The 72,089-nt window shown below is 40.9% G+C and overlaps 2 protein-coding genes and 2 long non-coding RNA genes across 4 annotated transcripts; 2 read left to right on the top strand and 2 right to left on the bottom strand.

Moving 5' to 3' along the window:
- Positions 1-29,025: 29,025 nt before the first annotated feature.
- On the top strand, positions 29,026-31,864 carry LOC124152646. Its single transcript, XM_046525651.2, has 3 exons — positions 29,026-29,150; positions 30,798-30,886; positions 31,500-31,864. Exons 1-3 carry the CDS (start codon positions 29,075-29,077, stop codon positions 31,797-31,799), a joined length of 465 nt encoding a protein of 154 aa, XP_046381607.1. The 5' UTR covers positions 29,026-29,074; the 3' UTR covers positions 31,800-31,864.
- A 5,927-nt stretch (positions 31,865-37,791) lies between these two features.
- Positions 37,792-69,776, top strand: LOC124129574. Its single transcript, XM_048391047.1, has 3 exons — positions 37,792-37,916; positions 67,360-67,691; positions 69,419-69,776. The coding sequence occupies exons 1-3, from the start codon at positions 37,792-37,794 to the stop codon at positions 69,580-69,582; spliced, it is 621 nt and encodes a 206-aa protein (XP_048247004.1). The 3' UTR covers positions 69,583-69,776.
- LOC125377470 lies at positions 51,458-54,075 on the bottom strand. The gene is made up of 3 exons (XR_007219660.1): positions 53,825-54,075; positions 52,655-52,840; positions 51,458-52,051 (listed from the first exon to the last, which is right to left on the bottom strand). It is a non-coding gene; the product is annotated as an uncharacterized LOC125377470 (long non-coding RNA).
- Positions 55,473-58,090, bottom strand: LOC125377471. The gene is made up of 3 exons (XR_007219661.1): positions 57,840-58,090; positions 56,670-56,855; positions 55,473-56,066 (listed from the first exon to the last, which is right to left on the bottom strand). It is a non-coding gene; the product is annotated as an uncharacterized LOC125377471 (long non-coding RNA).
- Positions 69,777-72,089: the final 2,313 nt, after the last annotated feature.

Here is a 72,089-nt window from a genome sequence, read left to right as displayed (position 1 = left end):
TATACTTGAGAATTGATCTCGTGGTGACAGGTTCTATGTCTAGTACAAAGGCCAGATCTATAGGAAGTCTGGGATGACGACCGAACATGAGATAGAAAGGAGAGTGTCCAGTAGATTCATGTCGTGTGCAGTTGTACGCATGCACTAGTGGTGCAACATGGGTCTTCCAATCCTTCTTGGCTTCAGGTTCAAGTGTTCCAAGCATATTGCACAATGTCCTATTAAACCTCTCGCACATTCCATTACCCATGGGATGATAAGGTGTTGTGGAGGACTTGTCGATCTTTAGAATCTGACAGAGCTCAGTCATCACCTTGCCCACAAAGTTAGCTCCCTTGTCCGAATGAATCCTTTTGGGCAAACCATAATTGACTACAAAGTTGTTGAAGAACAGCTCTGCCGTGGTTCTTGCTGAAGTGTTCTTTGATGGATATGCCTGTGCATAACGAGTAAAATGATGCTGACCACCTGTAGAGGGTTCCAATGTCAAAAAATCCATGCACACTAGTTCAAGTGGCTGAGATGTTGTGATACTAACCAGAGGTGCACGAATTGAGGTGGAGGACTTGCGCTTCATGCATCTGCCACAAGATTGTATGTGAATCTCAACGTCCTTGGTCATACCAGGCCAGTAGAACCTTTCCTTGAGGAGAGAAACTGTCCTGTCTCTGCCTGGGTGTCCTATATTTTCGTGAAGACTTCGTAAAGCTGCTGCTCGACACCGTGAAGGGAGAACAAGTCGCTTCTGTTCAGTTCCATGCTGTTGAACAACACGGTAGAGAACATCCTTCTGGATTCTTAAGTGGTCATAGTTTTTCAACAATATTGTCATCTCTGAGTTCCCTATATATGACCTTCTGTCAGGCTTGATCCTGTTCTCCAGTCCCTCAATGGTGGTTGCAAGACAAGGGTCTCTAGCTTGCGCACGTCTCCAATCACTGGCATTCATGTTACACTGATCTTCGTCAACATTGATTTCCTTCTCTCCTGTTACTTCTGTGGACATACAGAGACTTTCTACCAAGCTGTTTACATTGATCATTCCACAGATAGCACGAACTGAATCTGCTGTGATTTGATCAACCTCGGTATTGTCGTCTTTAGTGGGCAGTCTTGACAGAGTGTCTGCATCCACATTCTCTTTTCCTGGTCTATATCTGATGCTAAAGTTGTAGCTTGCCAAGGCTGCCAACTAGCGATGACCCGTAGCATCAAGTCGAGCTGTCGTTAGTACGTATGTGAGCGGATTATTATCTGTCACTACAGTAAAGTCATTACCATACAGGTAGTCGTGGAACTTATCAGAGATAGCCCACTTCAGACACAAGAACTCTAATTTATGTGCTGAGTAGTTTCTCTCTGAACGGTTCAAACTCCTGCTGGCATAAGCAATGACCTTTAAGTGACCTTCCTGTTCCTGGTACAGTACTGCACCGAGACCTTGGGTACTGGCATCAGTATGAAGTTCAAAAGGCTTCGAGAAATCAACGTACCCAAGCACTGGCAGTGTTGATAACCTTATCCTCAACTCATTGAAAGCTCGATCCTGCAAAACACCCCATGTCCATTCCTGTTTGGTCAGCTTCTGGGCTCTTGACTTCTTGGAAGCAGTCTTTGGCAGTAGTTCAGATAAAGGCTTTGAAATCTTTGAAAAGTCCTTGACAAATTTTCGATAATAGCCTGCAAACCCCAGGAATTGTCGAACTTGTTCTGGTGTAGTTGGCGTAGGCCATTGACGAATCTTGTCAATCTTCTCAGGATCTGCTTCAATGCCATCAGCTGAAACAATGTACCCAACGTATTTGACTTTTCTCTTGAAAAACTTGCATTTCTTGGGAGCTAGCTTAAGTCCACATTCCTGCAGCCGCTGGAACACAAGCTTAAGCCTCTCGACATGCTCCTCATATGTCCTGGAGAAAATGATCAAGTCATCAATATAGATCAGACATATATTCCAGTGAAGGCCTTCTAAGCACTTCTCCATCAATCGTTGATAAGTAGCTGGAGCATTGGATAAGCCAAAGGGCATCCGGTTATACTCGAAAAACCCTAAAGGACCTACTGTAAATGCGGTTCTTTGCTTATGATCTTCCTCCACCTCTACCTGATGGTAGCCGCTCTTCATGTCAAGGACAGAAAAGTAGGTCATACCACCTAAACAGTCAAGCATTTCTTCCATTCTGGGGAGCGCGTAGGAATCCTTGATGGTTTGGCGGTTCAGTTGCCTGAAGTCTATACACATCCTGAGTTTTCCATTTTTCTTCTTAGCAAGGACTACATTGGATGCCCATGGGCTGTGTGAGTGTCTTATTACACCTGCAGATAGCAACTCCTGTAAATGACTTCTAACTTCATCAAACATAGCTGGTGGAATACGACGATGTCTCTGCTTAAAGGGCGTGTGGTCATAGAGCTCAATCCTATGCCGAACTTGTGTTGAGTGACCCAAGTCATCATCTGCCTTGGAAAAGATGTCCTTGAATTTGAGTATGGTGTCTAATCCTTCCTCAATCTGATCACGTGTTAGGCCCTCCTTATCCATCTCTATCTGATCAATCAATGTGTCAGAGTCTACGGGGCGACCAGGTGGTAGATCTTGAATTGTGACCGGTTGCAGCTCACATAAAATAGCCCGAGTCGGAATGACAACAGCCTTGGTAGTGACATTTGAGATGTGCACTTCAATGGTATCTTGTCCTTGATGGTTATATTGGATGATAGTTGGGGCAATGTCAAGATCAGGTGGTACTGCAGAACTGATGGTTGGTTGTAGCAATGCACATACCTGAGGATATGCTAACCCTCCATTTTGTTTTTTGCATGTTTCAAGAAAATGTGATAACACATTTGTGCCTAGTAAAGCTGGCACCTTTGCATTGTATCTGGTGTCAGATACCACAAGGAACAGACAAGATACAGAGTCCTCATTAACACCACCTCCAGGAGTCCTAACAGAAACCTCGATAATTCCCTGATATTGGAGTTGCTCACCACCAGCACATTCAATATCTAGCAACTTATCCAAAGACACTAATGGGATATGAGAAAGATGATTCTCATAAAAAGATTGAGAAAGTATTGATACAGTGGCTCCAGTATCAAGAAGGGCGCACACTGGAATGTCCTCAATGTAAACTTCAACTTCATTAGAAGTTCCTACTAATCCTTGAGGCAGTTGCCTGTGTGTGGGGCGTTGAGAATTGCCTAATGGTAGCCCCTCCCCATAGCCCCGGCAAGTTTAAAGGGCGCCTCTGATGATCCAATAAGACACGACAACCATAGGCTAAATGGCCTGGATATCCACATCTGTAGCAAATAGGTGTGTTTCCTTGAGGTTGTGTGTTATTCCACTGTGACGTGATATGTCCATTTGTCGGTTGAGACTGCTGTAGGCTGGGGGGCTGATACGGTGGCGCAGCTGCACCCTGTGGGGCATCCCCTGACTGTGCACCCCTCCAAGTAACCTTTTGTCCACACTCTCTACCCTGTCGACGTCTGGGATCTCTGTCTCTTCCTCTCCATGAACCACTCTGGTGTTGTCTGTCCTCATAGCTTGGTGGATTGGGATGTATAAATGACTGACACTGATATACCTGAGCAGACATCTGTGTCTGTTGTTCTTTCATCTCTGAAATTTCTGCTTTCAATTCTTTCATCATGTCCTTTAGTTCCGAAAGGTCTCTTTCTTTGGCAGTCTCAGTTGTCGAGGCCATCTTCACAGTTGCAGACTTGGGCCTGGTCTTGGGTGTGTCTCGTTTCCCATGGTTCAGATCAAACTCAAGTTCACGGAGGCATAGTCTTAATTCATCAAAATTGGATATAGCATCATATTTGTATCCAGCTAGACTCTTAAGCGATGAGTGTAGACCATCCCAAAGTCTTGACCTTAGCATATCATCCTGTTCTTCTTGTGTGATGTGCTTCAGTTCAGTAAGCTGGAACAATAACCTCTCCAACCTACAACTCCAGGTTGCCACGTCCTCGTCATCATGCTGACTGGTACTGTAGAATTCTGATAACAAGGAGGAACAACTCCATAATGTTCCAAAAGCACTCTTAAATTTGGACAACAACTCTGCAATAGATGCCTTATGACCTAATTTCATGGAAACCAAAGCTGCTTCTCCTTTAAGTGATTTGCGAAGGGCTTGCAATATTACCTCGGGGCTGTATGTCTTACTCTCCATGAGGCAATCCACCTCATATCTCCAAAGATCATACTCTGTATCTTTCCCATGTTCTCCACTGAAGAATGGTAATCTTGGGAAATGCTGGTAAGACACTGATGTCGGATGGCTATGACTTGTTTGCGGCTGTGAGGTATCAGACGAGTCTTCCATCTTTATAGCAATACCTTCCTCCTGAGACATTCCATGTATCCAATCCTTTAAATCCTCTGGAGTATCATCTTTAGGTGTCATCCCCATCTTTCTAAACAGTTTCACCATGTTACCCAACTCCTCCTTACTGAGTTCCATATTGGACAAAGTGGATTTGATCGCGGACAAATGTTCTAAGAAGAGTTTATATTAACAAGTGTCACTAAGACGAAAAAGACGAAAAGTGCAATATGGCGCCAGCGCTGTTGTCACCTTTGTGACTAAGTATGTATGTGACGATAAAAAAGAAGCAAATTGACAAGAATATGATTATAGCTAAAAAGAAGGCATTATGAGCTGAAAACGAAATGAAGTGCAGTAAAGCAGACTTGATATAACCAAGTGAAGCAGCCAAGTCATCTGAGTTGATCACCTGGAAAAGAATATGAACATGTCTAACTACCAATTAATACTAAAGTATGGGATAGGTGGGTTCAATCACATAAAATGAGTGAGTGAGATCAAAGCAAACTAACCTGGCTTGACGACACTAATGACAATATAAGTGGGACACGACCAGAACCACCTGTTACACCATCTTGGTGCATAGATGTGTTCAAGGTGCCGTGAGTGCAGGGTGTTGATAAATATATGAAGTGAGTCAGTCACAGAGTCATTCTTGGTTTATGGATAACCTGTTTTGGTTTGGTTAATGCATAATGCCTAAGATGAATGCCTACACACTTAATTTATTAAGCAAGTATTTAAATCTTATCTAAGCATTATGTAAACACAAAGCACACCACTCATACACATCACAATGAAATACCATGCAGCACTAATGCATGTGTATCCGGGTACATATGCATGTAGTCAACACTAATAAATAAAGAAATACAGTTTACAGTGACCTTCAGGGTAAGACTCAACAAACTGACACACCTAACTGAGTTAGTAATGGTACCATGGTTGAATATACAATAGAAAAAAATGTGTTGCAACACAGGAATAACACTGCAGTGTACAATCAGTAACAAAGTATGACAGGGAACACCATTTGAATTTTCAAAGAAATATAAGATGCATCTTCTGTAGAGTATAACACAATTATGACTGTTTGCTGACAATAGAACAAATGCACATTTGATGAGACAGAACTAAAGCAATTGCTTCATAGCTAGCTTTGGAAACGAGTCCATGATTGCGTGAATCTTGGTACAAGTTGATAACATTCTGCACGCAAATAGTTCATAATTACCACGTATTCACATGGGTATGCAGTCCATTACTGGATCACTGGGATGGTCACTGGATCACGGGAATTGTCACTCCACCCAACATCAGTCGTCAACAGATCCTCACTGGGGGCTCCATTGTTGTAGCCATTATATGTGCATATGTATTATCCCAAATAGCATAATGACACAGGCTAGGGTGTGAGGTCTGATTAATTTATTTTCTGTTCTGGTAAACCGACACCCTGGAACAATGAATACAATAATAAACATACAATTATATCTAGTACATCAAAACTGAAGCAGATTAATTAATAATCTACTACACTTATAAGCTATACATGATATATCATTTATAACATTTCACAATTATGAGCTTAGATATGTAAGTTTAATGGATTTACACTTTTAATATAAATATGGTACAATAAATATAATATTATGTTACAATGCAAGCAATATATAAGTATACATATATATATACCCGGTGAATCCCACTGGGGTGTATTTGGGTGGTCACAATCCCTTGTAAATAGATTAAAACCCTCGTGAAAACCTGTTCATGATATAAAATACATCATGAAGGTATGTTTATCTACACACATGAACATAACATGTAAACTATTATCAACTTATTAATACACAATTCAAGTTACAGAATACACAAATGTCCTAGATTAACACAGACACACATATAGTGAAATGAAATATATTTAGTATACATACACTCACCATGCACACACTAATACTAGTAAATGTGACATGTTTAAATATAATTAAGGATCTATATAGACATTTATTAAACTTAAGTGATTTGCTTAATTATACTGGCATAAAATACAATTATAACTTTTAACTACTAACCTTTATATAAGTATATCCTTTCTTCCAGTCCAGTGCACAGTGAAGTAGTAATGCCAAGTGCAGGGTGAAAACAAAGGGGTTTGAAAGTGGGACACAGAGATTTAAAACTAGCCAATCCAGAGGACGCCTGGGCTTACACTCTGATTGACCACCAAGCAGTTGACTGACCCACTAAGTAAAACATGACATTAGAATAGGGCTTTAATGATAATACTTGACTAACAACTACTTAAGTATGCAGTCTGAAATGAGAAATACAATAAATAATTCTTGATTACTGCAATATCTGAAATATACAAAATACCATTATTGACAACATACATAGTAAATTAAAAGCTAATTAATAAAACATGATTGATATATACAGAACTACTATCTACACCACATGTGGTGTACATGTGGTGTACATGTGGTGTACACAACTGTTGGCAGTGGTTAAAACATTAAAAAATGCATACGTTTATACATTTTATGACTTCGAGTTCTCAAAGCAATGATAATCCTTTGGGCAAGCCAGAAACCTATGACTGAGGGTTCGAATCTCGGTTCGCCCGAATATGTTTCGGGCTGTCCTTTCACAAGCCGATACGCCTTAATATAACTGGAATACTGTTAAATGCAACGTAAAAACCCAACTCACTCACAAAGTATAATGATAAGTATTGGGTTGAACAAGTGATGGTTTGAAAAAAAATATATTGGATTGTGAAATAACGCAGATCAGGCAGCGTAGAAAAGAACCATGGATTTCTGGTGACATCTGCGAACAATGTCCCCGGTGAAGTCGGCGTGTTGGATGTTCACGCGCAGTAGGCCAATAGATCATGCAGTCTAGATGAGAAAGTGCCCACAGCTGGAAGGCTGTGTGTCCTGTACGGAGGCAGGCATGCATTCAACAGGCCGAGGCGCTTTCTGAGCGCTCTCCGCGGACGTTCGGGTGCAATCGAACGATGAGTCAACTGCCGCCGGCAGAGGGCGCGGTTTTCAAAATGGCGTAATTTAGCAATATTGTTGAACATTGTGTATGTAAAGTAGTAGTATAGGTAACGGGGGTTCTGGACCACTTCACTGGAGCAGGATTCATATACCTATAGTGCTACTACAGGAGGAATTTTTTATGCCAAAATGATCATGCGATTTAACGATAGTCATAAGATTCAGCTAAATTGACTCCAGCTCACCACCACCTGGAGTCTATGATATCAATTTTTATAGGTAATGGGGGTTCTGGACCACTTCCACTGGAGCCAGATTTATTACCTATACTGCTACTACAGGGGGGATTTTTTATGCCAAAATGATTATAGGATTTAACGATAGTCATGAGTTGTATTAAACGAAACATCAATATTAATTAATAATGGATAAAATTTACTATAGCCCACGAGGATATTGGAAAGGTGTAGGAGCAATAAAAAAATTAGCCACCGCGGCTAAGGTATCTAAAGAGGTGGCCAAGGATTGGTAAAAGAAACAAGCGTTGTGGCAAATATACTTACCGGCACCGCGTTATATACCGAGGAAGAAGTTTGATAATTTTACGACGAATGAAGTTCATCAGGCTGACCTCTTGTTTCTTCCCCACGATAAGGTAAAACGCAAAACGTATAAATACGCTTTAACCGTAGTGGATGTGGCTACAAAGAGGCTGAGCCATTAACATCGAAAGAATCAACAGAGGTAGCTAATGCACTGAGTCGCATATATAAACGCGGACCGCTAAAATGACCTAAGCTATTTCAAGTAGATCCCAGTCGCGAGTTTATTGGATCGGTAACTAAACTGTTAACAAAGCATGATGTCGAAATCGTCCCTGGTGAAAGAGAGGCCCACCGCAGTCAAGCTATCGTAGAAAGATTTAACCGGACATTAGCGGAACGTTTGTTTGGCTATCAGTATGGGATCGAAATGAAATCCGAGCGATTGAGATCAACCGAATGGGTGACACGATTATCAGCCGTTGTATCAGCGCTGAATAATGAAGTGACGAGATTAATAGGGAAGAAACCATCCGATTCTATTAAAATGAAATCCGTGACTTCCGAATCTTCAGCACCGAGGAGAAGCAAAGAACGAAAACTTCCGGATAGAGTAAGGGTAAGATATTTATACCAGGCAGGTGAACTCGAAGGAGGCCTACGTCGCGCAACCGATCCCATATGGTCCCTTAAGACGTATAACATTAGTCGATTGGTTACGAAAGAAGGAGAGCCTATTCTTTATTATCTTCAAGATGGACCGGGTAGGGCATTTGTACGAGAAGAGTTGTTCATAGTTCCCGACGGTACGGTATTACCACCATAACCATAAGCATATGTAGTTACACCATCATTATCAATCCATCTCTTTGTATCTAAGGGGGATAATGATGTCTTGTTCATTCTTAATCCATATATCCTATGATTGTAACTTCTTAAAGAGTTTATCTCGTGTTTGAACGTTCTACCGTTGAATAATGATTCTTTATACTGTTCGTGTTTGATAAGCTTTTTTACAACATACTTCTTAACGCCCTTAGCTTTTCTTATCTCTCCATTATCGGACTTCTTTATAGAATACATCTTAGGTCTTAATCCGACATACTCCGCTATAGGGGTCCCAGCACATTCATCCTTCATCTTACCTAACACCTTTTTATTTACAACGCTGTGCAGTGGATTATCTTTAGGATAATGGCTCGTGTCGTACATATCTATTTTTTCTGCCATATCTTTATACACATCCTCGGTTTGTATTTCCATCAACAAAGAATCTGTGTCGGTATATAACACCTCGCATCTATCGCCGTATTGCTTCTTAAGTTCGTTGTAATAAAAGTCATACATTAATTGTTTTGACAAGTCGAGAATACTCATACCGACGTACACCAGTCTGTTGAATTTTATATTACTCTTGTGCACATGCAACGCGGCTAAGTCGTTATCGAATATCTTGCTTCTGTTAAAAGCCGGACTGGCTATAAGTTTCCTGAGTCTTTCTTCCTCATTAGATCTGACTAATTTAACATCAACACGCTTTCTTAGATTCTCCATAGTTTTACCAAATACTGAGTTATTCATGAGCTTATATAGATTCTTTTCGAAATCGCTGGTGGCTATCTTTCTTAAATCTGTGTTCAACCTTATATAGGGCTCCATCCAAGGGCTTTGATCAAACTTTAGAACTCTGTGTATTTTCTTAAGTTTCATACCTAACGATAGATACAACTGGAGATTTCTGTAGTGAACTATATATTTTGTCTTATCCATCAAATTTGGTACGAGTTTTTCTACGTTAGCTAACCTACTATTACCCATCAAGGAGCGTTGATATTCCGACATCCAATCTTTATTAACCATTAATCTTTCGGGGGCTAGGGGATAACTGTTATGGTCTTTATGTAACGAACTTGGATATTCCAAGTCAACTTCTAGTATGTACCCTTTATTCACATCATTCACATTGATATTATTGATATTATTCACATTGATATCATCGACCCATTCAAAACCACCTGTGGGTAAAGGTTGACTCAAATTGTTAGCGTCGAGATATAATATATGCGTGTCGGTTTTACTCGGATCGTATCCTTCCACTAATTTATTATTAGCCTTAAAATACCTTTTAGCTGCCATCGATATACCACCTCTTAATCCTTTCTCAATAAACAAGTGCATATCGTAATCTGTGAGTAGTTTTAGTTCTACGCCGGTCTTCTTCAACAATGCATCCCACGATAGTCCGGGACTGGAATAGTACCATGCTGGGTCCAAGCCGTATTGTTTTAAACACGTCTTTCTAAATATCCCGAATATATCGGCGAGTAACAGTACATCGGTTTTTAAGTACAGATCGTGATAATCGCCTAAATTCTTACAACCTAATTTATCCCAGACCGTCAGAGAATGTTCATAATCGGCATCTGTTATTCTAGATTCTGTTAAGTTACTATAGAATGATTCGAGGGGTGGTAATTCAGCTTCTTCGAATCTAGACCAATCATCCATATATTCGTAAGGATATACACCTTTTCTCAGCAACAAATGACGAGTTATCTTATCGGTATATTTATTTGTTATCGCAAAGTCATCGGGATTGTTCGCATTAGCTAAATTGTCCAGGGAAGATAACAGAAACTGTACGGAGTCTATGAATCTAAGCCCATTACTTTGCTTTGTTCTAGATTTCCCATCCTTGTCCCTATAATGTATAGGTTTAGTCAACGAGAACGATATGTATTTTACCATATTATTAGGAATGCACGTTAAACCGCCGTCGGTCTTTGAGATAGCTTGCATAATGAGATGTGAATCGTATCCCCTAAGGTTATGAAACACAACGGGGATGGGTATTGTTTGAGAATTCATTTTTAGTTTCAAGTTACACTCGTTATGAGCGCCCCCCCCCCCCCGATAATTACCCATGACGTGACAATGATCTCTTACGGAATCCCCATTCAGGGGTTTATTACAAACGTGACAACTCGTTGACTTCTTATGAGCCCTCCAATTATCCCTCGTCATACGCATGGGTATCTTATAAGATAAATTTTCCCTGATTATTCTCTCTTCATTTTGTAGATATTCTAGGAACTTTCCCGCTGCATCGGGTCCTCGGTAAATCACGGGCGGGTTTGTTTTCCCATCATACCTTACAACTATATATCCAAACCCACAAGGAATATGTTCTTGAGTTTTGTACGTAAAACTACTATCAGTATTGCTATGGTTGGTATTTTCTATGGGTTTGATAAGCGCTTCGAAGTCGGCGTAAATTACGTACGGTACTGGCATTTGATTACAATAATGTTCAAATTTTAATATATTTTTTCCCTCTTTAGGCATATCGATCCTGATAGCGGTCTGCCAAACACCTCTACAGTCTTCTTTATGCGCTTCTAATAGATCTTGTCTGCTGTACCCATGCAGGCATCTTTCGCAGAAATATTTCTTTTCTTTATGTTTAGTTTGATCGTATAATAGCCTGTTTAAACTCTTTATCCATGTATAATGATATTTTCCATCTTTTTCGATCAGAAATGAATTGATTCTGGGGATATTTTCCGGAGCGGAGCTTATCCTGTGTACAACAATTCCTTTAGAATGTCCGAAAACATTTATAGCTAAATTATTTTGCTTTTCCACCTTATCAATTTGCGATATTGGTGTAGGTTCGTCTATACCATCGAAGTTGAGTCCATCGCTTTGGGGATAGCTAGAAGGTCTATTCGGATGCTTGTCTACGGGGAACAATGCAGATCTTATCATCATTCTTAAACAGTCATCGGATTTATTTTTTACGTTAATTATGGCTTTTTTCTTCTTATAATACGGGGGTAAATCTATATAAGATCCACCTTTGAAGGGCATATAATTTGCTATATCTAAATATAAACTATCGATTTTATCCACACCCCAACCCGAACCTCTATTAGTCCAGCGTTCTAAAGTTTCCTGTATCCTCTGAATTGATGTATCTAATGATGAGTTTATAGTATCGGATTCGGTTATAACTTTTTGATTGCTTCGGAAATATGGTTCGGTATATTCGGTGCTATCGTCTGTGTTACTTTTACTCAATGTCATTTTAATCGTCAGCTGGTATTTTATACTATGTAAATCATCTAATTCCTCGTTAATTTTACTCGATATGATGGGCTTAATATCGTTAACATCCATGTTGGAATTAATATCCATCTTCCAACCTCTTAGATATTTACCAACGCCGGCGGATGTGGGTACAAATATTAATTCTTGTTGTTTATTCTCAACATCATTATCAATATCAACATTATCAATATCAACATTATTATCATCATTATTATCTAGTAAAGCGATCAATTCAGCTCTTCTCATTCGAGAATAACCTCTCAGCCCACTGTTTCTCACTCGAACTTTGAGTTCTCTAACAGTCTGGGGTTTGTTGTATTCCAAACCGAGTAAGGTAATCAATTCAGCTTTTCTCATACGAGAATATCCACGCAGTCCACTTTGCTTTGCCATAGCTTTTAATTCTCTGACAAAAACCATTGTGGTTGAATGGTATATGCAAAATGAGACAAATGTCTAATTGGTTGTTTTCATATATCTAAATACGTATTCTCCCCAACCTATTCCTCTCATTGATGTAATCGCTCTTCCTAGCATAAATAATCTGGTTCCTGACCCTATCAGCACCGTGTTTCTTGCATAAACAATAATGACCTTTGACCCCTATCCCGCATTCAGAACACTTATAGTTTATGTGTCCGCGCCTGATGTAATAATTGTGTGTACCGCAGTAAATTTCAACACAGCGTCTATTACATAAAGTAGTCTTACCCATGAGTGTAAACTTGCAGTTATTCATGGTATATACATCTATCATATCATTTGTCTAAATGCAAATCACATCATTCTACACTAGGCGAGATATTGATTAGGCTATTTATAGATCATGGTTTATGCATAGCCACAGCTGTCACTGCGTATTCATGGTATAGCTGAAAATCAATAGAGCAGATAACCCAATTATAACAAATGTGACCTCTCGGTTCTTTTGTTCCTCTGACGGTGTATAAAACTGACTCATTGTTGGTTTCGGTATTGGGTCGAGTTTTTTCCCATAAACGAGGAAGTATTCGTGCATGGCAGATTCGACATCCTTAAACGTTTGAATTGAATGTCCTTCCTTAATCAGTTTTTCATGAATAAAGTCTAATCTCTTCATTCTCTGCCGCATATATTGTGACTGAGCTGCTTGGAGTTGTTCTAAAGCATTGTTATGTCGTTTACGCTCCTCTTCAACTTCTTTAGCGTTTGATTCCCTCATACTGGAAAATAAATAATTACTCCCCGAAAAAGCTAGAGCATTAACAACAGCTCCACCGACCATCATCGCAATTGTTGCCATATTCAAATCTTTATATGAATATAAATATTCAAATGTTTAATTACTTCATTATGTCTTCCGGGATAAGTCCTTGTTTGATGAGCATATCCTTCGTTGCCATTGCTAATCCAATATCCAGAATCATCATACCAATGTCAAATCCATTAAAATCTAGCTTGGGTGGTGTGGCTTTAGTAATCATTTTAGCCATACGAGCATAGCCAATGGCCAAGCCGGTGACCACTGCTGAATGATACGTCGCGTTTACCAACATTTTACCGTCTGTAACTGGAGTAGTCATGCTTCTTATAGCATTATATGAGGACTAACCTCTAATTGAACTTGTTGTTGCGGCAGGGGTGACGTTTTCTCTTCTCCGGTCTTATAAAAGAACCATACAGCCGCTATACCAGCAACTCCTACTAGTGCCCATGTTTTAATCGGATTAATATTTGAATTATTTATTAATTTTGCTTTGCGCGCCAGCCCTCCCTTTCTTCCTGCGGCTATTTTCAAAGGATTCTTTGTCACTCTTGGTTGTTTTTTTGTATTCACATGTGGTGCATCCTCATTCACATGTGGTGGTTCCTCATTCACTCGTTGTTCCGCAATCTGTTGTGGTTGTGTGTTCACAATCTGTTGTGGTGTCACCTGTTGTGATTGTGTCTCCATTATTATTAAGTGGGCACGTATGTTTAAATTGACAATACCTAGCCGTTATTAAAGCTGTGGTGAACGGAGCTAAGAACATTCCGAATCTATGATTAAACTCACAGCTCACTGAGCTTATAGCGTGTTCGATGAATGGGTCTTTCTCTAGAGATTCGCATAAATACATGCGATGTTCTGCCGGGATGGGGAGAAACGTACTAGCTACGGCTGTGTATAGTTGTAATACAGAAGACCCTATCGTTTTAGTCATGGTAGCTCCCAGTCTAGACTCGTAACGCGCGTACAGTTTTTTAATCTCTTCGTCTGTCATGTTATCAATTTTTTCGATGGTATAATTTTCTCCCAAATATTGAGAACATTTTCCACCAGCTACCAAAGCAGCGAGTCTTTGTCTATGTTTATCTAAAGATTTATCTAAAGATTTATCTACATCAGATTCTTTGAGCATTTGTTCGATGAGTTTGTTGCATTCCATAATGTAATACCTAAGGAGATATTTAAGTCTAACATAATATAATATGACATATCCAATACAACCCGTAATAATGAACTGTTGCGAAAGAATGAGGATTTCGAACCACATTTTATGTAATATTAACCGCTAATGTTCAATTTTGCTATATTTGCTATAATTTTGCTACATTTTGCTACATTTTGCTATAATTTTGCCACAATTTGCTACATTTTTTGCTATAATTTGCTAAGCAATTGCATAAGCAGCTGGTTGATCGGTTTTTAATACGAGTTTACAGTGCTTCGTTGCCGCTAACACTTTTCTGACTTTATCTCGTTCGAGCTTGGTATAAATGACGTCATTTTCGCGTAAACATTCCTCGAATGAATCTCGATCTTTGCAATGAAACAGCGCTACCCATTTGGTCTGCTCTCTGAGATCTTTCAGGACAGAGTTGTATTTTTGAGTAAGTACCCAAACGCTATGCTGAGTATGCCGTCCGGAGAATGCTAAATATGAAAGCATATCTTTCTTTTTTGTGAGTTCTTTACTCGCGCTGCAGTCGTCTATTACGAAAAGGGTTGATTCTCCTTTGTATTTTTCGTGACACACTCGGAGGCAGTCTTGTAATCGATCGCCCGGATCGACTCTGTGTACCCCATCGTCATTCATTACCCAATCTCTCGATAGGTATGTTTTATTAACGCTTATAGTCGGGCACAGAATAATAATATGATCGAAAACGTCCCGATAATGACTTTCTAAAATATCTAGAATAAAAGCTGTTTTTCCACAGCCCGTTTGAGCGCATATGATAGCGCAGTGCGGATCTTTAGGTAAAAGATTATCAATAGATTGCTTGCACGAATCTCCCATTCTGTATATTAAGTTGCGCATCCATAATCACGTACAAATATATGTTTAATTTACCAGCCGATTCCTGAAGCTTTGTTATCTGTATGGTGGCACCCTCGCTAGCATTTTCTATTCTCCTCCCGCTGCCGTGTAGTTGGTCATCGTCCGTTGTTCGCATGTCGAGCCATAGCGCGTACTTCGTGGTGAGGTATTCACCCATCGATACACTCCCGAGAGACAGATCTTTCACGACCGCGTTAACTTCCGGGGAGCGTTTTATAGAAGGAAGTTTTTTAATCTCATCCCACTGGTGATACGCTAGCATTCCTTGGCTATATAGTTGATTAGGAACGCCCTCGATAGTCAATTCTACTTTTGTAATCTTTGGATTGTAGAACTTCTCGGTATTTCTTTTAAACGCATCAGAGGGGTCCTCGAACAACATTAAAATACCCTTCAACGACCTCGTAGGGACGTTTAGATTGATATTCCACATCGTATCTTTTTTGTCCCTCGTGATCTTTCGGTGTCTCAGCACGCGATCGTACAAAATGGCTAAACTTCCCGTATACTGGTTACGAATTTGTCTGGCTAATTCGGGATCCATTATCATATCGTACTCCAGCGAGATATTGTCAATGGAATAGCTAGTATCTTCAGCAGCTCTGATTACTCTGCCGTAGTCATTAAAAGTGAGTTCGTATTCTAACCTTTCGCCTAGGGATGCTTGATAAAAGGGCATGTGGGAATCTAGTAATTCAAAGTCTAGGGGAACATAGAATCGGTTACCTAATGCGTCGGCAACGGCCTTATCTTTTTCATTGGTAACAACACCATTTTCAGCGCCCACGCGCAGTCTCAATGTGTTCTTATTACAAATACCTTGGTACTGTAAGTTTTCCCACTCTTTATCCGTTCTCCAGAGATCCATGTAGCAATACTATACATCGCTATCGTCGATACTCAAAACCTCATATCCGCTAATTTTAATTGCGATTTTCTTAATGATAGCCCGACCTATGTTCTGAACGGGCTCCCTGTTAACGTCGGCAGAAGTCAAACTAATCGTAAATGCTAGTCGGACAGTTCCCGGAACTAACACATCCTGTGCGCCGAGATTAGGAAAGCGAACCAGAAGGGTTTGATTCTGATCGATGGTACTAGGGTTATTAGTTATAGTTACAGACTGAGGAATTGCTTTGACCCCTAATGGATCTCGAAGTCTACGTTGTGGGTTTAACTTGCGTCCGTATTGCGAAGACATTGTTTATATTGAAATTATGTACCCTATGTTTAATATAAAAATGACTGATTTTGAAAATAATGACTTTGATCTAAGTACCTTTGATGACTTTGATAATCCAAATGAAGATACTGATGAAACCAACTTTGGTGACACGAATCTTAACGATGAACTTTTACAATCGTCCGTCAATGATTATTACGATGCCTTAAAAGATGATACCCCAATAGGTCATGACTATTCAAAGTTTACGATAGATAGTAAAGGAATATTGCGACTGCGTGGCGCTCCGGATATTGATCTAATGCATTCTCGTACTCGTAAGCCCCTAGCCTTGTCTACGATAACTGCTAAACATGGCATCGGCACTGTTCGTGATAAATTAGGTTTTGTGGACTACCGACGACTTTCCGCCAAGACTACTAAGGTTCTTCGAACCATGCGTGATGAACTCGTTAATACAGATAATTTGGAAGCAGCCTCGAAGGTGGCCTCGGACGGACTCGGAGAAATCTTGGATACCTATTACGATAATTCCACGTTACAGGTATCGGAGTTTAGTATTAGGGAATAACGAGGTCTTGACAAGGCAATGCGAACAATGCGGGGAGAACTCATCAATAATATAGCCAAGATATCCGAAATCGACAAGCATATAGCTAAAGAGAAAACAAAACTTGAACAGGCGGGCGATGAGTTCAGTAGACGCCACGTAGCAGAAAGATTGCGTAACTTTGAAGACGAAAGATCGGCCCGCCTCGAAGCAGCTTCCAGTAATAGAAAGGCACTTCGTTCGCAAATCAGTCGAATTCGAGAAACTATCGATCAAGTCCTCAACGATGACACTACACTGGCCGATAAAATTAAAACATTGTTCAGAGAACAGGGAATAACAATTGCCAGTATTTTAACCGCGTTGGGATTTATTATATCGACTTTGACTCTCTCGTTAACAGGTGGCAGTACAGGTGGTGGTACACCGCCTAACGATAAAAATGGTATAAAGGAGTGGATAAAAGAGCATTTAAAAGCATTAGGTTCAGCACTGGGAAAGCTCGCTGAGAAAGCCGCGGCCGCACTTCCCGGTATAATAGGGAGTGTTGTTTCCTGGCTATTGAATTTATTAGCTAAGACCACCACTTGGCTTAGTCAAAACTTGTGGGGGTTGATCGTAGCAATTGCAGGGCTGTTGTACGTATTCGCTAAGAACTATTTATCCAAATCAGTTCTCTAAGAACTATTAAACCAAATCATGAGTAAACCAACTAAGACTCCACCCACTACAAGCGCTGTTTTTTCATCGATATGTTGTTGATTTTTAGCCTCAATATGCGGTGGCACTTGTGCGTTAGTAGACGGTTGTGCGATAGTTGGTGTTTGTGGCTTGACTATTCCCTTTTCGCCCGTGATCGTTTGCGTTATTAATTCGACGTTAATATCTGAATTTATACCTGGTTTTTGTTGATCGGTAGCGATTACAATTTTATTATTATAGCCTATCACTTGACCGATCTTAAGTTCCATATTACTCGGAGACATGTATAGTCCCGGCGCATAAACGTAGTCCACTTTGGATTGAGCGTACTGTAATGCATCTTGAAAACGCTTTATAGACGATGGTATGTCAACTGGTGAATTAATGGCGTCCTCCACGTTTGAGACAAACTGTTTTTGCGCATCGAACGCCGTCCCAGTACCGATAATGGACGTTCGTGTTTGCGATTGTGCACCGAGAATTGCCCATACATAAGTTCTTATCGATTCATTAACTCTTTCAAATCCTGGTTTAGTAAAATTATTTTCCGTTTTATCATTAAGAAATTCATTCCAAGCATCTGTTGTATCGTTTGGATGCACAAACTTTGTTATAATATAAGGAATGCCACTCTCAAAGTTCATACGATCTGCTCTAAACTGTTTACTCGAGAGAGCAAAGCCTGAAGGGATCACACCCTCTTGAATTAAATAATCGCTTTTATCTTTAATAGTTCTTTGTCCATTGTACGGAATACCTAGACCATGGCTAGGTCCTTTAATGCGCCAATCTTTACTCGAAGAAACATTAAATTCATTACAAATACGTTCGAAGGCCCTCTTATTATAATGATTATTTGCGTGATTCCATGCTTGATCCAGCGGTAATGGAGCACTAATTTCTTTAAGTATACGTCTAATCTGACAGTACACGTGAAATAATATAACAGACTTATATAGTTTAAATCCTGGGGCATTAACAGATACACCACATCCCGTTGTGGCACACCATACGGCAAAGTTTAACTGATTCTGCCAAAATTGCATCGGACAGTTAAACCAATCGTCCACCATTTTATCGTTAGTTGCCGTGAAACTGTATTTTTCAAAGATATCGTGGAATTTAATGGTAAACTCCGCACCGGAGGCAGTTACTATAATCGATTGATTAGTAATGTGAGTCGATTTCATATTTAAGTTATGATATAGTATCATTGTATATTTAATATGTATGTTACACTCCCTGGAATAACAAATGGTCAGTCTATTGAACTGCTTCATACTATCGATAACTCGGATGGACAACTCGAAGTAGCTCTATGCGATGTAACGTATTACCCACTGTGGACAAATATAAGTGCTGCGAAAGATAATAATAAGATATTAATAATACATGACAAAGATGGAATTATTACTATACCTGATGGGTATTAAAGCGTATGCTCACTCAATGATGAATTTTTTAAGCCTATGGGAGCTAGTCTCACACAAAATGAGGCGACTGGGAGACTGAAATTATACCCTGGAGAAAATGGTGTAGTTCCTTACGGGAACTACTTTAGAATTACAATTGGATTTGCAATCGATGATATAATAATAATCGATTCATCAAATGAGGGATCTAAATTACCCGATTTAGTTCCCTATAAAGAGTTGTTCATCCATCTTGATCAAATAAGCACGACGGATAATATTCAACTAGAAAGTCCTTCAACTCTACTCAGATCTGTTCAAGTGAAAAATGAAAAATATAATAGCGGTAGAACGGAATCTTTCTCAACATTACTATATGAAAAATTAAAGCGGGGTATTATTTCATACCTCAAAATTTCTGTATTAGATGTAAAACACCAACCTGTACATATAGGATACTTAAGTGTAACACTCCATATTATATAATGGTTGATTCCATATTCAAGTTATGATATAGTATCATTGTATATTTGATATGTATGTTACACTCCCGGGAATAACAAATGGCCAGTCTATTCAACTGCTTCGTACTATCGATAACTCGGATAGACAACTCGAAGTCGCTCTATGCGATGTAATGTATTACCCGATGTGGACCAATATAAATGCTGCGAGAGGTAATAATAGGATAATGATATTATCCCTACTTGGTACTGCCAAATCCATTACTATACCTGATGGGTATTACAGCGTAAGCTCACTCAATGATGAAATTTTTAAGCCTAATAGAATTAGTCTCACACAAAATGAGGCGACTGGGACGGTGAAATTCGACCATGAGGAAACTATAATTGTATTGCCCCAACCAGGTAGAGAGGAATGTAGTCGCTTAATTGACACACATCCTTATGTTAAATTACCTGATTTAGTTCCCTATAAAGAGTTGTTCATCCATCTTGATCAGATCAGTACAACGGATAATATTCAACAAGAAAGTCCTTCAACTCTGCTCAGAAGTGTTCCAGTTAAAGATGAAAAATACAATAGTGGTAGAACGGAATCTTTCTCGTCATTACAATATAAAAAATTAAAGCGGGGTATTATTTCAGACCTCAAAATTTCTGTATTAGATGTAAAACACCAACCTGTACATACAGGATACTTAAGTGTAACACTCCATATTAAAAATAATGGTTGATGCATCAGGCCCTGGAACACTAAGACAATGTAATACAATTGCGCTTTCCGATCTCGGAGACACGGAAGGATTTGATAAACCCAGTTACAATGGTAAGTTATACGCTTTACACTTACACGATAATGTATACAAGCGGAAAGAAGTCACATTCACGGGTAATCTAGAAGATTTAAGCCAAGTGGACGTTAGTAGACTCCTTAAAAACACTTCGTACAATATTACTCGCAACGACGATAAAAAATGGACTATGGTCGACGCAAAAATCGAGTGGCTATTGAATATCGTCATTACCCCACCTTATGTGATGATGGGTAAGGGACATAATTTAAGTAAGATAATAAATAGTGGCATCGTACTCGTGGCTTATATCCCTTCAAAACGAAAAAGTGTGCTAGTTACCCCCCTGCCAGAAAACCCAGGTCATATGTTATATAGTCGTCCGGCCTTAAAAAACGTTAGTTTAAATTTGATTACTGAATTCGAAGATATTAAAGATAACTTGAGTGCAATACCTAATAGTTCCACGCTTATTATTGAAGTCTTGTTCGGAGATGCACCGGAAAATGCCTTCGAAATATTACCAGGTCTATCGATTAAATGGCTCAAGAAACACGAGCGTCAACGTTGCAGTATTATTCATATTGGAGCATCGCCCGTTGCAACCCTCGAGGGGGTTCAAATTATTAAAAGTGACAGCATTTCTCTTTCTAAGATATTCTTGCCGTATAATATACATTTGATAAGGTTGATGTATAGTCTCAAAACATTTAAGCAAGACCAATTAAAGACTATTATATGATGGTAATATACACTATGAGTTTATATCCAGCGCTCGATGAAGCATTTGAAAAGATGGAAACTGTTGATGGATTTCGATTACATCAAATAAGCGACATAAAACATCGAATAGAGAAGGATAGGGAGTTGAGACTTGGATTGTATAAAAAGTATCGCAGAGCCGTGAATGCTCTGGACGGAGTTGACACCGCTCTTGTAGTATCTGGCATGGGACTCGGTGTAGCGGGTATCGGTTTACTATCAACTATAATCGCCGCGCCTATCGTGCTCGGCATGGAAATAACCGCTGGAGTCGCAGGACTTGCAGGAATAGCGATAAAATTCATTTCTCGTAGGTTACAAAAGAAAGCATTAAAACACGATAGTATTCGGATACTCGCCGAAGCAAAGTCGAACAGCATCGAGGATCATATTTCGACAGCAATGGCCGATTGTAAGATATCCGAGGATGAGTTTCGTTTAGTGCTGTCGGAACTCACCAAATACAATGAAATGAAGCAGGAGATTCGATCAAAATCTCGAAAGACCAGTGGTATTAGCGAAGACAAGAAAAAAAAGTTCATAGAACAGGGGAGGCAACAAGCGCGTCAATTATTCCGTGCCAAAACCAAAGAACTGGTTGGAGATTAAAAATAGATTGCTTACTATCGTTTGATCACATTTAGACAAATGCTTACATAAATATATAATAATGGAGAAAGCTATTAAATGGAAAGAATTACCACAAGGTTTTTATTATATCAGTGATGTCAAACCAACCAAATACGGTTATCAATTGTTTCTTATCAATTTACAAAAAGAGTGTAGTTATATAGTCTGGTCTCCTAGTAAAATGAACGAAGAACTTAATAAAAATGTTGAATATCGCTTTATCGATAAAAATAATAAAGAATATTTTTATTACCATTTAGACTCATCTAAAGCAATGATTGGCCCCAGGTATTGGTGACCAAGAGCCAATTTAACTTAATCTCATGACTATCGTTGAATCGCATCATCATTTTGGCATAAAAAATGCCACCTGTAGTAGCAGTATAGGTATATGAATCTGGCTCCAGTGGAAGTGGTCCAGAACCCCCATTACCTATAAAAATTTATATCATTGGCTCCAGGTGGTGGTGAGCTGGAGTCAATTTAGCTGAATCTTATGACTATCGTTAAATCGCATGATCATTTTGGCTCCAGTGAAAGTGGTCCAGAACCCCCATTACCTATACTACTAAAGTTTTATTGTTTAGAATAAAGATACAATACAATTACCGTTAGTTAGACGGTCACCGATTAGATAACACAACTTTATTTTATGGCATTATCGTGATATACGTCGGACCGAACTCTTGTAATCCTACCGAATTATTTAACACAGGAAAGTAAAAATATAGACTGTGATTGTGTTGATTCGCCGCTGATTACGTACAGCCAATTGTCAGCGACACTTGACACTGAGTGAGTGAGTATGGTTTTACGCCGCTTTTAGCAATATTCCAGCAATATCACGGCGGGGGACAACAGAAATGGGCTTCACACATTGTACCCATGTCGGGAATCGAACCTGTGTTGCGAGGGGCTTCAAAATGCAACTAAAACAATTGGGTTTTCCTGGTTTGAACAAGTGACAAGTCTTCCAATAAATGTTATCTCTAACGTGGTGGTATCAAACTTCACCACAGAGTGCTTGTATGTCTTACAAGTTGTTCCATGTCGAGACGTTAATGTTCACAGGCCCCGCATTTGTCAAAGTCCGCCATCTTTGTCCCTCGGCGTGCCTCCTCCTCAGTATGCGCGGAGGCGCTGGAAAGCGCTCTCAGCGTGCGTTTCGTTCATTTGGAAATATTCGCAGGTGCTCGCTGGCGCCTCGGCACCAAACGGCTTATTGAATGCACCTCTGGTATTCATGATCACGAAGCACACGTGACTGTAGCTTCGCGTCATTACAAATAGGAAAAATAACATTATATGTTCAAAACGCTGACATGTAGATGCCCATCGATTTACTATGATTAAGAATATAAAACATCTACAACGACATTTCTAACATGTTCAGGTGACGTGAGTTAATTAACAAAATTAATCGATCGAGTTTAAGAGATCGAAAGGGAGTTGTTTGTCACGCAGACACACACGTACAATTATTGACATATATAATCGTAAATTTTCGTTTGGTTGGTTAATTCAATGATTATTAAGATAGAAAAAAATAGATAAAGAAAGTGCCACGGCACTGTAGCTCAGCAGTTTACAATATTAATAAAGACAACTTTAAAAAAGCCTGTGAGCAGTAATATCAAAATATTTTCCTCCTATATTCATCTCGTCAAAATTATCGCACCACCAAATTGGAAGTGTATGTGCGAGTTCATTTTCAATGTAGAAATTTTCAAATGGTACCCAGTGTTGTGACACATCATTTGGCCGTAGAATAATTGCCACCTCAACTGCCCAACCATGTAGGTGCGTTTATGTGAGACGTATGCCTTTTTATTTGTTTGTTTGTTGTTTAACGCCGCACTGAGCAATATTCAAGCTACATGAAGGAGGTCTGTAAATAATCGAGTCTGGACCAGACCGACATCATAAGAAATCGATCCAGGCATTTGGGATACGATGACATGCGTCAACCAAGCCAGCGAGCCTGACCACCCGATCCCGTTAGTCGCCTCTTACGACAAGCATAGTCGCTTTTTATAGCAAGCACGACTCGTTGAAGTTCCATTCTACCCCGGATCTTCACACATAAGGGGTCCTTATAGAGAAATTCATGTTTGATGTCAGAAAGTTCAGGTGTGTTTGCTTTACAACTTTGAATGAAAGTTCTACCAATTTGAAAGTCGGTCTTTGTAACGATTGTAACTGATCTGCCTAAGCGTACATCCCAGAACTCACTGGCATGTCAAGTCAGGCTATGTCCACCGTGTTGAACATTAATCTAACTGTAATCAGTCATTAAATCAGTCATTGTAATCATTAGAAAGCACACACTGACTGTACAACCAGTGCCAGAGGGGACAGGGTCGTTGTACAAAACGGCTGCCAACTTCAAGTTGCACTGTTCTTCGTTGTCACTGGCATACCCACAACAGAGTGTGTCCTTTAGCACCGTCGACTGAATGCAGCAGGATTATGGGCCAGAAGACCAATGCGACGTCCACTCCTCTCACAACAACACCTGCGGCATTGCTTAGCCTGGTGTCAGGGTGGGGCATACTGGAACTTGTGGTCACGGAGGAGGGTTCTTTGGTCTGACGAGATTCGGTTTTTATTGCACTCCATGGATGGTAGGGCTCGTGTCTAGAGGCAAAGAGGAACATCTTATCATCAGTGCAACATCCAGGAAACATCCAGGAAACAGTGGCATGTGGTGGCGTCTCAGTGATGGTGTGGGGATGTCGCTGCTTTGCTTGTTAACTTGACTTAGTCACAGTTTAGGGGGACTTTAAACGGGCAAAGGTCCCAAGACAACATCATATTGGAAGGTTTTGTTGTGCTCCAATTTAATACCATGCACATGTCACACGTCCTGCTTTTCATGGCCGGCAATGCACGACCCCACCGAGCACGAGCTGTGACTGACCACCTTTTGCCTATTTCTTTGTAAATGCTCAATTTCCCTATTATTCGTAAAATTAACATCTTATTTGACATTAAGTGACACTGTTGATTGCTTTGTTTCGCTTTGCAGCTTCTCCTTGCCCTTCTCTTTTCCGATTTTCAAAATGTCTTTGTGGTGCGATACTTTTCACGAGGTGAATATGATGAGTGAGTGAGTGAGTTGTGTTTAACGCCGCTTTTAACATTATTCCAGTTATATCACGGCGTGTCAGCTTAATGTGTGGTTAAGCCTCGTGGCGGCTTCCGGTGTCTGGTTGAGCGTCGTGGCGACCAATGGTATCTGATGAGAGTTGTTGCAGCTTCTGTTGTCTGGTTGAGCGACGTGGTGGCGTCTGTTGTCGGGGCTAGCGTCGTGGCGGCTTCTGACGTCTGGTGAGTGTTGTGGCGGCTTCTATTGTCTGGTCTAGCGTCGTGGTGGCTTCTAGTGTCTGGCTGGGGCTCGAAGTAGCTTCTGGTGCCTGGTGAAGCGTCGTGGCGCCTACTGGTGTCTGGTAAAGTGTCGCGGTGGCTTCTATTGTCTGGTCAAGCGTCGTGGCGTCCAATGGTATCTGGTGAGTGTTGTAGCAGCTTTTGTTGTCTTGCTGAGCGTCGTGGTTCCTTCCGGTGTATGGCCAAGCGTGATGGCGGCTTCTGTTGTCTGGTCAAGCGTCGTGGCAGCTTCTGTTGTCTGGTTGAGTGTTGAAGAAGCCGTTGCTGTCTGGCCAAGTGTCTGGATTATGCTACAATCTAGTCCTGTTCAGATATCATTTTCTCAAGAAGTCGTCTTGGTGTGAAATGCGATCAACACCAACATTTCTTTATGTGGTCATTGTATGATACAAGAATGGTAGCTGAGGTTCTTCTAGAATTGCGCAAAGTTAAGTCCCTTTGATGTCCTGAAGTGCCAGTCGGATGCGTTATTGTCACCCAACCATCACATTGGAAGATTTCATGTCAGCCAAGGGTCTTAATACTGACGTTATGGTAAGACGGTAGGTCTTATCCTTAGCAGAAGCCATAGAAAGTTCCTTAGTCGACAGTATGGACGAAAGCAAGTTTCCATTAAACTAGCCTTTTCAACAGAGGAAATGACAATGCCATGCCAGAATATTTAAGTAGGTTAATTATGCCATCGGAGAAGAGGATGGACGGCGGACAAGCATGTGAGGGGAGTCAGATGAACTAAAAAGATGACCTTACATAGGAAATACGTTAAAATTGCTTACTTAGAATTTTGTCGCAGATGTTGAAAACAAATGCTACGAAACGAAAATTCAGTGTCTTTGATGCATGTGTATAACACAGAACACACGGTCCTGCCATTAGACGTTGATGAAATTATATGCATGCAGAACCAGAAGCACGGCAATTTATTCATGTTTGCTTGTTAACACATCCTTCCGTCAAAATATAGTATCGGAGAATTGGTATTCCAACGAAATGACCAGGGATTATCCCAAAGTAATGTGTGTCATAATAAATTAATTTATCTTCCAAAACTGGCCCCCACAGGAGATATCGCTTGGTTTTGATCAAGCGATATCTACACCGTAGATATCGCTGCAATGAAATAGCATCACAATGCTTTGCAGACCATTGTGACGTCACAAACAAATGACATCACTAATTCCACATATTTACCAAGATGTCATCATATCATGAGTTATGTCGTTAATTTCAGTGAATAATTCTCCAGACAGAGCACTGTTGTATTATGTTGCCACTGTGACATGCAAGGTCTTTGACGTTTTCCACTTTGGTGAAACCCACGAGTACTGGTATGTTGCTGTAAAACCTAAAAACATAATCGGGGCGATCCGGGATTCAAACCCACGGCCCATTTGTTCGTTGTTTGAGCAGTAATCTGATGAGTTTTCCCTCATGGTGTTGTTGTCCTGGCTTTGCTGTATGCAATTAACAGCAAATTGATATGCACGTTTGCACTGAAATGATTACGTGTCAGATATTGATCCATCAGTGTACATCATGTACAAATGGTAACAAGTTATCCCTCCTGTTACCGCGTGTTTCGGATAAACAGTCATATAAACTCCATATTGAGTGCACGATACAGTTTGATATATGACAGTATGTTGATACCTGTCAGTGGTAGCACACCTTCATGCCACCTGAACATCCAATCATTAGTTCCTCCTATTAGTTTGGCCGCTGGTACTCTTTTCCTGTTATTGGGGTGTGTAAATGGCTGTTGATTCCGGCTACTATACTACTCAAGGTATGCTAAGGATCTCCACTGTAAAAGGTAATATGTTAAATTGTGTACATCTGTTGCAATAGCCAAAGACAATATTGCGTGAAGATATTTTAAGTGAACAAAGATCCATTGTCATATGCCACACAATGCTAACACATGTAAACAAATCATTGTCCAAAAAACAACAACTGTACCACTCTTCAGTAAACATTGCCGAGTTCGTTCGACGAGTGTTCGTTACGGTTGATGTCTGTGTGACTGACTGTCCACTCCATGCGGACAGTGGCCTCCTGTGGGAATCTTGACATTTTTCTTCTTGTCTATGCCACACGTGGCAACAACGATCTGTTAAGTCTAGACAGTATCCCGATCAATCGGTGAAAGCACTGGCTCTCAGTCCTGATCTGTCCAATTGACCTGTTCTTCATCCCATGGTGCGTGCCTGTGCTGTGGGTCAGTGGGATGCGAATGCATGCCCTCCGTGACCTGAAACCAATATCACGAAGACGATAACGCACTGTCTAAGTATAAACGCTCACGCCATTGGCGTTCCGCAGGTCATTTCTGAGTGTGGTGGCAGTCACAAAATGATGGCGTCTTGCTGCAATCAGGACAGACCTTCCTTTCCGCTGTGTGGTGGAATGTTGTCGACCACTTGCACGTCGGTTGGTAGCTGCTCATCACACTTAATCATTCATACTAAAGAAAGTTGCAGAGTGACTTGTGTTTACCCAGTTTCAAGCATATCATTGGATCTGCCGAATTCTTCGGTCGTCAAACGACACCTTTGAAGCTGAGGGGTAGAAGTGCATTCACTTGTTACAATCCTCAGCAGCAAATGATGTTGCACTCTCTGATAATAATGTGCTGTCTCCAAACATCCTAACACAGGTTCTTAATCACCTAGCACACATCGTGCTCATGACTTCATGCCTCTGTCCGTTTACTATTGGATTGAAGTCATTCGGGGCTTACCCAACCATTTTGCATCGGGATATTTCAATCTTTATTTGTTGAATGTTTTTTTATATCATCAAAACCTGATCCTTAGCTAACTTTGAGTAGTATATATGAATTGATGAAAAACAACCCTCCGTTGTCACCTGCTTGATGCAGTTTTTCCTCCTTCTTAATAGCCCTGACACAATAATATTTTAACTCTATATTTCGAATGATACTTTTAATTATAAACTGAAGACCTTGTGCATGATATACCAAGATTGTATTGCAAAACCGGTTTGTTAGAACACTGGTCCTCAGATTCAAGGTTAGGCTTGGTCCTCAGGAACCTATGCCGTCACTGATGCTGAATATATAGCTTAAATATTGCTTAGTGAGGCATTAAACAACAAAAAACATTTTTGATCTATATTGACTCAGTGTAATTCCACGGATCACTGAGTGGTTTTACTAATTGTGAAGTACTTCCTTACGTGGATTGACACTAATTCTACTTCTAAACAAATGCTCACACAATTTCGGGTTGATCGAAAGAAAGATGTTTTTTCTTATCACTGTGAAGATTAGCGTCATCCAGCGGTCTTCTCGGGTATTGATAACCAGGGTCAACATCGTGGACACTGTGAGCACCTTATTGTAGGTCGTTCATTGTGACCTACTGGCAGTATAACACTATAAGTAGCTTGTGTCAGCATCAGTGAACATAAGTCATGAATAATTAACATGTCTCTTTAATTGATAAAAGTAACACTTTTCAATAGTTTAATTTCTTCCTTTTTCAAATTTATTTTCTTGTAGTTGTCACTCATATTTACAATATTGACGTCGAGAAAATGAGGGTATATGCAATGCTACAGCATGGACGTCATGGTTCTTGTGCCAATGTTAAGCTTTATTTTAATTCCCATGATCTGGCGACATGACGGTCATATTCATGTTGGTGTGTTCTAACAGGATGCTGCTTCTAAATGTGACAACTGTATGGATTGCTCAATGCACAGCTGTGCGATAATACTGCAACACACGAAGAGCAGGTTTTTTTCAGAGAAACGGATGTAATTAACGAGTCACGATCCCGACTACCTGCATTTCATTCGTCATGTTAAATAACCGTGATGATGACTTTATCACTTTTTTGAGGAACCAGTTCACTATAAATGTTGGTTGGCCGGAGCACTATTTCCAGTACCCCAGGCAACTGTCGTCGGAATTCTACAGAGAACACCAGATCCGGTAAGTACTGATTGCACTGATGATATTTACAGAACAACTTTATTTTCACTCAGGCCGGAATATACATATAAGATAGTGGGATGGTTTACGCGGAAGATTTTACAGTTTTCAAAATGACATTACAGAGTTTTCCTTATAACATTTATTATTTTGCAATTAAAAAGCTCTATAAATTTAAGCATTTTGGGGTTTTTAACATATGAATTTTGAACAAGTATCTTCCGTTGGTGTTTTAAACGAGGACAACAACGCGCTTGCATTTTTAGTGAGTGAGTTTGATTTTTACCAGAAATGGGCTTCACACATTGTACCCATGTCGGGAATCAGACTCTGGTATTCGGCGTGACGAGCGAACATTTAACCATAGGGCTACCCGACCGTCCCGCTTGCGTTTTAAAAACGATTGTGGGATTGATTGGGATAACGCGCATGTCTTTATACGGAGGGGCTCTGTATAATTTGTCCCCGAAAAAAATCTGAAATATTTTTTATTATGCTTCAGACTATTAAAAAAATAATGCTCACCACATTCATGTATTCAAGCACATGATTTTTAAGAAAAGTATGTCTGATATTGCTGTCGTAGCTGAAAAATATCTAATCCCGGTACAAAACCCCAGGATGGATGCTCCAGTTGTGCCACAGTGGTCCCTTCGAAGTGTGACATTGTTCTCGAAGGTTCTTGTTTATGAGGGGACACGGGTGGCCCAGTAGTCTAAGGCGACGCGATTCGCTGAGCAGAGTTGCGTCCCTTTGGCACGCCAGAAACCTATGATTGTGGGTTCGAATCCCGGTTCGCCCTGATTATGTTTCTAGGTTTGTCAGCACCATACCCGTGCTCGTGGGTTTCACCGAAGTGATAAACGTCTGAGACCTGCATCACTTCGGGCTTTCCTCCTACATTAAGCTGACACGCCGTGATATAACTGGAATACTGTTAAAAGCGGCGTTAAACCCAACTCACTTACTCACTCACTCTTATTTGTGAATGAGCGTACTCGTGAACTTTCTATGTATCTGACCTCACTTTCGCTTGGTCAGAAACGATAGAAAATCCACTCGTTTCGTAGAAATGTTTCTTGCGGGACAAAGTGTAATATTCCCTCTCTCGACACAACCTTATCGACATTGTCAAACAGTGAGACCAGTCCAGCTCATCGACAGTAGCAGACGGATTGCACGGCTATTCGCGGTGACGACAATGGCCGCCGTATCACCAGCCACTACGTCGGCGATAGATAATCGCCGTCAGCCTGAGTGTAAGTGACAGAGCGAGTCCCATCACCGGGAACATTGGCCACTCGGTCCCGGCATGCGTTCTGTCACGTGATGGTCAACCTGAGCCTTTTCAACCTTTATTCTCCCATCTAACTGGCTGTTGTCGCCTAAAACTTCAGCCCAACCGAGAACAAACGCGTGATCTTGGACCTACATAGCGACCGTTGTTATTCTACATGTATGCAGCCATCGATGTTGAAGGTCAGACTAAGTCAAATAGGGAAGATGTTTGAAGATTCAGATGTTGGCTGATAAAATAAATATTCAGTACCCCACTTCTAGACGAATTGCTACCTTATAGCTATTACATGATGTAAGCATTCAAACGTCAAGATACAAAATCGATGTTTGTGATTATTTGTATTGCAGGTACAATGGAACCTATTGCCGTCATCCTTTGTGTGCTGTCTTTGATAATGACTTTGAGCCCAAGCCTTAGTGGAGCGGCGACCATCAAGGTATTGATTCAATAACATTCAGCACAATGTTTTATAAGTATGGTCAACAGTAGTTACGCGTTCCCCGTGCCAGGAGCCACTGGCCGTTTGTCCCAACAGCAGTACTTCATCGATTACGATCCTAGGTCTGTGCGAAACCTTTCCAGTCACTCAAAAACCATCGCCCGTTAGCTCCATCCGAGTGTTAACGTCTTTGAATTGTAACCCATCTCGTTTTCATGCCACATTAAGCTGCCACACTCTAATTGTAATTAACCATCGTTGTTAAACCCTTCCCACTATCTCAATGTTACGTTTATACTCGTCATTGGACGTGAAGATCCGGGGTAGAATAGGTCTTCAGCAACCCATGCTTGCCGTAGAAGGCGACTATGCTTGTCGTAAGAGGCGACTAACGGGATCGGGTGGTCAGGCTCGCTGACTTTGTTGATGCATGACATCGATCCCAATTGCGTGGATCGATGCTCATGATAATAATCACTGGATTTTCAGGTCCAAACTCGATGATTTACAGACCGCCGTCATATAGCTGGAATATTGCTGTGTGCGGCGTTAAACAACAAACCAACCAGCCAAGCAACTCGTCCTTGACAATCTCCCTCCTTTCACACAGGGCACAATAAAGGCCGGGGACGTCTCATGTAGCTATGCTGAGATCAAAAACAACTCTGGTGGTGGACCCCGAGGATTGCGTCTCTTCAGCTGCAAGAACAAAGACGGCAACATGAACCTTGACTGCTACTACTACCCCGACAATCCACACGACTGCCCTTGGTACAATAAAAACCAGTCTAAATACTATAACCTCCTGGCAAAAAGTGCTATGAATAATGGCCAGCCATGCCGTATGGGAAGCATTTCTGAAAAGAAATGTCACAAGACCTACCCATGCGAGAGAGGCAACTGTATGTGAGATGTAAAATGAATTCATGATTCCAAACTTCTTCTTACATCAGAAATAAATGCTCGACAACAAGACTAATCCTGTTGTGTCATCATATATAGAGAGTAGAATCATGCTGTACACATGTTTGGATAGAAATGTATCACTGAACACTGAGTGTTGAACGACTTCATGTCAGTGAAAGTGAGTAAGTTGGGTTGTATGCCGCTTTTAGTAATATTCATGCACTATCATGGCGGGGGACTCCAGAAATGGGAATCGACACCTGGTCTTCGGTCTGAGGAGCCAGCACCTCAGCCACTTGGCTACCTCAGAACAAAAATATGTCTTCAGAAAAGTATCGACTTTGACCAAAGTAAGGCGTAAAAGCAATGTAATATAATTTTAAAATGTGACCTATTTTGGCACTTGGTCGGTAGGATTGTTTTCTATAGTTTTGGCGTCCACGAGAGTTTGGACTGTACAAACCCTCTTCTTCATGTACAATGCTGTGATATTGCTGGGATATTTCTCAGTTACTCTGTTGTCTGTGGTTATTTCTTTGACATACGTATCCCCCGCCGTGAAACTGCAAACACAGCCATGTTATAACACAGTGATTCATAACCGCATGCTTACACAACGAGAGTTGGGGAAGCAGCTCCCTTAGCAGAGGTACCACTGTACACGACCAACCCACACAACAACACAAGACCTGAGTGAACAAACAGTCGATTTGTTAGACTGCCACAGAATCCATATATAATCAGTCAAATAGAAATGTTTACAATCAATTTTTAAAGCATGTTGACAATCAGTTGTAGAAGTACATATATCTGAAGAACATTAGGTGAACATGATATAGAATCATTACACAAGATACATACTACATTAGTCATGATACAGTTTACATAGGATTGAATCTTGTACATTACCCCAGTGGGCATTCACACAAGATACATTCAGTTCAGCTACAATACATATTCCAAACGGTAAACAACGTGCTAAGCTAACAGAATTGTCATAATCTATACACAGAAGTAGTACATGGGAATATTTAAGATATACACACACGTGTGACACTTACAGTTACCAATTAAACTTGCAGGTATTGCCAAGGGTAATAACATATAGTTAAGAATTAACAAAGCACAAGATAGTAACGTTTCTTTCCTAAGTGAATAAACAGTCAGTTTGTTAGGCAGGCGCAAAATGATTTGTGACTGTCTGTCGTCCGTATTTATACCTATTCTGGCTGTTACAGATAATCTTATTTACTGATTAAAGTGACGATAAAGTTGTTATTGCGAACTTTAGTGGCGCTATCTAGACAGGAATATATAATTGAGTTTGACCGAGGCATTGATGATAAAGGTGTTTATGAGTGAAGTTTAATCAGAATAATAGTTTACCAGTTGCTAGTATACCATGAATGCATACGTGGTACCTGTGATTTGATAAGGGTGGATGGTAAACAGCTGCAGATACAGATAATCTGACCAGCACCATGAGAGATGCTGGTCCTGTCCGAAATGCGTTATCGGGTTGACCGTTGGCCGTCTAAAGATAATGGAACGTGGTCGTTAGTTGTAATATTCTCTTATTTCACAATTTCCAATTCTTAATATGTGGCATGTAACGTGATAAAATATTTGTAGAACTTTGTCCATTTTCCCCATGTTAACACTTATGATGCAGTTGGAATCGTACAGTCAGCTTTTTGCACAGATTTCTTATTAAACATGCTCCTGTATCACGTTATCGCGCCTTTTCAAAAATACATTTGAACTTTTTTCCATCAACAACTGACGCCCGAAAGTAGCCAAGTGACTGTACCAAACAACATGTTACAAAGTGAACAAACAGAACACGCAATTCATGAATGCTGACAAGCCATTTTTATACCATCATTCGCTGTATAATGGATTACGATGGACCTTTTTTGTGTTTTCACATATGATAAATTGTTCAGCGAATATATTGCATATAGGGACTCTTGAGGAGCCTAGCGGATAAAGTGTTTGCTCGCCACGTCGAGGGCCCGGGTTTGATTCCCCGCGTACATGAAGGTACAATGCGTGACGCCCGTTACGGGTGTCCCTCACAGTGATATTGCTGGTATACAGCAAGAAGCGGTGCAAAACTCACTCACTTAATCTTTTTATCACATAAACGTGATGGAAATGTGCACTTTGATATTTGCTTATTTGAATAGTAATGTAGTCTTATACGAGGAAACACCCACACATAGCATGTTGATATGTATAAAGAGGAGCTGTAGTGTTTACGGACGTGAACAGATAGCATGGAGCAAGTGGGCATCTTACCATATTGAAGTGTACACGCTGGCTCGTTTTTCTTACCCACTAAAACAACCGTTGCGTTGTTGACAAGACAGTGTTCATAATACCTTTAGACAGAGCTACCTGTGGCGATCTCTAGATTCTGAGCGATATCGTGTTATTGTATTTTGTAAACGCTTGTCGTGTACTCCGACCGCCTGTACTTTATACACGTAGTTTTGGGTGCAAACTGTCTATCTGAAGATCATGCCATACGCAGTTACCGATGCACAAAGGATACACGTGGAACTGAATACACCCACTGAATACTATGGCGCAGTTACTCAGAATAACAAGGCATACATAGCAACACTTCGCACTAGATAATATGAAATATGGTATGTGTGCCGATACAATTACGTGTTTGTTTGTTTGTTTGTTGTTTGATCTTTAACGTCCCACTCCGCAATATTCCAGCTATATGACGGCGGTCTGTAAATAATCGAGTCTGGACCAGACAATCCAGTGATTGACATAATGAACATCGATCTATGCATGGGATATGATGGCATGCATCAACCAAGAGACGTCGGTGGGAACAATTTCAAACGTTGGGCAACCAGACTTTAGATGACAGTGTGTGTGTGTGTGTGTGTGTGTGTGTGTGTGTGTGTGTGTGTGTGTGTGTGTGTGTGTGTGTGTGTGTGTGTGTGTGTGTGTGTGTGTGTCCGGATTTATAGCGCTATCCCACTGAGATACCATGCTGCAGTTTAACTCAGACACAGTATACTGACTCCAAGCCGACCAGTCCTTGTTTTAGCCCTTTAAGGCCGAGGGCCAGACAGGGTAACAACAAGTACCATCGTTTAACGTCTTTTGGTATGTCGCGGCCGGAGATCGAACCCCGGACCTTCCGCTCTCCGGGCTGACGCTCTACCATAGATCTGATATGAGGATCTATCTCAATTCTGTCATTGTATCTGCACATATCATGTATCTCCATTGCATCTCTGTATCTGCTTGTTTTACTATGGGACGTTCATTTCTGTTTCTATGTATCAAAACGTCTGTTGCGTAGTTTGCATATTCATGTTTGCCCCTCCAGTATGGCAGTTATGATCCCATATGATCTGACAAGGCCGCCGGTGACCTGCGAATAAGGTGACGTGAATCCGTGAAGGTCCATTCATAATGCTTTTCACTCATGTTTTTCTTCCAAATATTTTCTGGCTGGGTCTTATGTATGCAGTGCTTATATATCTGTTTTCATGGCACCACGTATGGCATGTGTTTTCTCAAAACCCCAAAGATAGGTCATTAAACCAGAATTCACATACTTTCTTATTGTCGTGTCAACGGGCTTGTGTTGACGGGGAATTAGCTCTTGGGGTAATAAAGGACAAAATCGACATCACTGTCCCGGAACGCTTTATGCACAACATGTAAACAATAAACAACAATTTCACAATGAGCTGAATACCTGCTCTGACAACACAAACACAGCAATGAGCGGACCTTCAGCTCAGGCGTACAAGAGGTGAGCCTAGTTCCAGCTCACCTCAGGGCGTTTCCTACGAGCGGCACATCCTGCTCGAGGTCGTCCCTGTGCCAGCACTCGGAATACCAAGCCTGACTAACACCGTAGTAACTGTGTAATGGTAGCACATATATAGTAATGAACAACAATGGACAGACAAAGAGACAACGACGTTGCTTTGGACATTGGACATGTGGGCGTGATTAACCAACACAGTTCATGGGATGATCAATTAGGGCAATAAATGCCATACTATAAAAAAACAGTAATTAACGGGAAGTGATTAAGATGTAGCCCAGGTTGGCTGTCAGTCAATATACAATGGAATGTTGGTGAGGATTAACAACAGGGATTAGCGCCTAAAACGTAATAACAATTAAGTTATGGAGACATGGCTACAGGGTAATTAGCCTTTGGAGTCAAATGTACTCCAGACAATGGTAGTCATAAATCAGTTGCTAAAACAGTCGTACCAAGAGGTAAGTGATTTCTGGTTCAAAGCTGTGCTTCATTGCAGTACATGTGTTTTCACTACCCGGGTTGTATGTCATTAGTCCGGATAGCATATAACTTCTAAATAGCCAGAGAAATGAAAGTTTCAGGTTTTAGGTTATTAGAAGCATTGAAGTGAGCGAATTAAAATTTATCTTCGCATCGGCATTATTTCAACCATTTAGCGACAGAAGCATTGATAATATTTGTTGGATTGATGTTTATGGCGTGTATTTTCACCGAAACGAAATGCATACTTTTAGTTATTTGTATACTGATTTCTTGGACCTTACATTATAATCTCCATTACACGGACTGTTTTTAATAATAATAATAATAATAATAATAATAATAATAATAATAATAATACAGATTTATATAGCGCTGGTATCCAGTGCGAAGAACTGCTCAAAAGCGCTTCATTTGAGTCACATTACACAGCTAGGAAAACACAAAGCCTCAATACTCCAAGAAAGATTTGGTAAAAAGATAGGTTTTGAGTCTTGATCGGAACAAAGTAGAACTGTCAATGTTCCTGATATCCAATGGAAGCCTATTCCATAGCTCAGGGGCTACTTTGGCGAAACTCCGACCTCCAAAAGTTACCGTTCTAACACTAGGCACAGAGAGTAGGGACTGGCAGCTTGATCTGAGAGATCTCCCAGGCACGTACTCTTCAAGAAGCTCGCTGATATTATAAGTTGTTATTTTATTGTGTCTCACATTGAACACAATCAACATCACTTTATACTGGATTCTCTCATTGATTTTGAGCCAGTGGATGTTCCGTATAATCGGTGTGATATGGTCAAACTTTTTGATTTAGTAACAAGCCTGGCAGCACAGTTTTGAACTTTTTTCCAAAGTATAATGCTATTTGGTGTTTATGAATTGGGTATCACCTGCTGATATAGCGGATGGAGTTTTAAATACACGTATACCAACATCATGCCAAAAATGCAATTATATTAATTTCATTTCTCCCAAAAAATAACAACACCGTGTAACATTTCACCAAAGTAGCAAAGATATTCCTAAAAACTATTTCAGATGTCACAAATCCATGGCAGAACAACACGAAGCATGGCGAACAGGCTGTGTGAATGTCACGGACTCCAACAAGGATTCTTAAGAGTTGTTTCCCTTTGACCACTATTGACACTATTGTATGTGGCAGGGAGTTCCCGTGCAGCATTTTACAGCTAAATATTTCAGAGAGAATGTCTGTTAAAACACTCGATTGAATCAAATATGCATACTTATTACATATTTTGATATATATACTCTGATTCATTTAAGCTTCATTACATACTCATCTTTTCTAAAATGAAGGCAGTTCTATAAAAGAGATAGATAAACTTAATGTGTTTTGAAATTGGATGTAGTCCCACTGCAGGTTTGAAACATTATATTTTTGTTTGGAACTGAGCGCTTTAGCGGTGTCGTTATGCAAAATAAAATAAGACAAATATAATAAGCTACAGGGGGGCTACATGTAACTTCAAAGTAGGTTTAGCTCCATTCTACCACGACGACGAGACGACAAGACTGGTTTCAAACGTAGTCTTTTGGAACGCGTAATTAGAGATGGGTACATAGGTCAGCAATCTTAGAACGTTCCGAAAAGGGGTCACAGGTAGTGATCAAGTGTCTCTCCACCCCGAACGTCGACCTGGCTGAACTTGACCTACTTATGGGGCCTCAACACAGGATGGCGACCTTTGTGTCTTCCCATAAAATTCGCCAGGTCGTCGTTGGAGGCCCAAAGGAGGCAAAATGGTTGCCTAGGTCGTTCCAAGGTGGTACACAGGAGGTTCAGACATCGCCATGGTCGCCGTGAGTTTTTGAACATGTCCAAAATAGTCGCACAAAGGTCGCCGAGGAGGTTGGTTGCTCAAAGGTGGCTTAAAGGTGGCTCAAAGAGGCAGAAGGAAGGCACAAACATTGCCGTTGTTGCAGAATGAAGGTACAGGGGTCGCCCAATAGTCGCCAGGTAAAAGATGCCTTCTGCTGCAATTTTTCCCCGTCAATCTGGGCGATGCTTCTGCCTCCCTTGTGCCTCCTTTGGGCGACCAACATGAATGATGGTTGAATGATCATTGTGGCGACCGTCGTGCCTCCATTCAGCGACCACAGCAACCCTTGAGACACCATGACAATGCTTCTGCCTCTTTTCTGCCTCCTTTGAGCTATCTGTAGTGCCTCCTCAGCCTGCCTAGAAATAGAGGGTTTGCAGTGTTTCATTGTGGTTGCAGACGCTGAACAACTCGAGCAGTTACTGCTGAACAACTGCTGGGGCAGTTACATAGAAACATGATTTTCTGGGTTTAGGCGACCATTGAGCGTCCTGGCCAGTTTTTGGTGGCACAAAGGTCGCAGCCCTGTGTAAAGGGGGCTTTACTCTTCACTGTCCATGGCTGCCAACGTGGTTGTTCACGGTGACAGTGCTGTTTACACATGTCATTACACAGAGGGCAATCCCGATCAGTAGTTATATGGATCATTAACCTGGTGCTGTACTGGTGGAATGTGAGCCGAAATGCACAACCGTTGCCACTAGCATTGCTGACTTTACCGCTGTTTTAGCAGCAGACAGCTACACGAGAGAGACGTCTCATGTTTCTGATGTGACCCTGCCACAGTGGTTCGTGTGTTTTACTTCATTGTGTGTGTTCTTAAATAGATTTCATCAGGTTTGGTAAGCTGTTGTTCTGATATCGAACGTATACAATATTCTATTGGGTTATCGGCCGCCATTGTTATATGCATCGATGTGAAGGCTGTCGATAAATTGATGTCTTCTTACGCACGTTTTTTGTGTGAAAATGGAAAAGAGGTATCAGTAAAGAGGTATGGGCCAGAATCAAGCATTCTTCAATGTCATGGTAAAATTCTTTATAACCCAGTGGGAACCCGGATTGAAATAGACCCCTGGGACGCTCTGATAAGAGGTGGTCTGGCTTGAAGGTGCTTGATTAATTAAGATCGAAGCACCCGTCGTAGAAGCTGTCTAACTTCGATCGGGTGGTCTCACTTGGTCTCACAGTAGGTTTTACTTGTAACTGTCGAGCTGTATAGTTACTTCTTAGATAATCCTATGTATCACGAATCAAGAGGCATTGTTTCTTTGAGAGGCATATATAAGTTGAAGTACGAAATAAGGAGTTGAGGTGAAATGGGGTTTAAAGTCGCGTCAAAGATTATTGCACTTATATGATGACGTGTGTGTGTGTGTGTGTGTGTGTGTGTGTGTGTGTGAGAGAGAGAGAGAGGCTGTTTGTACTAGTCCGAACTGACGCCGATTTATTGTGTTGGCCCACTGAGATACCATACCGCAGTTTAACATGAATACCCCACTCAGACACAGTATAATGACTCCAAGCCGACCTGTCCTTGTTTTAGCCCCTTAATGCCGAGCGCCAGACAGTGTAACAACAACACAGATAGCAGTCAGACGTTGGGCCACTTTTTAATTGAAGTACCACGTTTTAACGTCTTTTGGTATGACGCGGCCGGGAATCGAACCTCGGATCTTCCGCTCTTCGGGCGGACGCTCCACCATTAGACCACGGAGGCGGTCTAGTAAGGATAAGATATATGGATGAACAACATCCTTATTACAATTAGGAGCGACGTTTCGTTGTAGCTTCTAACACATGCTTGATAACAGTGTCAGAACCAACAACGAAACGTCGCTCCTAATTGTAATAAGGATGTTGTTCTTCAATATATCTTATCCTTACCAAGAAGCACTGGTATTCATTCTGAAATCCATTTTAATTATGTTGTTCTCTAGCTTCCCCGGGTAAGTTTTCGATGTATTCAATTCCTGTGGGGGATCCGGGGTAACGAACCTGTTACAAATAACCATTACTTGTGAGTGTAGGCTAAAACTAGTCGAGTGGTCAGGCTCTGTGATACCCGAATCACCCTGTAGTGGGTACAGAATGAGGTAACGGTCACCTGTAGGGAGTACCGAATGAGGTAACGGAAAACCTGTAGGGAGTACAAGATGAGGTAACGGTCACCTGTAGAGAGTACAAGATAACGTAACGTCACTTGTAGGGAGTACAAGATGAGGTTACGGACACCTGTAGGGAGAACAAGATGAGATAACGGTCACCTGTAGAGAGTACAAGATAACGTAACGTCATTAGTAGGGAGTACAAGATGAGGTTACGGACACCTGTAGGGAGAACAAGATGAGATAACGGTCACCTGTAGAGAGTACAAGATAACGTAACGTCACTTGTAGGGAGTAATAGATAAGGTAACGGTCACCTGTAGGGAGAACAAGATGAGATAACGGTCACCTGTAGGGAGTACAAGATGAGGTAACGGTCACCTGTAGGGAGTACAAGATGAGATAACGGTCACCTGTAGGGAGTACAAGATAAGGTAACGGTCACCTGTAGAGAGTACAAGATGAGGTAACGGTCACCTGTAGGGAGTACAAGATGAGATAACGGTCACCTGTAGGGAGTAAAGAATGAGGTAACGATCACCTGTAGAGAGTACACGATAAGGTAACGGTCACCTGTAGGGAGTACAAGATGAGATAACGGTCACCTGTAGGGAGTACAGAATGAGGTAACGGAAAACCTGTAGCGAGTACAAGATGAGGTAACGGTCACCTGTAGGGTGTACAAAATAAGGTAACGGTCACTTGTAGGGAGTACAAGATGAGGTAACGGTCACCTGTAGAGAGTACAAGATGAGATAACGGTCACCTGTAGGGAGTACAGAATGAGGTAACGGACACCTGTAGGAAGTGCAAGATGAGGTAACGGTCACCTGTAGGGAGTACAAGATGAGGTAACGGTCACCTGTAGGGAGTACAGAATGAGGTAACGGTCACCTGTAGGGAGTACAGAATGAGGTAACGGTCACCTGTAGGGAGTACAAGATGAGGTAACGGTCACCTGTAGGGAGTACAGAATGAGGTAACGGTCACCTGTAGGGAGTAAAGAATGAGGTAACGATCACCTGTAGCGAGTACAAGATGAGGTAACGGTCACCTGTAGGGAGTACAGAATGAGGTAACGGTCACCTGTAGCGAGTACAAGATGAGGTAACGGTCACCTGTAGGGAGTACAGAATGAGGTAACGGTCACCTGTAGGGAGTACAAGATGAGGTAACGATCACCTGTAGAGAGTACAAGATAAGGTAACGGTCACCTGTAGGGAGTACAAGATGAGATAACGGTCACCTGTAGGGAGTACAGAATGAAGTAACGGAAAACCTGTAGGGAGTACAAGATGAGGTAACGGTCACCTGTAGGGTGTACAAAATAAGGTAACGGTCACCTGTAGGGAGTACAAGATGAGGTAACGGTCACCTGTAGAGAGTACAAGATGAGATAACGGTCACCTGTAGGGAGTACAGAATGAGGTAACGGACACCTGTAGGAAGTGCAAGATGAGGTAACGGTCACCTGTAGGGAGTACAAGATGAGGTAACGGTCACCTGTAGGGAGTACAGAATGAGGTAACGGTCACCTGTAGGGAGTACAGAATGAGGTAACGGTCACCTGTAGGGAGTACAAGATGAGATAACGGTCACCTGTAGGGAGTACAGAATGAGGTAACGGTCACCTGTAGGGAGTACAAGATGAGATAACGGTCACCTGTAGGGAGTACAAGATGAGGTAACGGTCACCTGTAGGGAGTACAGAATGAGGTAACGGTCACCTGTAGGGAGTAAAGAATGAGGTAACGATCACCTGTAGCGAGTACAAGATGAGGTAACGGTCACCTGTAGGGAGTACAGAATGAGGTAACGGTCACCTGTAGGGAGTACAAGATGAGATAACGGTCACCTGTAGGGAGTACAAGATGAGGTAACCGTCACCTGTAGGGAGTACAACATAACGTAACGTCACTTGTAGGGAGTACAAGATGAGATAACGGTCACCTGTAGGGAGAACAAGATGAGGTAACGGTCACTTGTAGGGAGTACAAGATGAGATAACGGTCACCTGTAGGGAGTATAAGATGAGATAACGGTCACCTGTAGGGAGTACAAGATGAGGTAACGGTCACCTGTAGAGAGTACAAGATAAGGTAACGTCACTTGTAGGGAGTACAAGATGAGATAACGGTCACCTGTAGGGAGTACAAGATGAGGTAACGGTCACCTGTAGGGAGTACAAGGTGAGGTAACGGTCACCTGTAGGGAGTACAAGATGAGGTAACGGTCACCTGTAGGGAGTACAAAATGAGGTAACGGTCACCTGTAGAGAGTACAAGATGAGGTAACGGTCACCTGTAGGGAGTACAAGATGAGGTAACGGTCACCTGTAGGGAGTACAAGGTGAGGTAACGGTCACCTGTAGGGAGTACAAGATGAGGTAACGGTCACCTGTAGGGAGTACAAAATGAGGTAACGGTCACCTGTAGAGAGTACAAGATGAGGTAACGGTCACCTGTAGGGAGTACAAGATGAGATAACGGTCACCTGTAGGGAGTACAGAATGAGGTAACGATCACCTGTAGAGAGTACAAGATAAGGTAACGGTCACCTGTAGGGAGTACAAGATGAGATAACGGTCACCTGTAGGGAGAACAAGATGAGGTAACGGTCACCTGTAGGGAGTATAAGATGAGATAACGGTCACCTGTAGGGAGTACAAGATGAGGTAACGGTCACCTGTAGAGAGTACAAGATAAGGTAACGTCACTTGTAGGGAGTACAAGATGAGATAACGGTCACCTGTAGGGAGTACAAGATGAGGTAACGGTCACCTGTAGGGAGTACAAGGTGAGGTAACGGTCACCTGTAGGGAGTACAAGATGAGGTAACGGTCACCTGTAGGGAGTACAAAATGAGGTAACGGTCACCTGTAGAGAGTACAAGATGAGGTAACGGTCACCTGTAGGGAGTACAAGATGAGATAACGGTCACCTGTAGGGAGAACAAGATGAGGTAACGGTCACTTGTAGGGAGTACAAGATGAGATAACGGTCACCTGTAGGGAGTATAAGATGAGATAACGGTCACCTGTAGGGAGTACAAGATGAGGTAACGGTCACCTGTAGAGAGTACAAGATAAGGTAACGTCACTTGTAGGGAGTACAAGATGAGATAACGGTCACCTGTAGGGAGTACAAGATGAGGTAACGGTCACCTGTAGGGAGTACAAGGTGAGGTAACGGTCACCTGTAGGGAGTACAAGATGAGGTAACGGTCACCTGTAGGGAGTACAAAATGAGGTAACGGTCACCTGTAGAGAGTACAAGATGAGGTAACGGTCACCTGTAGGGAGTACAAGATGAGGTAACGGTCACCTGTAGGGAGTACAAGGTGAGGTAACGGTCACCTGTAGGGAGTACAAGATGAGGTAACGGTCACCTGTAGGGAGTACAAAATGAGGTAACGGTCACCTGTAGAGAGTACAAGATGAGGTAACGGTCACCTGTAGGGAGTACAAGATGAGATAACGGTCACCTGTAGGGAGTACAGAATGAGGTAACGATCACCTGTAGAGAGTACAAGATAAGGTAACGGTCACCTGTAGGGAGTACAAGATGAGATAACGGTCACCTGTAGGGAGAACAAGATGAGGTAACGGTCACCTGTAGGGAGTACAAGATGAGGTAACGGTCACCTGTAGGGAGTACAAAATGAGGTAACGGTCACCTGTAGAGAGTACAAGATGAGGTAACGGTCACCTGTAGGGAGTACAAGATGAGATAACGGTCACCTGTAGGGAGTACAGAATGAGGTAACGATCACCTGTAGAGAGTACAAGATGAGGTAACGGTCACCTGTAGGGAGTACAAGATGAGATAACGGTCACCTGTAGGGAGTACAAGATGAGGTAACGGTCACCTGTAGGGAGTACAAGGTGAGGTAACGGTCACCTGTAGGGAGTACAAGATGAGGTAACGGTCACCTGTAGGGAGTACAAAATGAGGTAACGATCACCTGTAGAGAGTACAAGATAAGGTAACGGTCACCTGTAGGGAGTACAAGATGAGATAACGGTCACCTGTAGGGAGAACAAGATAAGGTAACGGTCACCTGTAGGGAGTACAAGATGAGGTAACGATCACCTGTAGGGAGTACAGAATGAGGTAACGATCACCTGTAGAGAGTACAAGATAAGGTAACGGTCACCTGTAGAGAGTACAAGATAAGGTAACGGACACCTGTAGAGAGTACAAGATAAGGTAACGGTCACCTGTAGAGAGTACAAGATAAGGTAACGGACACCTGTAGAGAGTACAAGATGAGGTAACGGACACCTGTAGAGAGTACAAGATAAGGTAACGGACACCTGTAGAGAGTACAAGATAAGGTAACGGACACCTGTAGAGAGTACAAGATAAGGTAACGGTCACCTGTAGGGAGTACAAGATGAGGTAACGGTCACCTGTAGGGAGAACAAGATAAGGTAACGGACACCTGTAGGGAGTACAAGATAAGGTAACGGTCACCTGTAGGGAGTACAAGGTGAGGTAACGGTCACTTGTAGGGAGTGCAAGATGAGTTAACGTCACCTGTAGGGAGTACAAAATAAGGTAACGGTCACCTGTAGGGAGTACAAGATAAGGTAACGATAACCTGTAGGGAGTACAGAATGAGATAATGGTCACCTGTAGGGAGTACACAATGACCCAAATAGTATTTCCTCTAAATTATTATTAGGCATAAACATTTGAAACTGCTCCTGTTTTCTATGAGCCAACTCCTTTGACCATCTATGTTAGGAATGCGAGGGTTGATTGATAACAGCCTCACATAGAAGGAAGTGAGTAGTAATGAAATCTGTTCTTGTGCACAATGCGTGATATCATAGAGGTGTGTCCACGAAAAGTTAAGTCAATCGAACAATTATGTTCGCTGTGACCAGTCAGTAAATTAAGCAGGATTCTTTGATAAAAAACGTGGTCTCGAAACATCTGACAATCCTTGTTATGTAAATAATAGGCATTAATTTCATACAAGAACACAAGCATTCGAACCACTGCTTCACACTAAGACCAAAGTTTCTCTCTTACAGTGCCTGCGAATTATTCAAACTCCTAGTTTAGGTTTAACTTAAACCATTGCGTTATCGTTAGCGTCAACATTTGTAGATACAAAATGAATGATGTACTTAGATACCCTGTGAAATAGCATCTTCATCCGTCGCTAAAGCGCCGTATTCCATTGAGAACTTGGTAAGAAATGGAAAGTTCGTTTGACAAGCTAAATATGTATCTATTGCTCTGTGTACACATTTCGTTATAGTGCGTTGTGTTCTACCATGCGTTTTGCTTTACCCTGTATTACTTGTCACACTTTATTGGTTTTCGAAAACCACAAAGCAACATGATCAAAAGTAGAAAATATATTTAGCAATTGATGTACTGTGCCCGTTAATGATGAAATGCTGATAGAGAAAGCTCGCGATTTTGGTGGCAAAATGGACATTTCTGACTTTGCATATTCTCGTGTATGGCTCACTCGATTCAAATCCAGACATAGTCCACTTCCATGACAGATTGTTTGAAACGTGTATGTCTTGAATAAACATTGAGTGGATATACCTGTTTGCTCTGTCATCTGTCATGAGTTGCATCATTGAAGGGAAGTAACTCTTCCAGTAAGAAGCTGGTTTCAGTTATACGGAAATTCGTTTATGCGGACGAATTGTGAAATGACGCAAGTGTCCGTATAAACGAGGCACGACTGTACCATATTGGGTGTCATTCACACAAATTCCGTGCCTTAGTATTATGAGGTACCACTGAATATTTTCTTGGTGCTGGGAGTTCCAAATAAAATGGATAGATACAGATTCTCCACACAAAAATTGTGGATGTTTTAAAAACAAGACCAATCGCCTAATACTGAGTTATGTTACGTATTAGGCTTGAATCTGCCTTGGTCGTGTTTTCAGTTGAACTGATATTGTGTAATGACTGTTTGAATCTGTAGAACAATATTCAAGTATAGTATGAATACATAATTCATTAATATACCATGTTATGTTTTTAGTTATTTATGTGTAATGATACTGACCATGTATGATCAATTCTTGAATAATGTTCCTAAAACCGGACACCCTTCCTTTGCAGATTATAGACTGTTACAAAATTATTTGAAACTGATTATCGTTCAGTGATATTAGCCTCATTTCTAGGTAAAGCACACTATCTATAACCTGCCAAATATCCTGTCATTAAAGATACGTTTTCAACTACCGGTTGAGAGAATTAATTTTTTTGTTATTAAATGTAACCGCCCATCTCTCGAATGAATGATGGCAATAAAACTTGACTCAGAGTTAGCGGAAACTACTCAACGCTTATTTGGTAAAATATGTAAAAAATTGATAAACGGATCACCCACAGGTGCAACTATCGCTGACTTGGTGCACCAGCCGTTTAATAGCCAAGTGCCGACTGCTACTTTAAGCCACGATATGAAAAAAATATGTTTCGCCTGAAAAAATGTTTACGTTGGATATGAATATATATCCGTGTTCCCGCAGGCTTTTAAAACCGCCAGTCCTGTGGGACTGCCAACTCTGATAGTTACCTGTCCCCACTAAGTCTAGTCAGTAGATTGATTGCATTGACGTCGTCTCTGAAGTAACTTAGTTAGATCTATTCGTTATCCACACAGATATAAGTCACAACTATCTCTTTTTTAATATTTCAGGACTAAGTCGCTTCAAATAAATATTTAACCTCCAATGTTATTTCCTCACACCTAAAATAGACAACAGGAAACCCTGATGATTACAGGCAAGCTATCCTTGTACGAAAAATCAACTTATTTGAATATCGCCGAACAAAGATTTATATAGGGTATATAATTACCGGTTCAAGCCTAATGTTGCCGGTGTCACGAAATATATTCGCCCCCAGAATAAAGTCTCCCCCCGGCGAATTTATACCGGTACAGTTCCGCCCCTCTCGAAATAAACTCTCCCCCACCCTACGAAATAAAGTCTCCCCCCAGAATATTTCCTCCCCCGGTCGTTTTATAAATACTTGCCATGCAGTTCAATAGTTGATGTTATTTTGGGTTAGGTAATGTTGTAATCTATTTTTAGCCATTGATTCCATTACTTTGCATAAGTTTGAAGTTGAGATTTTGGTCGATATGAGTTAGCTTGATTAGCTGGTTTATTAGGTTTAGGGATTGGTATGACTAGGGCCTGTTTCCAGGGAGTAGGATATAGTTTTAGGTTGTTTTTTTTAATTATTTGTTCAGAAGTTAGGTCTAATCCTGGGGCTGTGCCCTTTTTCCTGTTTTGGATTACGTAGAGGAGCTCCTCCATTTTGTAGGGTTGGTTTATTTCTAGATTGTTATTGTTTGGTTCTTTTGTGGGTTTGTTTTTTGTTTTAAGTTTATCTTGGAATTTTTGGCTGAAGTTGGTGCTACTGCTAACGGCCGAAAAGTTGTTGGCGAGATTATTTGCTTTTTGGGCGGGGTTGGTTGAGTTGTTAATGTTAGTTTTTTATGTCGTTTTAAGCCTGGATTTTGCGCCAGACCGTTCTGGCATCTGTACGGTTATTTATACATTCGCAGAATTTTTTCCAGTCTCTACTTTTGGCTATTTGGACTAGTTTTTGAACCTGGTGGTTTAGTTCGTGGGCTAAGTTTAGATGTGTGTAGTCGCGTTTTGCTTTATTGAAGGCTGATTTACGTTTTCGTCTAGCCTGTTCTATTTCCTCATTCCACCATGGTACCGTGGGTTTGCCTGATGTTTTGAAGGGGATGGAGGTTTTGGCTGCCTTTATTATATATTAGTCTGTTAGGTTTTTACAATAGGTTTCTGGGTAATTATTTTCTATTTCATTTAAGTTAGCTTCGTTGCAGATATCTTGGGATTGGTCCCAGTTAGCTTATTGTAATAGAATTTTGGTTCTTGGTTTTCTGTTTGGATTGGTACGTTTGTATTTACTATGGTTATGTTTATCGGGAAGTGGTCACTACCTAGCGGGACGTCGTGCACTTCCCATTGATCTGCGGTGCATATGGTTAGGTCGATAGCCGACATTTTTTGGTTTATCTTATCGTACCTCGTGGGTTGGTTGTTATTTAGGAGTACTAGGTCGTTTGTTTCTATCCATTCGGAGATTAATTTGCCATGATTTTCTATTTTATCATCTATGCTCCATGTAGGATGGTGAGCGTTAAGTTTCCTAGGAATATAGTAGATTTATCGCTTATTTGAAGTAGTTTGTTTAGATCCTCAGGTTGGACTTTTTGTTCCGCCCAGTGGTATATATTTATGATGTTTATTTTTCGGTTATTTAATGTGATTTTAATGCAGTTGGCTTCTAGGTTTGGCGTGTCTATTTTTATTTCTTCGTAATTTATATCTTCCCTGATAAATATGATTAGTCCTCCTGCGGCTCTTCTTGTTTTTGGTTTAGCTCTGTCAGTTCTAACTTAGTTGTAGTTAGGTAGTGTGGATTTGGATTTTTTTGAGAATTTGGTTTCCTGGATACAAGCAATGTGAGGGCCTTTATTTAGTTTAAATTTAGTTTTTAGTTCATGGCCGCGGGAAGTGAGTCCGTTGGCGTTCCACTGAAAAATATTTAGTCCTTTCATTATTGGGTTCGGGTGATAGGTGATTTAATTTTTAGTTTTTATATTATTCGGTGACTTCTTTTAGGTGGAGGTTAAAGAGGAAGAAGGAAAGATCGGTTAATTTTATATTGAAAGCTACTTTGTGGAAGGATTTCATGCTAGCTTTTGGTGAGTTTTGACTATGCATGTATACTAGGAGTATTTAGGAGGTTATTTAGGTTTTGGGTGTTGGCTGGTTGGGGAGTTTTGCGGTTTAGTTATTTCTTCCTTTTTGGGGCTAGGAGGGAATTTTGGTTTGTTTTAGTTGGAGTAGTGTCTATTGTTTCCTCAGTAGTGGAGAAATCTTCATCATCGGTTAGATTCGGTTTAGCTGTTTGAGTTTCCATAGGACGAAAACACATTAAATGGCCTGGCCCGTGTGCGAAATACGCATCAGTCGGAATGCGCACGTTGAATCTCTTGGGGTCTGTTGTTGGGGTTCGCTTTCTGGCAAGCAGGGCAACGCTTACAGAACTCACGGACGTCATTACTCATACTGCGCCACCAGTACCGCTCGGTGACCTTGGCAATGGTTGCATTCTGCCCGAAGTGACAACCACCGACAATGCTGCTGTGGAGAGTCTCTATGATCTTCATCTTCTCTTCTTCACCAACGACGACCTTCTGCTTCTTCTCCCCATTGCCTAGATGGTAGAGAACTCTGTCAGCAACTGTGAAAGAGGCTGCCTTCTCACGTAGACGTCTCTTTTGATCTTTGGTGAAGTCTTCTGGGTACGTAGTAGAGGCGATGTAGTCTACAAAGCGAGATACTTCGCTGGCATCCATCACGAGAAGATTTGGTAACACTGAAAAACTGTATGGCAATGTGTTGACGAACGATACAAGCAAATGATAGCAATTGTTCTAACCCTTTAGGTATTTGTACACGTATTATGTGTGATGGGCAGCAACTTGACATGCCCGTTGCCCACAACCGCCCTCCCTACATGAAAACACCTCGGCGTGACACGCCAGCCCCATTTTCTCAGGATGACACCAGCAGTGACACCCACATGAACTGACGGCTAGTCATCTACGGACACGTTGGAATAGTTCGTTTGAAAATGATTTTGTTGGTTTGTACTACATTCATAAATTAATATTACGTTTATAAGCTTACTTTTCAATAATGCAAGCAACAATAGCTATATTAAAAATCATAAAATTCAGTATTCAATCAAGAATATATCTTTCTGGCGTGTTTCTTTTGAATGAAAAACACTTTCATTCAGTCAGTTCGCCACGCGGTTTGGGGCCCGTTTTGGGAGGCGGTTGAAATGTAATACAAAACTCTGTATATATTCAAACGGCGCACCTCAAGTCAAACCGCTATGCAAGGTTTTTTTCCAAGATATTAGGCCTTATTCTGTAAAATTACCCTTGGCTCGGGTAGAACCTCTGGGCTAACCACGCGGTTCAAGATAATCGAGCACTGTTCGATTTCTTTTTTAGCCGAACGGTCCTAACCGCGCCAATGGAAATACTACATCGTCATCATAAATGAACTGTTTCGATTTGTCGCGGTTTTACCAAACGCTAGCCCCTAGCGGTTTGCAGTTGGTGAAACCGCGCCAAACCGCGCACTATGGAAACAAAGTCGCCGAACTTTTGAGCATATTTTTTGTATAGCATTTCAAAAGCCTGGGTTGTTTGCATTAAAATCAAAACAAAGGAATCTGTAATTAAAATGTGTAAGGTGAAAAAGCTTTTACATAAAAGAGCAAAATACATGGGGGAGAGTAAATATATAATTCTATATAACTTTTCTTGAATGGAGCACATTTGAAAAAAAAGATAATCCAAGAATATTCGATATTACCGTGTATAAAGAATTTATATCAGTCATATATTTCTAACTTAGATCACCCGTATGTAGCCCAGGTAAAGCATGCACATCGGGGAACATTGTAATGTTGGTACAGTTTATCGTGTCTTCTTGCTTTAGTATTACACATTGGCTTTTCATATTCCTCAAGGTTTGAATGTTTAGGTTACACACAACCAAATGTTTTCCCATAGACTTCTATAGTAACGTTATAGCTTTTTAAAAAATAACTAGGCATTCAACAGCCATAACATTTACATATCTGCACAGTCTGGCCTTAAAGCTGCAATAAAAACACAAATTTTGGCTAGGTTACCCAGCTCCTTTTCCGAGTACAGGAAGCTGAACACACCAACCCCAGTTCCGCACCAAATATCACCTGCTTGAAAATATCTGTGCTCACATAAAGCACAAGTCATCTTGTTCAAAAAGTCAGCACCAAATATTGAAAAATATGGGCAGTTTTAATTACTGGATGGATGTGCATTTAAAAGACATAAAAATCTTACACAATATCATCCAATCACAGCCTGCATATGTCTCTACATCTGTACTGAAGGCTCCCTACGAAAACCGCACTGTCACAACCAGTTCTGATTTAGTGTAGTAGAACCTGTAGACACAACTGTCTAAAACTGCACTTGTCAAATTTGTGATGTATTCATTGTAAATAGATGTAGCTTCTTGGAAACAAATGGAAATTGTTTCAAGTTCAATACTTTTTCCTATCTGACAGGTCTATATGACACCCATATACACATATCTGATGTACCAAAAGAGCTGTGAGGGTTAAATTATTTAGATTTTGTCAACTGATTACAAAATGAACTTCTGTTTTAATAAAGAACTTTCTATGACAGTACACAGGCCTTTATTGTTTATTCTTGTTTCACACAAGGATGGGTTCACAGGTCAATTCCATGGTTGCCAGACGCTGCTTCGAACATATCCCCCCAAAAGTATCTTTTCGACCCCGTATGATAGACAATACTTGGAAATTCAAAACAAATTAGGCTTTCATATTTTTAATTTATTAATGGTGAGTTGTTTGCTGACCTTTGCTGATAACAACTGAGGATAGCAAAGTCTGGTACATAACATGGAATTTGGTTGTGACACTAATAAGCTTAAGTCATAAAAGAAGCTGGACTCAGTGAGCTTGCTGGAACTGGTACCCCTGCCTTGTTTACATAGGCCAATATATAAATGACAGGTCCATATTTGGTATTTTAACTATGGGAGGTCAAGAACCAATGTTGATGCTTTCATTCCAAAGAAAAATTCATAGTGTCAACATCTTGAACCTACTCTTGAAACATGGGGAGACATCGAAGGAATTCGATAACATCTTTTAGAATGGGACATAAAGCTTGGAATTCAGGCAAAAAATTCACCAGTGAAAAGCAAAGCAACTTTAAAGTGCCAAAAACTGTCAGGTTGACAACTGAGCTCCACAAGAAAGTGTGCAGTGTAGGGGTGGCTGGTGTCCAGCAAGTTCAAACACTGACAAGTGAACCGTACCGTCTGTTAAGGCCAAGGAAGGAAAACACCCCTGAGGAGGATAAGAGTTCCCTGAAAACAAAAAGTGAAAGGTAATAACACTTTAAACTATTTATTCCTTTGGCCTAGACTTTGAAATACTTGTAGGGAATACAAGATGCTCACTGCTAAATGATATGGGTGGATAAACTTACCAAGTTCAAGTATTTGTCCTTTAACGAGATCACTTAATAAAAGTTTAATATAATGGACAGTTTTCAGTTATTAGGTACAGCAAGGGATCAAATTCTAATACATATATGAGTGGTTTGTTCAATACCATATAAAAAACAGTGTTGTTACACCCTAATTAAGGGCTTGAGGGGGATAGAAATAGAATATGCATTTGATCTGCCAGGGGAGATAATTCAGAAATGTCGAACACTATCACATACTTAAAAGGCTTATTTAGAAGTTTTCAAAGTAGTCAATGGGTTTTCTTTAATCTGCAGGACTGCTGCTGATGTTTACCACCTGTTGCATGTTGGAGAGACTGACAAACTGTACAATGAGGCATTCCGCCAGCATGCCAAGACTTCGCCTATGTGTAAGGGGGACATTGTCATGGACATAGACAATGAACAGCAGTGGGGACTGAACTGGATAGAGAGACTTAAATGCACTGACTGTACATACCTGTCGGGTACCATAAACTGTACAAGGAGGTAGAGGGTAGTGGAATGAGAAGGGGACGTCGATCTTCCACTGCCAATACTGGACTTCAGATAGGCCTCTCAAAATGTCCCATTGGAAGTGAGAGTTTCCGTGTCCTGTGCATGAGTGCCGATATACCTCCACCATCCCATTCAGGGATGCAGAAAGCTGCGAACAGAGTTTGTGATAATATAAAATCTCAGAACACAAAGGATATGAGAGCCAGGAGGGTGGAAATAAGGGAAATAAATAAATACAGGGGAACAAATTTAAATAACATTAGTTTATCAACTGATGCAATGTACAACAATCCACTTTGTTCAGGTGTTGGGAAAACCCCTTTTCAGCCAGCCACTCAGGTAACCTATGTGGCCACTGAGAACCAAACTAGTGATCATCAAATTTTGGCTTTAAAAACAAAATCAAAGCTCTGTTCAAAGCACAGTTTAGTTGACAACATTTCTTGTGTCAACAACCCAGACTGCACATCTGATTTGCACATGTCAGAATCAATTGGTAATGAAAAACAGTTAGCTGCAGAGTGTTTCAGGGACTTAAAGAAAGATCAAATTGAGGTAGAATTTTTGACAACAGATGCTGACAGTGCAGCTCACACAGCTCTTTCTGAAATGTATGAAGCAGGTGATATGGATGTTTCCCCACAAACTTTTCTCGATACACGGCATCTCTCAGCCAGCCATAGAAAGTTTATTAAAAATTCTAAATTTGTTGTGGATATGATGCCTGCTAGAACCAAAAAAGACAAACAAAGTTTGGCAAATACATTTTCTTTAGACTGTGCATCCAGATGTGCAGCTGAGTTCTCAGCTGCTTACTCAAGTCATGCAGGTGACCTGACAAAGTTGAAGACATCTCTTTCATGTACTTCTGATGCTATTGCAAACTGTTACATGGGTGATCACAGAAAATGTAGAAGGCAGTCATTTGTTTGCAAGGGGGAGAAGAAAAATTGGTTATTGCAAAGTAAATATTTAGATAAAAACTTCAAAATTGGAAACAATGAAACTAACTTTCAAAATTTGAGAAAATGCACTGATTTTCGTCTCGGCCCGAACATGATCGAAAAGACGCAATTCAACCTCAATAGTCAAAAGTGTGAGGCAACAAATAAGGCATTGCGCCGGTCATTACCTCGCGATACCACCTTTGCTCGTAACTTCCAAGGTAGAGCTCACAGTGCTGTTCATAGCGTCAACTGCCAGAGTCCGGTAAAGTCAATTCGCAATCTTCGATCAGGGCTTGGATGTGCTGTCACTGCAAAAGGAAAAATAGATGATGAGATAAGCAAAAGTCATAATAAAGTACTTAAAGCTAAAACATACAAGAAATCACAGAAAAGTAAGGACCGCCGTGCAAGGAAAAAGTTAGAACTATTCAAACTCCATCATTGTAGAAAAATTCATTATTCGAAAGACATGTTATTGAAAAGAATGCATATTTGAGAAATTTACACCCAAAATAGGATAATCCATCTTAAAAATTGCCCCAAACAGAAAGATCTAATGATCAGATACATAACTTACACCAAACAGTAAGGTTTATGACTTTTGGTGCACAAGCCCTGTTGTCGACAGTGAAGTCTCTCCATGTTAATTTCATGGGACTCTACTTTCAAATGCTCAACATTCACACAAGAGGCGTTATGACAGAGATGGCTCACTTCAACTTTGTTGCCAAAGTTGTCAGTGTTGCTAAAACCATCTGGAAGGCATTTATGCACAATGCAGAGGGCTATTCTGTGAGCTCTCTCCTCTGTCCGCGCCTTTGACGGCCACAAAAAGAAGCAACGACCATAGCCCTGCTTATCACGGCAGCCCAACCATTCCTTACAACCCCATTTCCCACTCGCTTCACCCATTTTGCGTTCAAATTTGCCTCTACAATTATCCCAAAAGGTCTCCATGGCAATAGATATACAGAAAAACATATAAATTAGGAAATGCTGAAATATGCACTTACCCTACAGGTTACACACAACCAAATGTTTTCCCATAGACTTCTATAGTAACGTTATAGCTTTTTAAAAAATAACTAGGCATTCAACAGCCATAACATTTACATATCTGCACAGTCTGGCCTTAAAGCTGCAATAAAAACACAAATTTTGGCTAGGTTACCCAGCTCCTTTTCCGAGTACAGGAAGCTGAACACACCAACCCCAGTTCCGCACCAAATATCACCTGCTTGAAAATATCTGTGCTCACATAAAGCACAAGTCATCTTGTTCAAAAAGTCAGCACCAAATATTGAAAAATATGGGCAGTTTTAATTACTGGATGGATGTGCATTTAAAAGACATAAAAATCTTACACAATATCATCCAATCACAGCCTGCATATGTCTCTACATCTGTACTGAAGGCTCCCTACGAAAACCGCACTGTCACAACCAGTTCTGATTTAGTGTAGTAGAACCTGTAGACACAACTGTCTAAAACTGCACTTGTCAAATTTGTGATGTATTCATTGTAAATAGATGTAGCTTCTTGGAAACAAATGGAAATTGTTTCAAGTTCAATACTTTTTCCTATCTGACAGGTCTATATGACACCCATATACACATATCTGATGTACCAAAAGAGCTGTGAGGGTTAAATTATTTAGATTTTGTCAACTGATTACAAAATGAACTTCTGTTTTAATAAAGAACTTTCTATGACAGTACACAGGCCTTTATTGTTTATTCTTGTTTCACACAAGGATGGGTTCACAGGTCAATTCCATGGTTGCCAGACGCTGCTTCGAACATATCCCCCCAAAAGTATCTTTTCGACCCCGTATGATAGACAATACTTGGAAATTCAAAACAAATTAGGCTTTCATATTTTTAATTTATTAATGGTGAGTTGTTTGCTGACCTTTGCTGATAACAACTGAGGATAGCAAAGTCTGGTACATAACATGGAATTTGGTTGTGACACTAATAAGCTTAAGTCATAAAAGAAGCTGGACTCAGTGAGCTTGCTGGAACTGGTACCCCTGCCTTGTTTACATAGGCCAATATATAAATGACAGGTCCATATTTGGTATTTTAACTATGGGAGGTCAAGAACCAATGTTGATGCTTTCATTCCAAAGAAAAATTCATAGTGTCAACATCTTGAACCTACTCTTGAAACATGGGGAGACATCGAAGGAATTCGATAACATCTTTTAGAATGGGACATAAAGCTTGGAATTCAGGCAAAAAATTCACCAGTGAAAAGCAAAGCAACTTTAAAGTGCCAAAAACTGTCAGGTTGACAACTGAGCTCCACAAGAAAGTGTGCAGTGTAGGGGTGGCTGGTGTCCAGCAAGTTCAAACACTGACAAGTGAACCGTACCGTCTGTTAAGGCCAAGGAAGGAAAACACCCCTGAGGAGGATAAGAGTTCCCTGAAAACAAAAAGTGAAAGGTAATAACACTTTAAACTATTTATTCCTTTGGCCTAGACTTTGAAATACTTGTAGGGAATACAAGATGCTCACTGCTAAATGATATGGGTGGATAAACTTACCAAGTTCAAGTATTTGTCCTTTAACGAGATCACTTAATAAAAGTTTAATATAATGGACAGTTTTCAGTTATTAGGTACAGCAAGGGATCAAATTCTAATACATATATGAGTGGTTTGTTCAATACCATATAAAAAACAGTGTTGTTACACCCTAATTAAGGGCTTGAGGGGGATAGAAATAGAATATGCATTTGATCTGCCAGGGGAGATAATTCAGAAATGTCGAACACTATCACATACTTAAAAGGCTTATTTAGAAGTTTTCAAAGTAGTCAATGGGTTTTCTTTAATCTGCAGGACTGCTGCTGATGTTTACCACCTGTTGCATGTTGGAGAGACTGACAAACTGTACAATGAGGCATTCCGCCAGCATGCCAAGACTTCGCCTATGTGTAAGGGGGACATTGTCATGGACATAGACAATGAACAGCAGTGGGGACTGAACTGGATAGAGAGACTTAAATGCACTGACTGTACATACCTGTCGGGTACCATAAACTGTACAAGGAGGTAGAGGGTAGTGGAATGAGAAGGGGACGTCGATCTTCCACTGCCAATACTGGACTTCAGATAGGCCTCTCAAAATGTCCCATTGGAAGTGAGAGTTTCCGTGTCCTGTGCATGAGTGCCGATATACCTCCACCATCCCATTCAGGGATGCAGAAAGCTGCGAACAGAGTTTGTGATAATATAAAATCTCAGAACACAAAGGATATGAGAGCCAGGAGGGTGGAAATAAGGGAAATAAATAAATACAGGGGAACAAATTTAAATAACATTAGTTTATCAACTGATGCAATGTACAACAATCCACTTTGTTCAGGTGTTGGGAAAACCCCTTTTCAGCCAGCCACTCAGGTAACCTATGTGGCCACTGAGAACCAAACTAGTGATCATCAAATTTTGGCTTTAAAAACAAAATCAAAGCTCTGTTCAAAGCACAGTTTAGTTGACAACATTTCTTGTGTCAACAACCCAGACTGCACATCTGATTTGCACATGTCAGAATCAATTGGTAATGAAAAACAGTTAGCTGCAGAGTGTTTCAGGGACTTAAAGAAAGATCAAATTGAGGTAGAATTTTTGACAACAGATGCTGACAGTGCAGCTCACACAGCTCTTTCTGAAATGTATGAAGCAGGTGATATGGATGTTTCCCCACAAACTTTTCTCGATACACGGCATCTCTCAGCCAGCCATAGAAAGTTTATTAAAAATTCTAAATTTGTTGTGGATATGATGCCTGCTAGAACCAAAAAAGACAAACAAAGTTTGGCAAATACATTTTCTTTAGACTGTGCATCCAGATGTGCAGCTGAGTTCTCAGCTGCTTACTCAAGTCATGCAGGTGACCTGACAAAGTTGAAGACATCTCTTTCATGTACTTCTGATGCTATTGCAAACTGTTACATGGGTGATCACAGAAAATGTAGAAGGCAGTCATTTGTTTGCAAGGGGGAGAAGAAAAATTGGTTATTGCAAAGTAAATATTTAGATAAAAACTTCAAAATTGGAAACAATGAAACTAACTTTCAAAATTTGAGAAAATGCACTGATTTTCGTCTCGGCCCGAACATGATCGAAAAGACGCAATTCAACCTCAATAGTCAAAAGTGTGAGGCAACAAATAAGGCATTGCGCCGGTCATTACCTCGCGATACCACCTTTGCTCGTAACTTCCAAGGTAGAGCTCACAGTGCTGTTCATAGCGTCAACTGCCAGAGTCCGGTAAAGTCAATTCGCAATCTTCGATCAGGGCTTGGATGTGCTGTCACTGCAAAAGGAAAAATAGATGATGAGATAAGCAAAAGTCATAATAAAGTACTTAAAGCTAAAACATACAAGAAATCACAGAAAAGTAAGGACCGCCGTGCAAGGAAAAAGTTAGAACTATTCAAACTCCATCATTGTAGAAAAATTCATTATTCGAAAGACATGTTATTGAAAAGAATGCATATTTGAGAAATTTACACCCAAAATAGGATAATCCATCTTAAAAATTGCCCCAAACAGAAAGATCTAATGATCAGATACATAACTTACACCAAACAGTAAGGTTTATGACTTTTGGTGCACAAGCCCTGTTGTCGACAGTGAAGTCTCTCCATGTTAATTTCATGGGACTCTACTTTCAAATGCTCAACATTCACACAAGAGGCGTTATGACAGAGATGGCTCACTTCAACTTTGTTGCCAAAGTTGTCAGTGTTGCTAAAACCATCTGGAAGGCATTTATGCACAATGCAGAGGGCTATTCTGTGAGCTCTCTCCTCTGTCCGCGCCTTTGACGGCCACAAAAAGAAGCAACGACCATAGCCCTGCTTATCACGGCAGCCCAACCATTCCTTACAACCCCATTTCCCACTCGCTTCACCCATTTTGCGTTCAAATTTGCCTCTACAATTATCCCAAAAGGTCTCCATGGCAATAGATATACAGAAAAACATATAAATTAGGAAATGCTGAAATATGCACTTACCCTACAGGTTACACACAACCAAATGTTTTCCCATAGACTTCTATAGTAACGTTATAGCTTTTTAAAAAATAACTAGGCATTCAACAGCCATAACATTTACATATCTGCACAGTCTGGCCTTAAAGCTGCAATAAAAACACAAATTTTGGCTAGGTTACCCAGCTCCTTTTCCGAGTACAGGAAGCTGAACACACCAACCCCAGTTCCGCACCAAATATCACCTGCTTGAAAATATCTGTGCTCACATAAAGCACAAGTCATCTTGTTCAAAAAGTCAGCACCAAATATTGAAAAATATGGGCAGTTTTAATTACTGGATGGATGTGCATTTAAAAGACATAAAAATCTTACACAATATCATCCAATCACAGCCTGCATATGTCTCTACATCTGTACTGAAGGCTCCCTACGAAAACCGCACTGTCACAACCAGTTCTGATTTAGTGTAGTAGAACCTGTATTTGTTTAATAAAAAAATGTATTTTTTATTTATTTTTTTCTCTCCTTTATTTGTTCTGGGTTATATATTTATCTAAATAAACATTTAGTTACTTGTGTGTGTGTGGTTGATTCCTTTTATTTGTTGATTTTGATTTTGATTGATTTTGCGGGGTATTTTTCTTTCTTTTCTTTTCTTTTTTTTTTTTTTGGGGGGGGGGGGGCACTTTTCCTTTCGTTTTTCATAATATTATTTTTTTAAGTTGTATATAACGTATGAATCCCTTCTCAGATTACTTTATCTCATTTCTATATGACGTGCTATTTTACTTCTCTGTGTTTTTCTTGTTTTCTCTTCAGTGTGAGTGAGTGAGTGAGTGAGTATGGTTTTACGCCGCTTTTAGCAATATTCCAGCAACATCACGGCGGGGGACACCAGAAATGGGCTTCACACATTGTACCCATGTCGGGAATCGAACCCGGGTCTTCGGCGTGACGATCGAACGCTTTAACCACTAGGCTACCCGACCGCCCCTCTTCAGTGTGAGGTTATACTGTATCATTTTTACTATTTTGATGGTTGTGGTCAATCAGTTTCGGTGTGTCTTTTTAACAAGTTGTTCTTCATTAAGATTCACGGCCAGCCCGATTGTAACAATTACATGTACACTTTGCTTTGACGATGCCGGTTGATGTTATTCAATACAGGCTGGGGTGGGGTTTTTTTAAAATCTATTCTACATGCTTATCATTTCGGGAAGATGATACACATTTCTCTATATTTTGGGTTACTTTGCTTATCTAATTTCCGATTATCATTCTTAGTTTTACTTTTTCTCTTCGGCTGCGGTGATATCCATCCGAATCCAGGACCTTTGCATAGTCCAGATTTAAAGATTATATATCTAAACGTACGCAGTCTTAAAGACAAAGTAGATTTTATCAGTGCTGAATTAGATAGTTATGATGTTGTATGTTTAACAGAAACCTGCTTGCACCATGATATTCTAGCCACTGATATTACACTGATACCATTTTCAAATCGTAGCCTGTATTAAGGAATATATTTTAGATCTTAAATCAGAGTATAACGGACAGCCTGAGCTGGAGGCACGCGTGGATATGTTGACAGTTTTTACGTAGTTAGTGGTAAAACCGAATGTTTGCGAGGATTAATAAGATTTCTGAATTCTGTTACAACAGTAACCGTACATGTATTTGTTACATTAAGTCATTTCATTCAAATTTGTTTGGTATGATTATGTCTTATAATTATTTTAGGATGGAAGGTACAGTTACCAAATAAAATATGCTGAAATATCAATTCATTATGACCATATTTCATAATCTATTTTTTAAAGTAACCCTCCTTACATTAAAGATAACTATTTAAAGAATATAGTACTGAAAGACATTGCAACAAACCAAATAATCAGGGGGGAGACTTTATACTGAGGGGGGCGCGAAACATATCCGCCCGGGGGAGATTTTATTTCAGAACAGATTCTCCGGGGGAGAATCTGTACCGGTATAAACTCTCCAGGGGGAGAATTTGTACGGGGGAGAGTTTATACCGGGACACCGGTACAAAACTGGTAATTACCAGTAAACAGAAACACTGATACATGCTGTATTCCTCTCTCATATCTGACTCACTTGGTGCGAGTCTACGCTGGTGTCCTCCGTTTAATAAGAAGATATATGAATGTAACACATGTCCTGATATCAAGACCACCATCAAATCACAGCTATACAGAAGATGACTGAATGACTGAATTTCTTTATTTCCTCCAGACAAGTCCGAATATTCTCAAAACATCAAGGTTATGTAATTATATAATTAAATAACGCAATAATCAAACACATATATATATATATATATATATATATATATATATATAACTATATAACTATATATATATATATATATATATATATATATATATATATATATAAATTCTGGATATAACATTACAATGCTGTATAACACATGAGGAGTAAGTGTTGTGTGAATTTTAGAATATCGAGATAGGTCAGCTCTACATGATAGTTTATATTTCCATACTTTTTCCTCGTGGGTAGTTATTTCATTTAACACAATCTTTCTAGCATGAATTTTAGCAAGTGCTGTAGTCACTCGTGACTTTGGATCAGTTTTAAAGAAGCTGAAGCTATTCTTCCAAGTAGTAGAAATAATTTCGCTCAGTTGATTCATATTTGCACAATGCACACTGTTATTAAGTGCCTGAAGTAATGTGTAAAGTTTAAAATGAACTCATATAATACTTTTTGGATATACTGTTAAGTTTTCTTTTTCAGTACTTGAGACAATGGGGAAATAATAAAGTACTTTGTTATCGCTGCAGTTGTCCTCTGTTGAGTGCTGCTCTGACGCTAGGCACTGTTTCTGCCTGTATTAACACGGGTCCATAGTTGATATCACATAATCTGCTACCTTACCTTACGGGGTGTGAACCAGGCAGATGTGTATGTGCGCATGTTAATCCAGACAATACACAAGATCAGTCTTTTAAGTTATATGTGAACACGAATTTCCCTTGCAGCCGGTGTACATCACATCTGAGAAGTTACCTAATCAAGGGTGCAAGGTACGTTGGGGTTTCACGTTATTCATCAGCCAACTCTTTTGAATATCCCAACCGACTGTGAATAAAGCCTTCTTTTATGTTCAGAAAAGGGGCACATGTATCATCATCACCAATTCATCATCAATTCCTCATGTACTGTATTTCGTACAGCCTCTGTGCTGATTTAATATTTCACTCCATACAATATCAGCATGTTCCATGCTTTGCCACTTTTAACATATTTTGGAAAGACATTTTAAAGAGATAAAGTTATCGCAGCAACATTCTAGAACATTGTGTTGATTTGAGCAATCCCATAGGTTATTGGCTGTGATGTTATTGTAAATACGTATAGTTTCATGAAATAATTATAAACTGTGAACCGCTGCCTGTATTTTTGTTCCTCGAAAATATCAGTTATTTCACAGTCGCTGAGGAAACGAACAGGAAAACACCAAGAGTATAATATATGTTGATGCGTGTATTTGAACTAAACATCAACAGGAAATATTGACATATGACAAACATTGCTTGGAGGTATGGATTCTGTGCATAGTTAAGAGGAAGGGCTTCTACACAAATGCTTTTATTCATTTAGGACTTGTTCCAGTAAGGAGTAAGTGCAGGATCAAGCATCGCAATTAATATTATATCGAATATACAGGAAACTGTGACCTCATTTACAAACAGAGTCCAAGTGAAGGCGGATATTTAATTTCTTTGAAATGGCTGAGAAAATACAAACAATACATCACACTGATCATCTAAATGCAGAGTGAGTGAGGGTTGTTTTCCGCCACCGTATATGACGTTCAATATTCCTGTAATACCATGATGGTCTTTAAATCATCGAGGTTTGGCACTCTGGTGCACGTGGTTGATAGTATGCGCAATGATCCACGACGTCGGTGTGCGATGACGTACAATCAGCCATGTTACACACTGCATCCGCCCGATCTTTACTTGTCATCTCCCAAGCATGGGGTCGGGGACCTATTCTGAGCCTGAGACCCCACGGGGACAAACGACAGCGATTCGTCATAAAAGAAAATACCACTAACTTAGGTGAAAGAAGGATATTGTACTTGTTAAAAATTGTAAATCGTCAGTTTATAGGCTCTATGACTTGTTACAGAAAATTAGGAGAGTGTGACATAGAATGTTGTTATAGGTAAATTTTGTATACCCAGGAGACTGTTCATTAAGACGTCTTGGTGTGGGATGTATCAGGAGACATTATGGATATATACTGAATAATGAAATCCTCACCAACAATATGAGGGTTAATGATCCAACCTATTAATAACAACAAAATTCTATATTGAGTCTAGATATTGAGTCCTGGTCAATTGGTCGATATTTGAATTTTAGAGCACGTGTTGTTAGAGATTGTGTGGACGACACGACATCAATACCACCAGATAACAAGGATAATAGACAGTAGAAGCAGTTCATGGGGTGTACCAAGGACCAGTAAAGACACAAGTCTAAGAAGGCACATCAGTACCCTTGGTGCCAAGCACTTGGAGGTCATCGTATTACTCATAGGTGCCAAGAACTTGGAGGTCACCGTATTACTCATAGGTGCCAGGAACGTGGAGGTCACCATATTACTCATACATGTAGGTGCCAAGAACTTGGAGGTCACCGTATTACTCATAGGTGCCAAGAACTTGGAGGTCACCGTATTACTCATAGGTGCAAGGAACATGGAGGTCTCCGTATTACTCATAGGTGCCAAGAACTTGGAGGTCACCGTATTACTCAAAGGTGCCAAGAATTTGGAGGTCACCGTACTACTCATAGGTGCCAAGAATTTGGAGGTCATCGTATTACTCATAGGTCCCAAGAACTTGGAGGTCACAGTATTACTTATAGGTGCCAATAACTTGGAGGTCACCGTATTACTCATAGGTGCAAGGAACTTGGAGGTCACCGTATTACTCATAGGTGCCAAGAACTTGGAGGTCACAGTAATACTCATAGGTGCCAAGAATTTTGAGGTCACCGTACTACTCATAGGTGCCAAGAATTTGGAGGTCATCGTATTACTCATAGGTCCCAAGAACTTGGAGGTCACAGTATTACTTATAGGTGCCAATAACTTGGAGGTCACCGTATTACTCATAGGTGCAAGGAACTTGGAGGTCACCGTATTACTCATAGGTGCCAAGAACTTGGAGGTCACAGTAATACTCATAGGTGCCAAGAATTTGGAGGTCATCGTATTACTCATAAGTCCCAAGAACTTGGAGGTCACAGTATTACTTATAGGTGCCAATAACTTGGCGGTCACCGTATAACTCATAGGTGCCAAGAACTTGGAGGTCACCGTATTACTCATAGGTGCCAAGAACTTGGAGGTCACCGTATTACTCATAGGTGCCAAGAACTTGGAGGTCACTTTATTACTCATAGGTGCCAGGAACTTGGAGGTCTCCGTATTACTCATAGGTGCCAAGAACTTGGAGGTCACCGTATTACTCACAGGTATCAGGAACTTGGAGGTCACGGTACTACTTATAGGTGCCAATAACTTGGAGGTCACAGTAATACTTATAGGTGCCAATAACTTGGAGGTCACCGTATTACTCATAGGTGCCAAGAACTTGGAGGTCACCGTATTACTCATAGGTGCCAAGAACTTGGAGGTCACTTTATTACTCATAGGTGCCAGGAACTTGGAGGTCACCGTATTACTCATAGGTGCCAAGAACTTGGAGGTCACTTTATTACTCATAGGTGCCAGGAACTTGGAGGTCACAGTAATACTCATAGGTGCCAAGAACTTGGAGGTCACCGTATTACTCATAGGTGCCAAGAATTTGGAAGTCATCGTATTACTCATAGGTCCCAAGAACTTGGAGGTCACAGTATTACTTATAGGTGCCAGGCTCTTGGAGGTCACCGTATTACTCATAGGTGCCAAGAACTTGGAGGTCACCGTATTACTCATAGGTATCAGGAACTTGGAGGTCACGGTACTATTCATAGGTGCCAAGAACTTGGAGGTCACCGTATTACTCATAGGTGCCAGGAACGTGGAGGTCACCATATTACTCATACATGTAGGTGCCAAGAACTTGGAGGTCACCGTTTTAGTCATAGGTGCCAAGAACTTGGAGGTCACCGTATTACTCATAGGTGCCAAGAACTTGGAGGTCACCGTATTACTCATAGGTGCAAGGAACTTGGAGGTCTCCGTATTACTCATAGGTGCCAAGAACTTGGAGGTCACCGTATTACTCAAAGGTGCCAAGAATTTGGAGGTCACCGTACTACTCATAGGTGCCAAGAATTTGGAGGTCATCGTATTACTCATAGGTCCCAAGAACTTGGAGGTCACAGTATTACTTATAGGTGCCAATAACTTGGAGGTCACCGTATTACTCATAGGTGCAAGGAACTTGGAGGTCACCGTATTACTCATAGGTGCCAAGAACTTGGAGGTCACAGTAATACTCATAGGTGCCAAGAATTTGGAGGTCACCGTACTACTCATAGGTGCCAAGAATTTGGAGGTCATCGTATTACTCATAGGTCCCAAGAACTTGGAGGTCACAGTATTACTTATAGGTGCCAATAACTTGGAGGTCACAGTATTACTCATAGGTGCAAGGAACTTGGAGGTCACCGTATTACTCATAGGTGCCAAGAACTTGGAGGTCACAGTAATACTCATAGGTGCCAAGAATTTGGAGGTCATCGTATTACTCATAGGTCCCAAGAACTTGGAGGTCACAGTATTACTTATAGGTGCCAATAACTTGGCGGTCACCGTATAACTCATAGGTGCCAAGAACTTGGAGGTCACCGTATTACTCATAGGTGCCAAGAACTTGGAGGTCACCGTATTACTCATAGGTGCCAAGAACTTGGAGGTCACTTTATTACTCATAGGTGCCAGGAACTTGGAGGTCACAGTAATACTCATAGGTGCCAAGAACTTGGAGGTCACCGTATTACTCATAGGTGCCAAGAATTTGGAAGTCATCGTATTACTCATAGGTCCCAAGAACTTGGAGGTCACAGTATTACTTATAGGTGCCAGGCTCTTGGAGGTCACCGTATTACTCATAGGTGCCAAGAACTTGGAGGTCACCGTATTACTCATAGGTATCAGGAACTTGGAGGTCACGGTACTATTCATAGGTGCCAAGAACTTGGAGGTCACCGTATTACTCACATGTATCAAGAACTTGGAGGTCACTTTATTACTCATAGGTGCCAGGAACTTGGAGGTCTCCGTATTACTCATAGGTGCCAAGAACTTGGAGGTCACCGTATTACTCACAGGTATCAGGAACTTGGAGGTCACGGTACTACTTATAGGTGCCAATAACTTGGAGGTCACAGTATTACTTATAGGTGCCAATAACTTGGAGGTCACCGTATAACTCATAGGTGCCAAGAACTTGGAGGTCACCGTATTACTCATAGGTGCCAAGAACTTGGAGGTCACTTTATTACTCATAGGTGCCAGGAACTTGGAGGTCACCGTATTACTCATAGGTGCCAAGAACTTGGAGGTCACTTTATTACTCATAGGTGCCAGGAACTTGGAGGTCACAGTAATACTCATAGGTGCCAAGAACTTGGAGGTCACCGTACTACTCATAGGTGCCAAGAATTTGGAAGTCATCGTATTACTCATAGGTCCCAAGAACTTGGAGGTCACAGTATTACTTATAGGTGCCAGGCTCTTGGAGGTCACCGTATTACTCATAGGTGCCAAGAACTTGGAGGTCACCGTATTACTCATAGGTATCAGGAACTTGGAGGTCACGGTACTATTCATAGGTGCCAAGAACTTGGAGGTCACCGTATTACTCACATGTATCAGGAACTTGGAGGTCACGGTAATACTCATAGGTGCCAGGAACTTGGAGGTCACGGTACTACTCATAGGTGCCAAGAACTTGGAGGTCACCGTATTACTCACATGTATCAGGAACTTGGAGGTCACGGTACTACTCATAGGTGCCAGGAACGTGGATGCGGTGCCAGGACCAGCAAATACTCTCGGTTCCTGGGTCTTTTCTATGAACGGCAGATCTATGCATTCTAAAGGTATCTAGAGTATCACAAACAAGTTGATCATTGGGATTATGTTCAAGTCACAGACGTATCAATATCTATGATGTTTATAACTAAATCCAAGATAGTATACCCTGGACATATTCCTAAGTACCCTCTGACGAGCATGGAACTGGTTTACTAAAACCTAGTAGGATTTCAAAGGAACCTGAGCGAGAACGTGTTTGGGATATATATATGATATTACTGTCTGTTAGGCGTGGGGCATTTCCTAATCATACGATGTGTCTGCAATCATGGATAATCGTCATCGGTATACATGTCAGGTTCGTAATTCCCCTACTCAAAACAGAAATGTCGTTAAATGTCTTTCACCAAGGATAATATGATGCGAAAGCATTATACTTATGTTCTATGTATTTCAAAATAACACAGAGCGAATGGTAAATTCTTTATTTAGCTTTGTAGTATAATTTTCACACGGTTGTTATCTCAATGTAGATGTAATGCATAGCCAGAGGTTTTAGATGAAGGAGGTGGTAGGTATATTAGGGATAACTGAGGTTCAAGGCGAAATTCTGTATTATCATAGCTTGGAACAAGATGAACAGACAATGTTTGTATTTCAGTTTGGCCTGTGATCCTTTCTTGTGTACATCCGCGCCAAATGGTGCATACTTCTGTGATCCTGCTGACAGCGCTTCATACTACCGTTGTGAATACGACAAACCCAGACACTTTACCTGCGGTCCTGGTACCTTTTTTGACGGCCGCGTGTGCAACGTTCCTCAGCATGCATGCATAACTTACCCTGCACCCGACACGTCACCAGGCACGGTCATCAACGGGATCTGTAAAGCCACTGCAGTGTCAGGTGACGCCGCAACAACAACGACAACCGGAAGTGCGGGTATCGGAACCACTGCTGCAACAGGAACTTCACCGCTACCGAACACTGATGGTGAGTCTTTCTCAAATTTATCCTTCATATTGTCATTTCACCGAACTGTAAAAACCAATTGCGATACTTTTCCCCAAATGTAACAATATATACTGATCCGCAAAAGAAACGTCACCATGAATAGATATATGAGAAACCTTATTTGTCCAAACACTGTAAACATACTTTGAGACATATTAAAAAGATGAAACTTGGCAAAACTGATCATCAAGATTGAATTAAAGTGTCAAATGTTCTTTAAGTGAAACACAACACTGGTCTCTGAGAAAACGGCATCACAAGTCAGTATCTCGTGTGTCCGCCATGTGCATTGATGACTGTCGGGGAACGTCGAATGGATGAGGCGGTTGATGAAGGCCATAGGCGCCTGAGCCCACACTATGAGGAACGCCCGACGCCGTTCAGCTGCAGTTGTCGGCCTTGGTCGGACGTCATTCAGCCATCTTTGAATCTCAATGTGCTCAAGGTGCTCAATGGGATTTAAATCGGGACCGAGGGCAGGCCACTGTAATGATCTGATGCCATTCTGCTGGAGGAAGTCTCTTGTTGCTCTGGCAGTGTGGGCACGGGCGTTATCATGCTGAAACTCATGATTGCGGCGACGTGGCAAATGAGGTATGGCGTGTGGTCTCAAGACTTGATCAATGTACCGAGCTGCTGTGACACCATTACTTCTCCCTGGACCAATGTTCTGGAAGACCACAGGGACGACCCTCTGTGCAAGACCAATTCCACCCCACGCCACGATGCTCGGACCACCCTACGAGTCTCTCTCAACAAGAGAAGAGGACTCTTCTCCACTGCCGGTGGCGCCAATGCTAGCGCTGTGTTGCCCACTGAAGACGTTCCAAACGATGACGTGGTGTCAGAATGGGTCCTCGGTGTGGCCTGTGACGATGTCCGCACTAATGTGTCGCTGGTGTCTGTCGAGCAGTTTCCACAGCAGTAACAAAGCGATCTTGAAGATGCTGTCGCACAATCTGACGATCCTGACGTCGGGTGGTGACCCTTGGTCTTCCACTATGTGGTCGGTCATCTGTAGTGTTAGTGGTCTGGTACCGTTGCTAGAGTCTGTATGTGGTCCTTACGTGGCATTGAAATGCATTGGCTACTTGCCGGGCAGTTTGTCCAGCGTGCAATCGTCCAAGGGCTTGGTGTCGGCTGATTTCTTGTCAATCTTGGCATGTGGTAGCAATTCAATAACGAATGAATGTTATCCGATCTGGGTGGATTTGTATAGGGCAGGAAATGGGGGAACGCATGTGCATTTCAGTTTGCACGGAGCTCATGTGCATCAGGTTACCATGGCCGTTGTCGTGATGCGTATGGGCGATCGGTTTAATTGTCATCTGCTTTGTTTTTTTATCATCAAATTTCATTTTTCCGGACAAGGTAATGTTAAATTTTAGAAACTTTGACAAAAATTACCCAGATATTTAAATGACAACATTTCATGCAATCTTACCTGCGGTGACGTTTCTTTTGCGGTTCAGTATATATCACTTACACAAATTCTCGTTACACTCTAGGTTCTAAAGCAAGACGTCTCTGCTTACATGTGCTTTTTATTACAATAAACCGTGGTACAAATATAGAATACTAAGGTGCGAGAACCTTTTGGGAATTAGTATCAGTCAATTTTTCATTCGAGGGTTTGCCCTACGAACACAAAGTATCATGCAGAAATTCAGTTAACAAAGTTGCATCAAGTTTTGTCTGTGTTGCAGCTGCGGAACATGGAGTATTATGGCAGCGGTATAAAAGACGTCTAAATATGAAGAGTGCATGCGCAGTTTTCAAGGAGTACCCCGTGGCCACGCCCATATCATGTGCGTCTAAATGTACGATGTCGGGAACCTGTACGGGGCTCAGTCTGTACACACACCCATAACGTGACACCCACACTACGGTATGTGTGTCAACTCGTAGCCTGTCCGGGTGATCATTTGCTTGCTCTCGCAGCAGAATGTGCCTTTTATGACCAAATATGACGTTGTTATCGGTCACTTGTGATGTCACTTAATAAAGGATGTTGTTGATCATCAGAAAATATATTCATGTAAAGTACTCTCTGAATAGGTTTGTTCTCACAATGAAATAAAGGTGTGCGTTTGAAATGCAAAGTGTTAATTTATTTTCTGTCACTGGTACTCTGATAACACTGGACATAGAAACATCGATTTATTGTCAGCAAAGGGTGTAGAGACAGTGTCCCTACCTGATGAATGAGTGTGAGTGAGTTAAAATTTATCGGCATGATTTCAGCCATATAGCGACGAGACCAAGTTAATATATTCACAATTGAGTCATTTATACAAAGTTATATTTAAGAAAAAATCATGAAATATATTTGAGCATAACAATATCATGTATACAGTTTTAAAACACGGACTATAGGCCACCAGTAACCAAAGCTTGGCCACCTCGCTGGGGATCATGGGGACCTACAGTACCTCTGCTTCCTGCATGATACCCCAGCAGGATTTACGTCATCACTTTAGCTACCGGTGGTAGTGCACAATACTAGCCAATATTAAAAAAATACTCAGCATTGAGTTGGCTTAAAAACACCGGTTGATGTCATATCGATTATGATAGGATTACGTGTCACACAGGGGGACAATAATTTTACGATACTTTAACATCCTGGACAGAGCCTTCATTAATGTCAGTTCATAATAGCATCACACCAAATTTAAAAACAAGCATTTAACTATTCACATACATATTTAAAATCTATTATACAGATCAATTTCTTTCAAGTTGATGATAATGAGATGTCCGCTGACACGTGAAAAGAGATCTTTCAGATTTACGCTTTGATAATGTGAATCCCTTGCGATCGCAAAGTCCACACAGTCAAGCAATATATGCTTGACGGTGAACCTTTTATCACAAGGGATACACTTAGGAGGTTTGTCCTTATCTGTCTTAAGCAGATATTCGTGGGTAAACCGACTGTGGCAAATACGACACTGTCGTAAAACGACCTCGTCATGTCTTGACTGACAACCCAAGAAGGTATGACCGATTGTTGGTTTTAATTTGTGAAGTGTATTGCTTCCAACTGGGTGTCCCACCTCTTTGGCACGAGATCCCGAATATAACTCTTGATGGTTGGTTTGAAATCACTGTACGGAATCTGTAGTGGAGATAATGGTTTGTCAAGAGCTGCTTTAGTTGCAGCATCGGCTTTTGGGTTACCTGTTATGCCTACATGACTTGGTAACCAGCAAAAGACGATGTCACAGTGGCCAGTTGAAAGATAATTATATAGTTCTAAAATGTCTAGAATAATAGGGTGACATTATGAGACACTTTTAAGTACCTGAAGGTTTTTTATGTTAGATCTTGGTCAAAGCTGTTGGGATATAGCTTTGGCCTCAGCAAAAATAATTGAACTATTATCTGGGATTCTTGAGGCGACAGTTCTGGATCCAATGAAGGTGGCACTTGCAACTTTGCCACCATTCTTGGACCTGTCTGTGAAAGTGGATCTGTGGGAATTATACTTTGATCGTAATTGGTTATGTGATTGTTGATATACCAAAGGATTAGTTTCTGACTTTTTTAGTTGGTTAGAGTGAGGTCTACTTCTGGCTTCACTATCAGTCAGGGAAGAGAAGACAGAAGTCGGGTAGGTGATATAATATTTAGATCTATTTGAGCTGCAATGATGTGTGGTAGAATTCTGATTTCAAGCAGTGAAATCAAGTTGGTCAGATTTCGAAACAGGTTCTCATATTCTCCTTATCCGGTTTGTATCTACGACAAAGGTGTAAACAGTTTGTTTTGGATTCAGAAAATTTGAACCCACTTATGTGGGCCCATTTTTTAATTTTGTTTAGACAGAGCTGCAGTTGTCTTTCTACCTCGACAAGAAATGCTGAAATCGTCCACAAAAGTGAACCATCAACGCTATTGTTTTATACTTCAGTGAGACTATTAATTTTGATGCCGAAAAGTGTGACTGATAGTATGTTGCCCTGAGGGACGCCCTGATCGAAATGATCAGATAGGGTAGAGCCCACTCGTACTTGAAATTGTCTGTTGTTTGAAAACTGAGATATGAACTGAGGTTAACTGCCCCTCAATCCAAATTCATGGAAATCTTTTAAGATGCCATGTTTCCACGTTGTATCATATGCCTTCTCTTGATCGAAAAAGATTGATACAGTATGTTTTGTGTTGACAATGGAATTCTTAATAAATAATTCTAAACGCACCAAATGGTCAATGGTACTTTTTCGGAAACCACACTGGATGTCACTCAGGAGGTTATCGGTCTCCAATTACCAGACTAATTGATCAGTGACCATGCGGTTGTCCATATTTCTTCAAATATTAAGTAACGTTTCCATACATGAATCCGGCAAGTGTTTCAGGAGCTGATAGTGT

This window comes from Haliotis rufescens, unplaced genomic scaffold, assembly GCF_023055435.1.
Source record: "Haliotis rufescens isolate VD_foot unplaced genomic scaffold, xgHalRufe1.0.p SCAF_9, whole genome shotgun sequence".
Lineage (NCBI taxonomy): Eukaryota > Metazoa > Mollusca > Gastropoda > Lepetellida > Haliotidae > Haliotis > Haliotis rufescens.
This window is presented reverse-complemented; position numbering and strand designations above follow the sequence as displayed.

Bases quoted from the DNA above. Each gene is read 5' to 3' on its own strand.
- LOC124152646 (XM_046525651.2), top strand. From the start codon at position 29,075: ATGTTGGTTGGCCGGAGCACTATTTCCAGTACCCCAGGCAACTGTCGT. The intron at 29,151-30,797 runs GTAAGTACTGAT...TTTGTATTGCAG, and splicing joins TACAGAGAACACCAGATCCG to GTACAATGGAACCTATTGCC. The intron at 30,887-31,499 runs GTATTGATTCAA...CCTTTCACACAG, and splicing joins GTGGAGCGGCGACCATCAAG to GGCACAATAAAGGCCGGGGA.
- LOC124129574 (XM_048391047.1), top strand. From the start codon at position 37,792: ATGGCGACCTTTGTGTCTTCCCATAAAATTCGCCAGGTCGTCGTTGGA. The intron at 37,917-67,359 runs GTGAGTTTTTGA...TTTGTATTTCAG, and splicing joins CAGACATCGCCATGGTCGCC to TTTGGCCTGTGATCCTTTCT. The intron at 67,692-69,418 runs GTGAGTCTTTCT...TCTGTGTTGCAG, and splicing joins ACCGCTACCGAACACTGATG to CTGCGGAACATGGAGTATTA.